Raw genomic sequence first — 60,018 nt, forward strand, 5'->3', positions numbered from 1 at the left:
AATAAGGTATATTTGAAACTTAAAATCGTTATAAAATAATCTTTTAAAATTAGATGCATAATTTTAAAAATGTATTTAAATTTAAACAGATTGGAGATAAAATGTTAGAGATATTACAAATTTAAAAATTTGGTTATAAATATAGAATTGTCAAGGGATATTATTTGCATTTTCGTTTTCTCTCTATCTTTCTTTCATACACTTACTAACTTGGTTTTGTTTTGTGATCAAAATCATCACAATGAGTTTGTCTTCTGATAACTTGTTTGAAATATTATCTAGGTTACCTGCAAAAGACATATACAGATTGATGTCTACATGCATGATATTCTCAAAGTTTCCAAAAGAATCTTATTTTGCATTGAAACAAGCTAAACATGCCCTCTTGAGGGATGACACTTGTTTTCTCATCCAACCAGAAATTCCTATTGAAGCAACTAAATGGTGCAATCTCCCAGTTGAATTTCATTCCCTACCTGGAGAAGAATTATCATCAGGAATGTCTAAAAATGTTCTAACATTTTTTTCCAAGGGGGTCAAGATTTTATATTCAACCAACGGCTTGGCTCTTTGTTCTATGTTTAGTGAGGATGAAGTAAAGTTTTTTATCATCAACCCAGCAACACAATCCTGGTCACCTATTCCAACTCATGACTGTCTTAAAAGTCGCGGTTTTTATGATCATAAAATTGGTTTTCTATGCGACTCTGATGGCAATTTTATGATATATCACTTCATTGATAGTTTAGTCGACTGGTCTTCATATTTTGAATGCAATGTTTACAAGGAAGGAATGTGGAAAGCGAAAGAAAGATTTTTCAGTGGCAGCAGAAGTTTAAGATTTGACATGCCTGTGTATCATAAAGAAGCTGTTCACTTCGTATCAGATTGTTCTCCTTACTTAACAAGAAACAACCCTTATTTTAGACCATACATTATGTCATACAATTTTGAGGATGGAAAATCAAGAATGTTGAGGGTACCCAAAGAAGCAAGAAAGGGTTCTCATGACAAAAGCTGTAAGATGGGAATTTTTAAATGGGGAAAACCCATCGATTCAAATCAATCCATTTGTCTGGTGAGATTGCGAAAGGGCGTATTTACTGTATGGGTTTTGAGAAAGTATGAATCAAATTTGTGGAGGAAGATTTTGAAGATAAGAGTGAAAGCAATGGGAGTGTTAGAGAATGATCCTTCTCAAGTAGTAGTCAAAAGTTTTATTGTATTAAATGGACAACTTTTAGTGTTTACTACGGAGAAGAAGATTTACGTATATGGTTTCAGTGACAACAAAATTCATAAATCTTGGGATTATGAATGTGATTTCAACTTTATGCGCTGCATTCCTTATACAGATACCTTGCGCACCTGTGATATTGGAATAGGAAATTTATCTCTACCTATACATCTGTAACACTTGTAATATTATTATTAGGTCGTTTTGTAACATATTTCTATACAAATCCATATTCCACTCGTTCATGATTCATACTTCAAAGTTTACAAATTACTTCAACAAATATGTTATTGAAGACCATCCAGTAAACATTCTAACATTTTATTCCAACTAAATTCCTCAAGTAAAAGAATATAACAAGAATTAATGTTAAAAAGGGAAACATCATTGGCTCAATATTTATAACATGAATCAGAATCACAACAAACAAAATGGAGAAAATATTAACAAACTTACCGCCAGTTTGTTTAAGAAAATCATCAAAAATTTATTCCAAATAAATATATCTTAATTGTGATTTTTTTATAAACTGTTGAAATTTTGTTTTGAAAAAATAAAAGGTTTAATCATTTCGAATGTTCCTATTTGTGCAGAATCGTCTCAACTAGGTCCTCGTATTCTTTTTTATCTCACTTAGGTCCCTATTTATGTAAAATTGAATCAATTGGAACCTTGCCGTTAATTTTAATGAACGGCGTTAAAATTGTAGTAAAATAGGATGCTGACTTTGCATTTGTGAGACAGGTGGCAGAAGTACGTGGAATTTAATTATTTTAAATTTTAAAAAACTATCATCTTCCTCTTATGAGAAGAACCAAGAATCAGATAGCAAGCCAGAAACCCTCAGTTCGAGAGGCGAATATCAAACTGCAATCATCAACCTACAATGGAACAACCAAATCTCAATAACATCCAAAACCGCAATAATCAAAACCCTCAAAATCTCCAACCGAACCCTCGCTGCAAAACACAGAAGCCCTCACCGCCGATCTACAAGGAAGAAGAATCCCAACCAAATTTCGAATACAGAGGGAACCTAGAATTTCCCAAATCGATTTGAAGTGAAAACCCTAATCTCAGTTAGCAAAAATCAGGTATCGGCACAGAAACCTCTACGGAACCCAATCAAAAACAGAAGAAGAGGAGGAGAAGGAAGCTTCCTCCTTGTCGCGAATCAGAACGGAGGGAAGAAGAATAACAACTACCAACGTGCCTTCGACGCCTTTCCGTCGCTCCTCCTTCGCTCCTCCGCCGCGTCTTCGCGAAATCACCCCCTAAGCACGAGCCAAGGATGGTTTTTCCCAAGGTTGGGTGGTTCGCGAGATTAGAGAGAAGAAGAAGCTTGAAGCTTCTAGTGGCTCACATAAAAGAAAAAGAGGACGAACTGAAAAAAAAAACAGGATTCTAAAGCTAGCCAAGGCTGGGTTTTCCAGATTCTAAAAATACAAAGTCTGAACCCTTATTTGAGTTCTCTGTGGAAAATTAGAATCAGAAATCCAATTTTAATCTATGAAGAAATTAATTAGGAATAGAAATTAATTTGGTTTTTGCTGCCATCCAGAACATGGCATTCATTATGCAACATTTTTCGTTATTGGATTCCGTTTATACTGAATGGAGATGCGTGTGCTTACAGAAATTAATTTAGTTTTTTCTGGTTTTTAGGAATACATATACTAGCTATTGAAGAAGTTTCAGTCATTCATAAGAGGAAGAGGATAGTTTTTAAAAATTTAAAATAATTAAATTCCACGTAACTCTGCCACCTGTCTCACAGATGCATAGTCAGTATCCTATTTCACTACAATTTTAACGTCGTTCATTAAAATTAACGGCAAGGTTCCAATTGATTCAATTTTACATAAATAGGGACCTAAGTGAGATAAAAAAGAATATGAGGACCTAATTGAGATGATTCTCCACAAATAGGGACATTCAAAATGATTAAACCAAAATAAAATAAAACATAGTTGCAATTTCTATAAAAGAAAAAAAAAGCTGTCAGAACTTATTCGAGATTTTCAAAACCATAAAAAATATTCTTTATAATATATTACAAATAAGGTATATTTCAAATTTAAAATGATTATAAAATAATCTTTTAAAACTTTTAAAATATGATGCATAATTTTAAAAACGTAGTTATTTAAATTTATATGTCTACTTGTTATCTTTTCACTGTTAAACACTGAAAAAATAACATTTATCAAATAACTTTTTATTATAGGAAGAATTTTTGGTGTTTATTACAAAGAAGAAGGTTTACCTCTATGGTTTAACTGATAATAGAATTCATAAATTTTGGGATTGTGAATATGATTTCTAGACACGTCAATTTAGCCCATTTACATAATCCTGATCTATATGAATTGGGATCAGAAAAATCCTAAGAATCAAAAAGTCTTCCATAAAAAAAAGTTCACATACTAAAATATATACAAAATTCTCTTAGATCACGTCAGTCCATATGGACTTTTTTTAGAAAAAATATGTATTTTGAACATAAGAAAAAATGTAATTAACTTCTAATTTATTACAAGTATTTCTACTAATTTGTTTTGATAAAAAAAATTAAGCATAAATTTAATTCGTGGGACTAATTCAATATAATCCTATGAAATTTATTTTTATATAACTAGTATAGTGTTCGAATTAGATAATTACGTGAAAATTTGACAAAATATAGATTTCGCTAATAAAATAAAATTAGTATTTGTAGAATTTAAAAGAATTTGTATTTGGTCTTTAATATAAAAAATTACTTTTCATTCTTAAAATATTTTTAGATTTTAAATTTAACTTCTGAAAATTTATTTTAGCATTTTTCGTCCTTCGTATTATATTGACTCTTATAAATGAAGTAAAAACACAACTTTTATTTTCGAAATCTGAAAACTTTCATGATAAATTGAAAACAGAACAAAATAAATATAACTTTAACTACCTCATCCAAATAAAAATTCATCTTTATCCCTACTACATCCACTTATTTACTATTTAAAATATTGATTAAATATTTTTTTACGAAAATAAAAATCACAATAAAAAATATAATAGTATCAATTATGTAAAAAATAAACAAAATCACAATAAACAAAGTCATTCCTTTGACTAACACTTTCCATATTCACTATTATATAATAGAGGGTTCTAACGTGTTGTGTCTCGTGTTCAATGTTGCAATACAAAAAACTAATGTAAAAATATGATAAGTGATATTTATGTAAATAAATATTCAATTTCAACATTGGAATTTATATTTTCTAACGTTATATGGTCATTAAACGTTAAAATTCTCAATTTTCGACGTTATATAAGGTAATTTTCACGAAAATTTTTAACGCGAAAGTGAAAATGTACTCACGTATAATTTTGAATGCCTTAGTTTCAAACATCATAAAAGTATAAGACTTTGAAATATCACTTTTCAGACTTTATACTTAAGTGAATTCATTAAAAATTTAGGCAGGTGGTTGAAAATTCATTCACTTTATTTTTGCACGAAACTCTCTTCTATGCTCAAACCCTTTTGAGACGAAGCTTTCAACGGCCAACACATGTAATCTTTCGTTCATTTTATACAAATGCACGTTGGTTAACTACTTTATGTGTGATTTTATTTAATTTTGAAAAATTTGTTTTGTGGACAAATACTCTTTTGGGCATAGACGTTCTCCTTTCTCCCTCACTGGCAGCAATGCTTTATTTTGGCAAACTCACCTTCAAAAGAAAGTTAGTTTTGTTTTCGTTTTCATTTTCATTTTTTTGGGCTATAAATTGATTGAGTTTGTTGGTATTGTTGATATATTGTTGAACTTGTTTGTTCTTCATACAGAATATATATCCAAATTTAGGGTAAAACTCACAGAATATTCAAAACAACTCCACATAACTTGAAAATTTGTTCAAAACACCTAAAATATCATGAGAAGCCCCCACAAAAAGTTTAGATAAAAATTCAAAGTCTAAGTATCTGAAATATTTTTGCAATGTTTGCAAAAAACAAAAAAATGATGAAAAATAGAAAACAACATTTTTTTTTGAAAATCTAGAAGAAACAAACGGTTATGCCGATTGCCATGTGATTGAAAAAAAATTTCTACCCCAAATCGATATATAATACTATTAAATCGACAACTCGAACAAATGTTATGATTATTTAAAGATCTATCACAATTGACTTTTCAAATAATTTTTATAATTCACATAGACTCAATATAAGGTCTATTGAGGTTTTTCCCCTAAAATAGGGATTCTAAGGAGTGGTAAAAAAATTTCAACCAAAAAAAATATTCATAATTATCAAATCCAAAATTAACAAAGTTAATAGTCAATACACTACTGTTCATTGTAACATCGTTCGCTTGTGATAGCTTTTGTACTTCATAGTACAGTTTTGGATATACAAAATGTCAAATCTGAATTTTTTGCTTTTCTAAGTATTGTAAAGTTATAAAAATAAATCACTCTTTATAAAAAAAATAGAGTTAATTGATGTTGAAAAATGATAAAAAAAGACATTGATTAATGTCGGAAATAGTCATTTTCAATCAATGTTTTTTTTTACATTAATTAACGTCTCTTTATATGACGTCAGTGTTTTTTGAATGTTAAAGATTGAAAAACATCAACGTCAAAATCTCTTTTTGTACTAGTGGTTCATTTCTTAACTTCATCTTCAATTCCTCTTGTAATATATAAGCAGTATAAATTAGCTAATGTATCTCTATCATTTAGTAAATTTCAAGACAAATATAACTACCTCATCCATAACAAGCATAGAACAATCTTTCAGAATGCAAAACACCCTTCCAACTAGCAGATGAACTGGTTGATTATAAACGCACAATATCATATTTCCACTTGTTGTAACCATAACTTGAATTTTCAAATGTTTTCTATGTTCTTTATATACTTGGGATGTTTGTAAAGCCAGCTCTGGTATTAGCACTATATTAGAAAAATATTTTTATACCGATTAAAAATTGATTTTTATATTGATTCTGGAATCGAAGATATAAAAATGAGTGAAGCCTAAAATCAATGCTCATTCAAAAATATAATAGACATTAAATAACTACAAATAAAAAATAAATTAATCATGTGCATCAACAACGCAGCTAAAGATATACTATTTTCAAACTTTGGCAGCCACATGTTCAACAATCAATATAATACAAAGAAAAATTACAGAATATGCAAAAGACTAGTATACATAATTTATACATTCATAAAATATTTCTTATCCAGTAAAAAAAAGTTTGCTTAAAGAAATGTTTAAAACTTATAGTTAAAATTAAGAGAAATTACTCCAAAAATATATTCTCAAAGAATTAGGGGCTGGCTGTTTAAGCTTTGAAAAATACTCTCTCTGGCTTTGGAAACACTTAGTTTTATATTTTTACAAAACGATTATAATTTTTTTATAAAACATGTCTTCATAAAAAAACACTTAAAAAAGTTCAAAGAAATGAGCAATTATTATGTTTCTGGACTATGGACAAAATGCTGAAAGAAGGTAAGGAAATTAAAATATCAAATCTTGTTTAAGTGAATACTTGGGAAATAATGTTACTAAACTTATTGGATCTTCCCTGTCAATAATTATTAGTAGAAAAAAAATTATGACAATTTATTATAATAGGTGAAATTCACTTGTCATAATAAATTAATTAAAGACATTTTTATAATAAATACCAGTTAATTTTCTCTCATAAATTTTAGTAAAAGAACACTATTTAGTGAGCCAACAAGAAGCCAGCTACAAGAAAGGCGAAAAAACTGAGAACAATAAACATAATAAATTCGACTATCTTTATGAGAATTCTATTAAAATCCTTAAAATACACAAGTAGAGGTCGAACCTTGAATAACATTATATATTATCCTGATGGTGGATGATACACCATGCATGAACGAATTACAGTTTTCATTGAGCAATTAGGAAAAGTTTAGTTATTTGATAAGCTATTTAAGATCTAGCTTATAAGTACTATATCATCAAGATGCTTTTGGCTAATATTGTAAAGCATAATGTAAATAAGCTAACAAAAACTGAGATCAAACTTTCTCTACAAATAAAATAACATAAATTGAAGCACTGGTTGTCCTGATTTTGGAATTTTTGGTTAGGTTGAAAATTTTCAAATATGAATTTTTGCTATGTAAGCTGGGTTCTCAGTGTTGAGACAAAAATGATAGATCTCGTAATTATTATTTTTTTGTATGGAGGTGGAAATATAACAAAGAAAATAAATGTTGATGACAATAAAGAAGAACAATACAGTGAATGGAAGAAAAGACTCAAAATAATGGAAAAAAATAATAATGGAGAAACTAAGAACTCATTCTTTGTTTATTTTTATTGTTGAACCGAAACTTAATATTTAAAATAATTGGTTTCAAATCTCTTACTTACACTAATAATTATATATATGTTATAGCCTACGGTTTTTAACTGTAACTTATAACTCATTCTCTGGTTCATTAATCGTAGTTTAGCATAAAAAATAATCATAACCATATCTCATTATATGAGACAATAAATATGCAATTAATGAAATGTATAGACATTGAGATCTTCACATATTTACTACTTTTATGTTTTTTGTATGTGCACATGACAACCTAGTTGATAATTTCAATGACCTAAATACTTGTCTATGTATATGGATGAGGTGTGAATGTGTATGAGACCGAGATTATCTAGAATTTTAGAATTTTAATAGCATTTTAGGAATAGAAAGAATCTGGAATGCTTAAAGATTTGATGTTGGCATATGATTCCAATTTTGTCTATAAGCAAGCCGCCTCCTTTGTTTGTTTATTGCAGGCCAGATTCCTACCTAACAATTTAGTTCATTGTTAGTTTTGGATTTTACTTCAATTAATTAGAAAGGGTAGTTCAGCAAGTTGATGGGATAGTTTAACACTTGATATTCTCTCCAGTTATAAACGAATATTTTTAAAATCAATGAATTTATATTTAATGTCCATTATCCAGCTAAATATCAATGAATAAATTCCTTATACATAAATTACTTTTATGTATAGCTTTCAAATTTTCAAATTTATTTTATAATTATTTAAATTTATATTACTTTTTAAGTTTATTTTAATGGAAGTATTTCAAATTTAAATTTGACTATAAATCTTAGATTTGAATTATATATATTCTATAATTTTTTAGATTTTGAAAATTTAAGATTAAAAGTGAGTTTAAATTAGAAAGTTATGAAATGATAGGTTAGATAAATTGGTTTAAGGTATGAAATGATAGGTTGGGTTGCACTCAAGTAAGAGAAGATTAGGTTGAGTTAGATATAACTATTGTAAATTAGAGAACAATTTAGTTCAAATAATGGAAGATTGAATCGAGTCAGATTTTGGACAAGACATACCAAAATTAAATTAGATTATGAAAATTTCTTACGTCAGACTTAAGTTAGGTTGGCCTAGGTTGAACCTAACATCAAGTAAGTCAAACCTAAGCCAAAATGGATTAGAGCAAACCTAAGTAAATTTTGGTTAGACTGGGTCCAAGTTAATTTAGGTAAGTCAAACCATGTCAAGTTGGATCAGGCTAGCCCAACTCAGACTAAGTCATGTCAAGTCCAAGTTAGATTGACTTAACTCAAACTCATGTTAAGTCAAATCAAGGTCACCCCACATCAAATCGAGTTGAGTTGAGCCCAATTCAAGCCAAGTGGATGGAGCGTAGGTTGATTCAAGTCCATATTAGGCCAAGTCGATTATGGTTCGCGTTAAGTTGAGTCAGCCCAAACCTAGTTAACTCATTTAGGTCCACTTAAGACACAATTGGCATGGCCTCATATCATATTAAATTGACCTATGCCAAATTTAGGTAGAGTCAACTCAGGTCATGTTAGGATGAATATGGTTAAGAACAAGTTATACCAAGTCAATGAGGCTAAGTTAAGCTGAAATAGGCTTGATCCAAGTTAGGCTAGGTTAAGAAAGACAATATGAGTTTGTCTTGGTTTAAGTGAGCCTCAATCCACACTAAGATGAGTCAGGTAACGATCTAGGTAATTCAACCCATGTTCACATTAAGCTAAGTTGGCCTTAGCCTATATCAAAATGAGTAAGCTAGGTTTACATCAAGTCGAGGTGAACTCGTAGTAGCTCAAATCAGGCTAAGACCTAGTTAAGCAATTCAATGAGGCCTAAAGATAAGCCAAAACGAGTTAGACTTAAGTCAGGCTTAGTTGGGCAAGATCAATGTCGAGTCAAGTCAACTTAAGTTTATGTTACGTTAATTGGGCTCAGTGTATTTCAATATTTGTCAACTTAAGCCTAAGTAAGTTTGAGTTAATTCTGGTTCACATTAAGTTGATTTGCCTAGGTCCAAGATTGAATCAATCTATGTCCATGTCAAGTTAATTTGAGCAAACTCACATTCATCTGAATTAGGTGAGACCTAAGTTGGGACATGTTGGGGGACCAAGGTTGAATTGTGTTAGGAAAAACCTAAATTAGGTCTAGTTCAATTGGGTTCAAATTTAGCCAAGTCAAGTAAGAATGGTTACTTGTCATGTTGAGTTAGGATGAAGTTCACATTGGGTGGTCAAGTTGGATTATGCAACATTGGATCAGCCTGAATTAAGCACAAGTCAAGCTAAAAACTAGACTTAGATAGGTTAGATTGAGTCATACCTAAATTAGACTCATTCACAACAACATTGTTGAAACTGAATTCAATGAGTTGAATATAGTCAAACTCATTTTAGGCTAAATCCAAACTTAATGAATAGGCTCAATGATAGGTTGTACCATACATAACTAAATCCAAACTTAATTAATAAAAGAAAAAAAAAATCCAAAGTCTGTTATAAAGAGACGTTTGCCTGTGTTCTTGCCATGCCTCGTCGATCTGTAAAGTTGGTCTAAAGAGTATACAAAAAAATACAGCAACAATAGAAAAAAGGCTGAAAAAATGGAAGTGAAGAATAAATACATAGTGATAAAGCATCACTTTGAAGATGCACCCAAAGAAGCCAACTTTGAGCTTAAAACTGGGACAATAGCTCTGTCCGTTGCACCAGGTTCTGATGATATCATAGTCAAGAATCTCTACATTTCTATCGACCCGTACCAGATTAACCGCATGAAACTTTCTAGTTCTTCCCAGGGTACTTCAAGCTTTGCAGCACCCATAAATCCAGGCGAGGTAACGTTAATTATTTTGGTTACTCAATAATTTTGATACAGTCTGTGATTGGATTGGGTTTATAAAATTCATTTTAAAGTTATATATGCCATAAACATTTACCTAAAATATTGTTAATTAAGGTTGTAATTCTTCAAAATTCAACACCAAACCAAATACCAGACACAGTAGAAGTAGATAATTTTAATGTTTATTTATGACTGATCCTATTGCTTCATGAGAATTAGTTTTTGTGCGGTTCTGTTTTGACACATTCCAGGCCATTGATGGTGCTGTTATTGGAAAAGTTGTGGCTTCTGGGAATGCTAAGTTTCAGAAAGATGATTTGGTGCTTGGAGTATTCACATGGGCACAGTACAGTTTGGTGAAAGAAGGGAGTATCTTGAGAAAATTAGAGTCCTCTGAATTTCCACTATCATACTATCTTGGAGTTCTGGGTAATAATGATTTGCTCCATATCATTTGTCACTTATTTACATTTAGAGATTTTACACAATTAAAAATAAAACAAATTTATAATATATAATTATAAATAAATATTGTAAGATTAACTATTTTGTATCACGGTAGTATCCTATTGCTATGACTGAGCTTTGAAAATTGAAGTTTTATGTATTCCATTCTCTGGTGCAGGATTCAACGGACTGTCAGCTTATGCTGGGTTTTTTGAATTGTGTAAACCCCTAAAGGGTGAAAAGGTTTTTGTCTCTGCAGCTGGTGGAGCAGTTGGAAATTTAGTAGGCCAATATGCAAAGCTTTTAGGTTGCTATGTTGTTGGTTGTGCAGGTACCCAGAAAAAGGTAAAGTAACTGAAGTTTATGCTTACTTGATTTCAAGCTCAAAAGCCTAATCCATAATGGATTATGTCATAGGTGGAATTGCTTAAAGAAGAGCTAGGTTTTGACGAAGCATTCAACTACAAAGAAGAAAAAGATCTAAACTATGCTCTTAAAAGGTAAGTGATTCAAGATAAACTTTTTGAGGAGGACTGTGTTTGATGTAGGTTTATATTTTATATTATAGGTATTTTCCTGATGGAATTGACGTATATTTTGACAATGTTGGGGGTGAGACGCTGGAAGCAGCTGTGGCTAATATGAGGATATTTGGAAGAGTGGCTGTTTGTGGGGTGATATCTGAGTATAGTAGTGCTGGAAGAAAAGCTTCACCAAACATGTTGGACATTGTGTACAAGAGAATCAGCATCAGAGGATTTTTGGCTGCTGATTTTCTGAATGTTTTTGAAGATTTTTTTTCAAAAACTTTGGATTACCTTCGTACAGGAGAGTTAAAGACAATTGAAGACATTTCATCAGGCGTGGAGAGCATCCCTTCTGCTTTTGTTGGACTCTTCAAAGGGGATAACATTGGAAAGAAAGTTATAAGTTTAGCAGAAGACTGATACAGGAATGAAGTTGAGGTTGAGCAAGAGATTAGAGAAAATGCTACTCATTAATCACCAGTACGATGAATTTGATATTTAAGAATAAGATTGTTGTCGGAAAAAGGTTTTGAATTTTATTAAGCTGGTTTTAAGTTTTTGTGTTAAGTAAATAGTAGACTATGCAAGAACGGTTCCATCTTAAATGGAGACCTGAATTTTCAGGTCTTTCAAGGAAAGTAAAATATAAATTCTTACAACGCATTTGTCGTAGACATTGAAGTTAAAGATTGTCTGAAAAATTAGAAAATGTTTCGTAAGAGACCAGTAGATTACTGAATTCAAATTATTTTTTATGATTTTAAATTTTAAATAGAAATATTTACAACATTTTTATGTGTCTTAATAGTTACATATTATTCAAGAGTTGAGATTAATAATCATTTAAATATATTTTTTTCTTTCTTAATTCTTCAAGAATTCTTTTGAGAATAAAATCAAGTAACAATGTTGTAACCTAAAAGTGTGATTTCCATGAAAAGGTAGTCGGTTGTTTTCTGCAATTTAATGCCTTATCATGAACCACATGTATTGCCTATTATAGTGAAGTGAAGGGTGGCAAATGATTTGATTTGCCATTTTTGGTATTAAAAACAAAGATGATCACATTTGTAAAAATGGAAATAGTTGAAAGAAGATTATTGTTTCGCTTTGTAGAAATGGAAACAAGTTAACAATTTTTCAAAATCTGTTTCTTTAACTTGTAATGGTTAGTGTTCGTCTATCACTTTACTCTTGTTATTGTTATGTGAAATTACTTCCAGAAGATATTTCGATGTTAAAGTTAGTGTTCGACAATTACAGTAATTAATATACGACGAATGCAAAATCACCTACATTTTTATTACAAACTTGTATTTATAGTTTTTGGAGTGGACTTTTAATTAACTAGAGTTTAATTTCGGCCTAATTGTTAGTAATTTTGTTTTGCTAGAGACTAACGATAATTGAAGTTGATCTCTAGTCGAAGTGATCATTCGGCTAATAACAAAATGATTGCGAGATCACTCACATGAATATGACCGTACCACCATACAATACAAGTTCTAAACATATACTATTAATCCATATTTAAATCTAATTGACTAGAGAATCTAATCATAAAACAATTTTTTTAAGTATTACATACCAATTTTTTCTAAAAATACAAAAAATTGAGTTAGATATAAAAGTTTTCAATAATAAATGTGAAAAAGAATTTCTTACCAAATTTATTTATATACAGTTGACATATTAAACCATAAATTTTTACAAAGAATAAATTCGTTCTTCCCGCGGTCACTCATCTAAGTGTGTGTAGCTCCTTCGTTCATGCCAGTCACACCCATACAAAGAAACACAATTAATCATTTCCGACTACGTCAAAGCTTAGCCTTCACTTCACGCCTCTTTCGCATTGGTCTACCCCTGTAACCACATCCACTCGACCTCGTTGGAGATTCCTTGACTTCTAGAGCTTGCATTCCTTTCGCTGGGTCACAAAGTTGTCATAAATTTTCGTTTGTTTTGATCGATTGTTTTCATGTTCTCCTTCATAGACGTGTTCTCCTTTCTTACTCAACGACAACAACACTTTATTCTGACAAACCCACCTTCAAGAAGGTTAGTTTTCGTTTTCATTTTCGTTTTCAAAAACTTGTTTGTCGTCTTTTTGAACTTGTTTGTTGTTCATACTACACTACACGTTATACATTTAAGCTTTAGGGCAAAACTTAGAGTATATTTCAAATGACTTGAAAATTTGTTGAAAACACCAAAATACCATGAGAAGCTCCCACAAAAGATTTTAGATCAAAATTCAAAGTCTAATTATGTGAAATATTTTTTCAAAGTTTGGAAAAAACAAAAATAAAAATTGACCAGTGAAAAAAATTTTCTATCCCAAATCCATATACAATAATAGCAAATCGGTCAATCGAAACAAATGTTATGGTTGTTTAAAGATTTATCGCAGTTCACTCTCTAAATAATTTTTATACTTCACAAAGAACCAAAGTAAAGTAAGGGCTATTTTTTTCCTGAACTAGGGGTTCTAAGGAGTGGTAAAAACAATTCAATCAAAACCAATAACCATAACTATCAAAACCAAAAATTACAAGTTAATACTATTATTGTCATAACGTTTGTGTTTTTGCTTATAGTTCATAGTCATGTTGTATAAAATACCAAAACATTAGTTGTTTTTCTAATTTTAGGTCTTATGAGTTGTAAAAGTGGATCACAATTAATTAAAAAACAAAAGAGTTTATCAGCCTTGTACAGTAACAAAATTCAACCTTAATTGACATGTGACATAAAGTAATATCTGAAGTTACGTCGGATATTACTCTATGGCCAATGTCAATTAATTTCGACTCTTTTAAAGGTCAATTAATGTTAACATTATCTTTTATGGTGTAAATATTTCTATACAGTGATGGAATCAAATTTTAACATTATTTTTTACCAAATTGATTACAAAAGTTGTACTATAAAAGACAGATTACGACTTATCAACATTAATTTCGTCTTAGAATAAATTAGATCATAACATACTTTAATCGTCGTTTATAAGTATTATTTATCAAGAATTACATGTAGGGAGTTATGTGTTGTTTATCAAAATTACTTGTCATCTATCATCTATCGAGAACTATACATTGAAATCGTTATAACTCCATAATTTTATCTTCTAAGAAATTTGCGAAATAGTCATACAAAGTGTTCACGACTTTTTTTAAAGGCTGTGAAATCCACACAACTTAGTTCATGACTAGTAAATGTTTTATGACTTGTATATTTATTAAAATTGTGGACAAATGTGCATCAATCATGTAAAAAAAATTGATATACTTCCAAATAGACAAAACACTTTTGCTTTCTGAACGAGAGCCTAATTGCAACTTAATATGGATCTCACAATTAATGGATGAATTCAATTGCATTCTATAATTGACTAACAGATTTTGTGTAATGACTAATCTTGTTGATTCAAGCTTGTGTGTGAAGGAATAAGTTCTATTTTTTCTGTGGGATTCGGAGAGCAATGTTCTTTAGGAGCTTGGGGCTTTTTTCATGTAAAATCACAGTAAGTTCCTACCATTAATAAAAATAAAAATTGTGAATCTTTGAATTAGGTTTGTGACTTATGTCTTAAAGCTAAGAAAACTAGGAAAAAAAATCTTTTAAGTGATCATAGAGCAAGCACAACATTTGAATTGTTTCATTATAATTTTTGGGATGTATAGAACTCCTTCATGAGAAATAGTTGATTTATGAGGTTGTTTGGATTTGTTTGCTTGTTGATAAAAGGGGAGTCCCATGAACAAATGCAATAAACAAATCAACATATTTAGAAGTGATAGTGAGACATAATTTTGTTGCATGAAGAATTAATTTACTTATCATGGAATTATTTGTCAAATATCCTGAAAGGAAACACTACAACAAAATGAAAGGGTTGAAAAAAAGCAACATATTTTAAATGTGGTTTTGCGTTTTTAAGTTGATCTTCCTATTAATTTTTGGGAGGAATTCTTTTAAATTATTAAATTCTTATTAAACTTTTTAATATTTCTATTTATTTGTTGAAAGTTATATATATATATATATATATATATATATATATAGAGAGAGAGAGAGAGAGAGAGAGAGAGAGAGAGAGAGATTTTAGACACCACTTGTCAAAAGGAATGTTTATGACGTGTGAATTCTTAACCATTTATATCAATTGTAATTATTGTTACACTTGTTTAAAAAAAATATTAAAAATATGTTATTTTAAAAAAAAAGTTATTCATAAATATTGTAATAAATTTAATTTAAACAAAGAATGATGTATTCGATTAATAAATTATGGAAGAAATAAAAATTGTTGAAAATAACAAACAGCAAATGCATTTAGTGTTTAATTATGCAGAGTGCGTTGAAGAAGAAATGCCCTTCCAATTGATGTTCATATGACCGTTAAGAAGGGGTTTCTCACAACCGTGGCGCAAAAATGCAACACTCTAATCAAACTCAAGCAGCTACACGCTCACATTCTCCGATGCCGCTACAACCACGCGCCGTATGCCCTCGCGCCGCTTCTCTCCGCCGCAGCCACCTCCAGCGACGCGTCGTTTTTCCCCTACGCTCGCTCCATCTTCCGCCACCTCACCCACCGTAACACCTTCATGTGCAACACCATGATTAGAGGCTACCTCCAAGCGCGTTTACCCCTCCTAGCTGTGTCCTGCTACTTGTCCATGCTCCAAAACGGCGTTGCCGTTAACAACTACACATTCCCACCTTTGGTCAAAGCTTGCATTGCGCTTCTTCCTTCTTCGAACGTCGTTGGCCGTTTGGTGCACGGCCACGTCGTTATGTTCGGGTTCCGCGACGACCCTTACGTCGTGAGTGCGTTTATCGAGTTCTACTCTGTTTCTCGTGAGGTGGAACATGCACGGGTATTGTTTGATAAAACGACAAAGAAAGATGTGGTGTTGGGGACAGCGATGGTTGACGGTTATGGTAAAATGGGGAATGTGGAAAAGGCTAGAGAAGTGTTTGAGAAAATGCCTAACAGAAACGCTGTATCGTGGAGTGCCATGATTGCAGCGTATTCTCGAGTTAGTGACTTCAAGGAAGTGCTGGCTTTGTTTGCAGAGATGCAAAAAGAGGGTACAAAGCCGAATGATTCCGTCCTTGTCTCGGTCCTCACTGCGTGTGCTCATCTTGGTGCATTCGCACAGGGACTGTGGGTGCATTCCTATGCCAAGAGATTCCAACTTGACTCCAATCCAATTTTGGCAACGGCTTTGGTGGACATGTATTCGAAATGTGGATGCGTAGAATCTGCTTTATCTGTTTTTCAGAGCATTGCTGATAAGGATGCCGGTGCGTGGAATGCTATGATTTGTGGTGTTGCCTTGAATGGTGATGCAGAGAAATCGCTCGAGTTGTTTTATCAAATGGCTGCTTCTGGGACTAAGCCGAATGAGACTACATTTGTGGCTGTCCTCACTGCTTGCACTCATGCAAAGATGGTTCAGCAAGGCCTTTGGTTGTTTGAAGAAATGAGTAGCTCTTATGGAGTTGTCCCAAAAAGGGAGCACTGTGCTTGTGTTGTTGACCTTCTGTCAAGAGCTGGCATGGTAGAGGAGGCTGAGAAATTTATTGAGGAGAATATGGGTGGACTTGCAGCCAGTGATGCTAACGTGTGGGGTGCTCTTCTAAATGCATGTGAATTCATAAAAATATTCGTGTTGGGAATAGGGTATGGAAAAAATTGCTTGATATGGGGATCTCTGACTGCGGCACTCATGTTCTTACTTACAATATATATAGAGAAGCTGGGAGGGACGCAGACGCGAAACAAGTTAGGAGTAGGATTGAAGAAATAGGGATGAGAAAGAAGCCCGGATGCAGCATAATAGAGGTGGATAATGAAGTTGAAGAGTTTCTTGCAGGTGATCATTCTCATCCACAAGCGCAGGAAATGTGCAGATTACTGGATTCCATCCTCAAGATGGGGATTTTATAGCACTTCTGATGGGTGTGAGCTATTGTTTACTGATGTGTTGTTTTCTTACATGCTTTAGGTTAATTATAGTTATTTGCAAGAATCTATGGACATGAAAAGAAAATTAAATATAAATTGTGGTTCCTTTATTGTTGAATTTATGAGGGCAGTAGCTCCACGAGGAAAAAAGAAGAGCAAAAGAAAGAAAGGAAAGGACACACAGAATATACTGAAGTTAACATATCATCGCATAAAGAATTTGGAGAATATTTTACAGTGGCTTATTTCAGTTTCTGCCTAGCAAGCATCTTGCCCACGTATTACATAATTGATGGTTACAACAGTTGCATCGATGACTTGTCATTCCTTACAGTTTTAATAAATCGTGTGAACTGCTGATACATAGTGACTCCTTTTAAAATTTCTCTGTAGAACCATCAAGTCAAAGGTAGCCATTTCTGTTTTCCCTGCTGTTTATTCCTCACAGCATCCTCCAGGCGTCAAATGATAAATGAATTGTTCGCCTCTCAGCTGTTCGGTGATGGAAATGCTGCAATGAACGTCGTAGGCATTCCAAGGTGTCAAGAACACTGATTTGCCTGAAAATTTTCCGCTGATAATAAACCACTGATAAGGCGTCCAAGCCTTTCAGCTCCAGGCCCTGGCCTAAGCTCGGTGATATTTACTATCCCAGAATATTGGTCAATGGTGCTTGAATTCGTTTGAGTGAACCACTTACCGGGCACGTAACCATCTGCATTTCTTCCCAAGAGTTCCTTATCAATCTTATCCAAGACTGGTTCGTTCCTGCCAAATTTCCTAGCAAAAGGAGCATTGCTATCCACCATTCTCTGGTAATCATTATCTGTAAGAAAATGGGGATGTTGTTTTGGAGGGTTGTCCCATGATATGAAGTGGAGGTCATGATTAACAGTAGTGTTTCGAAACTCCTCTGCATTGCAGATGACTGTGTGAAAATACCCTTCTGGGGAAGACAGAAAGTTGGCATAGTACATCAAGACTATTCTGGGTAAGTTATCCCAACCCCATATACAGTATTCAGTAAATGGGCGAGAGAGCATCATCCAGGCAGAACCTGAGCAAAATCAAGAATCAAATTTTAACAACTCCCATGACATGAAATTGAGACAACCAATTTCTAGTTACTTTGTTTAATTTTAAGTCTCTTTTTTGTTATGGACAGTTATCTCAGATTCCAGTAAACTGTGATCTCATGTACCAAATTAGTCGTACATGTCTTCATATTTAGAAAAAAAAGAGAAACTGTGAAGCGGCACGACTTTGAGCATTTGTAATTATGCCTAATTATGAATTAAAGGATATAAGGATTGGAAGCTCAGAAATGATGCTTGCCAACCAGCATTGGAAAGTTGGGACAAAAATAAGCAAAAGAATGGGAGCATATGTAGAAAAGGTATCGAAATTCACACTTACACAGTACTATCGAATATCAATATCTTATCTTTCACACTATACATTATTAGTGTCGGGCTAGGTTCAAGAATTTCCTTAACTGCTTAGTATTTGTAATTGTCTTTAATCTATGCAGGGATTAGAAGTAGTTTTTAGCACTCACAAACTCGAATTTGAAACAGCTAAAAATTTGACCGGGTGCGCGGAAAATAAAACAGTGATTCGTGAAAAATAATGGGTAAGAGTTTGTCACCTGTAAAGAGTTTATAAGCCGTGGGCACATTTCTTTTCTCCGACGCCCAAAATACATCAGATTTCTGCAAACTATAAAGACCTGGATCAAGTATGACTGGCTTGGCTCTATGGTACCTATTTAAACGAGTAAAGTAGCCCTGGTAAAGAACGGATACATTGATCTTTACATATTTTATGTCACTTAACATTCATAAATCATGTAACGAACAGAATGACGAAGATAATTAGTAACTTACTCCTTCCAACCAATATCACTGGTGTGCTCAATGAAGTTCAGGTGCCTGGGAATAGACGACAGCGTATGCAGCAAATCTGTTGTGTAAAAGAAATATAGCAAATTGCAAAAGTTGGTCAATGACAATGAAAACTGGGCAACATAGTCCATGGTTCTCTGTCTCTACTATATTTTAACTTCAAACAACTAGCAAAATTAATCAGTAAATCATTAAATTCTTCCATAATGTAAATTTCTTGAAGAATATTACTACTTAGTACTATGTAACATTCAACCGCGAATATACTTTATTAATTTTTATAATAACTATTTTAAAGATATCTCAAGAATTATTTCTAATTACTTGAAACAATAAAACAATTAAATGCAAGTTTTTTATTTAAGGAACAGATAAATACAATATAAGAAGTTTAAAGTTATACACGACCACGTAATCTTAAGTTATTATTCGACATAGAAAACAACAGATACAGTTTAAAGATAATTATTGTAAAAGTTAATATAATTACATTGCATTTAATTTATAATTGAATGACCACTTTATAATATTACTATCTTATAACTCATCTACTTTTATATATATATATATATATAATATATATATGTGTGTGTGTGTGTTTTTTTTTTTTTGGGTATGTATCAAAGAAAGATAGAGTTTGCCGACAAAAGTAATTATTGGTCAAGAAAACAAACAAGATATGAAAATACATCTAAAACACAGATTTGGTCCTAGTTAGACTAATTCTTAATTCCCTTTACAAACAAAAAATCTATATTTAAGAGGGAGCAAAATTAGCAAGGAAAAAGACAGATAAAAGAGAAGAATGTCTAAAGACCCCAAAAGAAGCATATTAACAGAAACATCATTACTGAAGAAGGTAATTTTTTTATAACAAATTTCTTCGTAAGAATAAGAAAACAAACTTGAATGAAATTAAAACTAGTTATTTAATTATTTTTTTAAATCCCGGTCAACTTTTACACAATAATTTTCACTTCTAGATAAGCAGCTTCTATTTTTCTTATTTTTTTTCGTAAAAGAAATGTTTAGGAAAAAAAGAAGAAGTTGGTCTAACCAGAAAACAAGCATACTTGGTAAGTTAGAAAGTAGTGTCAGTGTGCTGGTGAGAGAGGGAGAAGGTTCCTACCATCTTGGGTTACCAAAGGATAATCGGAAGCGCTCAAATTAATGAACCAATCCCAATCCCGAGCTTGGTTCAACAAAACGGCGGCGGCGTGAAGAGTATTAGCGACCATAGTGGGCCCTCTGTAGGTAACCAAGTTGGCCTTAACCACCGTTCTCACATTTCCGAATTTCACAAAGAGAGGCTCGTTGGTCACGAAATTCGCGAGCTCCAACCTCTCCCTTGCCGAGGCCTCGAGGTCCAAGTGCACCGCGTAGTGGTTCCATGGATGGTACAGAGCCTTCAGCGTCCTCTTCAAACTCTCCCCGTCGCCCGCCGACCCCGATATCAGGTATGCGATTCGCGGCACCGCGCTCGTCGATGTGGGACTCACCCTGAGCTTCGACTCCACGAAATGTGGCTTTTCCGGCGAGACTTGGACGCGGTGGTGGCGGCGTTGGGAGGAGGAGGTGGAGGAAGCGAGAAGGGAAAGGATAAGGAGGAAGGTGGATAAGAGGATGAGTGGGAGGAAGCAGTTGGCGTTCTTGGTGTTGTTGTGGTGCTTGCTGGGTTCCATGGCGTGTGCTGTAAGTTGCGAAGCGGAGGATCTATGTTGGCGTGAAACGCGCCGAGAGAGTGAGTGGCGAAGAAAAGATTAGAGATACATGCTACTTAATTCTTAGTGGCCAACCCCTCACCGTGATGATTATGATGGCAGTGGCCCATTATCAAAAGCACTACCTCTTTTTATTTCGAAGAATAAATTTATTTATTTATTTTTAAGAATTAAACTAAATTATGTCAAAAAAAAATCAATTAAATGAGATGAATATATTTTACTCAAATAAAATTGTCTATATTACTACTGTAGTCTCTTGAAACTTACCTTTTACTATTTAAGAATAAACTCGATAGTGCTATCTTTTCAATAATTATTATGTTAATGACCAAATTCTTTTGAAGATTGACATCCTGTTTTATTCAATTATTACAATTAATTATACTTTTTTCTATTTTTTATTATTTTCATTCATGTACAAGAAAGTTGCAGGTCAAGTCGTCTGATTAAGTCATAAATATATTTTAGAAATTCACTAAAAATAAGAAAGAATCAAAATAATGCATTGGGATATGGAAAAAATACGCAATTGAATGAGACACAGGATCTTTTTTTTTTCTATTGAAATTTAATGAAATGTAAATTAATTCAATTATAGTTGGTAAGGTATTAAAAATAATTAATATTTTAATGTATAAAATGAGATACTTGAAGTATTTTCATATAATGATCCTTTACACAATTGAAAATTATTTGAACATCGTTTTTACTGTTTTCTTAATTCAAAAGATAAATTTAAACATTCTTGCAATTTGAATTATTTTTAAATCCATTGAATTATATTATTTTTTTTATAAATATTTATATAATAATATAAAAATTAAATAAATATTTCGTATGTAGTAAAATATAAATATGAAATTTATTTTTTTCATTTAACTTCATAAATAAATTAGTAATTAGTTGTTAAAAGAAAAAAAAACATAATTGACTTGTATTGACTTCGTGAGTGGAGCTCGACAGACGTCGGTGTGTGGTGTCACTCACGTGTGAGAATTATGTGTTCCTTTTTCGCTCTTCGTTGCAAAACTTCACTTCTTACACGCGCCTTTCAAATAAAGGATTAGAGTTTATTGGAAAATATTAGAAATAAATTACATTTACGAAAACTTCGCATTGGTAGGAAATAGTTTAGGTTGAAAAAGAAAAATTAATTATAATGATAAACAGTTTAATACATGATAAAAAAAATAAAATGTATATTATCATAAAGTTATTTCTTTTAAAAAGTATTCGTTAGATAGAAATCCTATTTTAATATTTGATTCATACAAATAAATAATAATTAATCATCTTAATTAGAAATAAAATTTGTTGTGTTGTTTGACCTTTTTAATCATATTGTGCCGTTATCATTTGTCTCTTTCTACCTCAAAGATGAATTGTACATTTGAAGATTATACATGGGTGTTTCTCTCTATGCACCTCTCCATTTTCTTTTTACACCTCCAAAACTCTAACTTTGGCCTTTTTCATTAAGATTCAATAGACTTTGAAAGAATTTTATGGATTTCAAAAATCATTAAAACCTTAACTTGTTTTTAAAAGCTTACGAATTATTAATTAGATTTAAAAAATTGATTAAATAAATTTTTAACAGATTTTTAAAAATCGATTAAATAACTTTTTTAACGTAAAGTTGGCTAAGGACCGGCTTTCAAAGTTGGTTAAGAATTTTTCTTAACTAATTAGAAATGGGTGTTGCTCCCTCCACCACCACCTTTGCTCCCCCCACCTCTCCAACTCTGTATAAATTTTTTTTAATTGCAAAATTAGTCTTTTTTACTTTTTAACCCTATTTATTTATTCTTTTTTACTCTTCTGAAATCCTAAATTTCTATTCATATTCTCTCATCCATTTTCACTTTCACTACACAGCCCCACCCCCTCAAGTCTCACTTTCTCTTTTCTTTCTTTCCAGATTCTCACCCCCTCCAACTCTCATATCTGTTCTCACCCTCCGACTCTCATATCCGTTATTTCTCTTCCATATCCGTTCGTTTGTTTCGTGTCTCCATCTCCGTTTGGGTTTTGTAGTGCGGGTGTTTGTGGTGGTCATTTGACAGCGCAGCGGTGCGACGATGCGACGATGCAACGGTGCGGCAGTGTGTGCGATGGTCAATGGTGCTTCACGACTTGGGTCTACGAGAGATTAGTTTGTTCTTCGTTTCATTTGCATGATAGATTATAATTTTTTTTTGTAAATGTAATATACTGTCATTGTTGTGTGGTTGATGCTGCTGGTTTGGGTTTTCTCTGTTTGCTCTGTGAATTCTGTGTGCTCTGTGATTTCTCTGTGTGTGCGTGTGTGCAGAGGAGGAGGAAGAAGATAACAGGATGTCACATATCCGTTTGAGCTTGAAACGGATGTGAAGGTCTTTCAAATATTCTTTTATATGAAAAACTCATCAGGTTGAGGTCCGATTGACTCTTCATTCTGTCTAATTTTGTTTTTCATTTGTATAATTACAAATAATTCAAGTTTTTAATTTCCTAATATCATTTCACCGTGTCAACAAATTACCAGGTGTGCAGATAATAAGTCATATGTGCCAATATATAAGGTTTCCAAGGAAAAAACAAAGAGCTTGGGGATTGAATTTATTCCTTTGGAAGTGAGCCTCAAGGAGACTGTGGAAAGCTTGAAGGAAAAGAAGTTTATAAATTTTAATTTGTCACCTTAATGAAGCAAATTTTGATTCGTGATATCTCCCAAGAAAACGTGAAAACCTTAATGTCACTCTGCTACTTATGCTCATATTTATGAATAAACTTACAATAAAATAAAATATAAATCAAAACTGATGTTAAGTACTGAAATGATTTATTTTTGGTCAAGTTTGTGCTAGGGACATCCGCTGACGGATAATCATATCTGTTTAAGATTTACAAGGTTTAATTTAGGATTGATTACGCAAAAGTTAAAAAATATTAATTCTAAAAATAAAATTTTACCTAAAAATAAAATAGGGATAAAATAAGAATAGAAAAGTGGAAAGAGGGGTAAAAGAGGAATGGGGAGGTGGAGGGAGCAAGCGATGGTGGTGGAGAGAGTAACACCCATTAGAAATTTATTTAATCAGTTTTCAAAAATCAATTCTTAACTGCCCTTTCAAAATCCAATTAAGATTGTTTAATTTTTAATTTTTTATTGTAGTTTATTTTTTAAAATTGATTAAGTAATTTATTTTTTAATTTTATTTCAAAATTAATAATTATTATTATTAAATAAAAAACAAAAATGTAAACTAAAATAAAAAATTGAAAAAAGAATTCTTAATCCAATTAAGAAATTTACTTTTAAAAATTAGTTAAAAAATTTACCGACTTTTAAAATTTATTAAGATTCCTTATTTTTTTTTCAAATTCCTTTTTATTTTATTTTACCTTTTCATTTTTATTTAATAATAATAATTTATTATTATTATTATTAGAGAGTTGCTCCCTCCACCACTTCAAATGCTCCCTGTACTTCTCTACTATTTTTTATATTTCAAAAATATCCTACATTAATTTAAATTTTATCATCTAATTTTATTTACCTTTTTTAAAACCTTAAATCTCCTTGCACCCTTCACTTTTATCTTTTTCCGATTGCACACAAACTACTTTCTCTCTTATTCTTTTCTTCACTTACACACACAGAACCCCACCACTGCTTAATTACCTCATTCCCCTGTTTAACCAAATTAATTTGTTTTTAATTTTGCTTAAATTTCATCCACATCCCCTCTGTCCATTTCTTTATCTTTCTATCTATCTATTTTAAATGTCTGTGACTCCAGATGAACTGAACTGTCTTATAGTTTTGCTCACTAAGAGTTTAATCATGATTAATGTTGTAATTAAGGTAAACCTAGTAGATGGCTATTATGATGCTGGAGACAACGTTAAGTTTGGGTTGCTAATGGCCTTTATTGCAACATTGTTTGATTGAATTTGGAAGCTCAATGATAGACCAGATTGAAAACGCTAGAGACAGCATAGACAACAGCTGCACTGGCAGCTTCTTCGATAGTATTCGGAGATTCAAATCCAGCGTATTCCTCCAAATTGCTTCAAGCAGCCATAAACGTAATTAATAAATATAAAAATTGTTCCTCCATTTTCATTTCTTGCTAGCTAAAGTGTTCTGTATGTTAATTGTCTAATTAATCAATCTGAATGTTTATTTTCAGGTATTCAATTTCGCAGACCGTTATAGGGGTTCTTACAGTGATTCTCTTAGTTTTGGTTGTAAATGCTAAATAAATAGGATGAACTTCTGTAGGGTGCATCATGGATTTATAAAGCCTTAGGAACTAGCTCATACATGCAATATATTTGATCCAATGCCCACATTTTAGGTGCTGATGATGACAAGTGACCCGGAACTAAAATCCTCCTTTCCAAGGTACCCTCTTTGTTCCCTTTGTTTACTTTCAACTCAAATTTCTTGTAGATAGATTTTTTATATTCTTTGAGGGAAAAAAACTAAACTTTTTTCACAAACAAAATAAACTTGTAAAACATTTACCTTTTAAAAATTAGATCAGATAAAAGTTAAACATACAAATTGATTTTAGGTTGCACGGAGATTCTAAATTCAGTTTATGTGACCCTACATGCCATCAAACTTTGTATATGTGTGTCACTTACAAGGATTATTTTGGATGGACTCGGTATCAAGAATTGTTGGAGAAAAATTCAGAAGAGTTCTAATTATACAAAGCTCCGTCTAAACTCTTTTTTAAACGGATATCAATATCTGTTTGTCCTTCAACGGATGTCGATATCCGTTCACGGATGTTGACATCCGTTTAAGAATCAACCTATATTTACATCCGTTTAAATATTATCAAAAGACAAAAGAGAAATAGAAAGGTGCTGGAAGTAGTACATGGTGGTGGAGGGAGTAACTCTCTTATTATTATTATTAAAAAAATTAAAATTAAAAAAATTAAAAAACCAATTAAAGAATTTATTTAACTAACTTTCTAAAATCGATTAAGAAATTTACTTAATTGTCCTTATTCTTAAATGAATTCAAAATTATCTTAACAACATATTAAATTTTATCTCTTAATATAAATTGTGGTATTTAATTACAAACGGATTATTTTTAATTAATATTAAATTATTATATTAAAATTTATTTTAAAATTTTCTTGTACATTTTATCTTTTATTTTTAATACAATTCATTATTCTATGTTTTAATTTACACAGTTAATAATTAAGTTGAGAACTAATCTATTAACTTATTCAGTTTTGTTTCTAAGACAATATATAACAATATTATTAATTATTAATTATTTTTTAACATAATTGATTTTTTTATGAACTCATTTCAATAAATTGATTTGAGTGTTGTCCTCCTGTGTTGAAACATAATCTTTGAATTCCATGTCTTAAGGTATACTGTCTGAAGAAACTATCCAATACATGAAAAACTCCATGACTATTATACATATTTTGAGAAAATTAAAATTGCGGTGAAAATAGTTTCTTTTATCTCTAAACTTAATGTTTGACTATTCATCACAACGGTGAAATTCTTCCAAAGTTTTATACATTTTTAGCTACATTATGTGAGGTATGTTTTATATATTTTTAACTACATCATGTGAAATGTAAGTTGTGGAGTAGGTTTTTGCATAGATGGTATTTTTCATTGGTTATTCAAAAGATTTTAGTTTATATATTGTGTGACTACATGATGAAAACAATCATTTTAAGGTTGGTAGATTGATGTTGGATGAAGAATGAGATTGATTCAAACTAATTTAAAATTATTTGTATAATCTTTATTTTCCTTATCTTTTACTATTTCTTAAATATTTTTTTTTCTAAAAAACTCATTTTCTAATTTGATTATTTTAAGAAGTTTTTCAAAGTTTGTTAATAAACAAAGAAATTTTAAATCATCAATTCACCTCCCTCATCCCCTCCCCACCTCATCTTAGTTGTTTTGATAGTTTTTCAAAAAAATATATCATACTATAGTGGAATAAATCAAATCTTTGTTGAGAGTGTCGTTATTATAATAAGTCTCCTTTATTTATAGAAGAAAAGTATTCCTTTTGAAAAAATTCCATGAAAATATTTCTTTAATCAAAAAGCTTGGAATGTTATTGTAAACTGATTATTCACTTCTTTTAAAATTGTTGAAAATATGTGGATTCGTAAAGATTTTTTAATTTTTAAATAAGTGATGAGAACAATGAAGCTAGATATAATGTAAGAGCAAATGACATAATTTCATTTACCTCATGATTTATGAATTCTATTGAATATTAATGTTTGAGTGTCAAGAAAATGTGAATAGTACTTGAAGTTATTCATGAAGACATGAAAGAGGTCGAGAGTATTAGGAAGAGTACTTTCATACAAGAGTGTGAAATTGAAGATGTTACAAGAAGAGATAATATGTGATGTTCGTAAAAGATTCACTCATATACTAAATCATATCACAACCTTGGGAAAGATAGTGGATAGAAAGGAGTTAAACATTAATATTAAAAGTCTTTGAACAAGAATTGACAGCCTATGCTATGTCATAAATAATTAAACACATCTCTATATCTATATAATTGCTAACAAGTCATAAGATTTGTGTTTTAACAAATAATATTAAGTTTTAGTTTGTTAAAACAAAGTTCAATAAACCTTATTTGATTTTGATTAAGGACTTTTTGTACAAAGAATAAAACAAAATTTTATAAGCATAAGATCTCCACAAACGTAAATGTTTCATCTGTTAAACAAACACAAAATATCTTACTTATGCTTGTTTGCTTTATAAGCTTTTGTTTGGACAAAGACACACATAATTTGAAATATTTCACATTACATTGAATACTTATAAATGTTTATTCTACTTATGTAAATAATGTTCATCTCTTATTTTCTTACAAGAGGATCTTACACAGACAAATTGATATTTAAATTGTTTATATTATTTCACTTTATAATTTAAATATCAATTTAAAACACTTTTAATTAAAAATATATATTTATTTAATTTTTAAAGTAGAAACCAAAATATATTCAAATTTGATATACAAATTTTAACTTTGTCACTAAAATCATATTTAATCATTTTTTAATAATATATATAAATTTTTACTTTTTTACATTTATTATATTTTAAGTATTTTTTCATTTACATTTTCTTATCACATCATATAATTTATAAATTTATTATTTTTATTTTTTCAAAATGTATATTAAGTATAGAAGCGTAGATATTTGTTATGAATTTTATTTTTTTCATTTACACACTTTCTTATTGTTTTTGTTTCTTTCGTATTCTACAAAAAAAAAGCGTTAATTTAATAGCATTGAGACCTTTTTTTCAAACAGTACAGAAGCAACACGTGTCGCATAGACATTGGAGAGACCACGTATATGTGTTTTGAATTAGAATTGTGGTGCGTTCAGAGCTATGAAAGCGAAGTCAATGCTTAAACATGGTGGATTTAAGTTTCGACATGCAAGAGCGAAGCGTATAACAGAATGGGTTGGGTCGCAGACACTCTTCACTCTTTCAATTCGATTCGATTCAGAGAAGTATTCAACCAGATCATCACTCTCGGTACCATGCTCCTTTTCCCCCATTTCTTTCATAATCACCCATTCAACAACTACTACGCAAATTAATCACTTAATTCTCGTTAATTTCTATCGCTCTTGCAATCGCTTTCAGGTTTGATTGTATCATCGGCGCTCGTCATATGGAAAGGGTTAAGCTGTGTTACCGGCAGCGAATCGCCCGTCGTCGTTGTTATTTCCGGAAGCATGGAACCTGGTTTCCGACGAGTAAGTGTGTCTCGCTCTATTTTTAGATTATGCCTAAATCTTCTTTTTCTTTCAAGAACCTTACACTCACACACACATTGTTTTTACTTTGCATACTATCCTTTTAAATTATAAAAGTATTATATTTACTCCAATGTTAAAATCATTACCATTTAAAAGACCAAGTCTAACGAAAATATAACTACAAGAATTTTGGTATATGATGAAAAACAAATTATTTTATTTAGATACGTAAACAGATGGTAATAAAAATTCTGTTGAACAACGAGTATATCGAGGGGAAAACAGGAATGTAAGTGTAGTTTGAGTTAGTGATGAAAGATCTTATTTTTGGTTTATTTCAAGATATGCCAATAATAATGTAAATGGTCATTTGCCTTTTCTTTTGTCCCAAGCTTATGCGATGCTTGGTTAAATGGTTTTCTTACAGGGTGACATTCTGTTTTTGCACATGAGCAAGGATCCCATTCGTGCAGGAGACATTGTGGTTTACAGTCTAGATGTATGTACCATTATATTATTATTATTATTATTATTATTATTATTATTATTATTTTGTTTTGTACTGGATGTGGATTTTGAAATGCTTTCCTATATTATTCTATCAGTTTCTGTTTCTTGGCATTGACCATCAGTCTTTTACTACTATACTTGTCTTGACAAGAACATGTTTTTTACCCCATGAAAATATTACTGTTTTTTTTTTAATTATTCATATGTTTTAACTTTCTTTAATATCAAAAAAGATATAGAAAAATGGTAAAACCGAAAAGTACTCCCATTATAACTGCACAAGTAGCCAATGTCAGGTTGAAGCTGCTACTGAAAATCCAGTTATTTGAACTCAAATATACTTTTAGTCTTGTTAAAAGAATATTATTTATTATTTCAGTTTTTATAAAAAAGTGTTTAATTCTTTATCTTATGTTAAGATTTTAATCATTCTCTAGATACTGAAAATGTGTCACAATAGATTAGATCACATTATTTTTCTAGTTAGAAACTACAATTTACAAGATTTACACAGAAGTTCAAACAAAAACTGTGCTATTTTCTTGCGTAGAGCGTATTTAACCCTTTTGAGAGATAGAGAAATAACCTTAACTCTCTTTTCTTCTCAATACTTAATTATTCAACAAAATCTCATGCTGTTCCCGTTAATGGAGAGTAGATCAAACTATCAATATTATACTCGTCAACCTATTCTCGAAATAAGACATTTATGTTTCTTTTGAAATATGCTATCTGCATGTCTATCTTTTCCTTAATATTAACCGCTGCACATATAGATTTCTTATACTCTGATAGAGCATAAATATTTGAGAAATAAATAAAAATTAGAAGGATTTGGTTGAAGAGAAATAAAGAAGACATGGGAAGAAAGATATACAGATAAGTATAAACGAGTTAGAAATATCACAATGACTCCCGTCTATTTTAAAATTATATTTTTTTTTCATACTTAAATTTGTTTCATCTTCACTCATCCTTTTAATTTTTTCAACATCAAACAAATCCCTTAGCCTCATAACAAGTCTAGTGACTTTCATGCATTGCAATATTGGATAGGATCCTTGTCACCTTGTTCTCTAAAGGGTAAAAAATGTTCTTAATTTTTTCTAGTGACACTTAGATATGTATTTGTTATATAAAACAATAATTTATTAACATTTTTTAATAATATTTTAACAGTATTTTTTTATTAAATTTAGAGTACGTCAGTACTAAATAAATAATGAACTAATGAAAAAATAACTATTATAGTATCAAAATGTTATTAATAAATCTGTGTCAAAAAAACAGAAACACAGAGGAAAGACAAGTTTTGGCCATCAGTTATGTTCTTGCAATATAATGCTAGTCTTGAATGATTTATTTATATTTAATGTCGCTTCAACAATACATTTTGACGACTAATGGCTACACATTGTGCAGGGAAAAGACATTCCAATTGTTCACCGTGTAATTGAGGTTTGTATAACTTTAGTTTTGTTCTGCTCAACCTTTTAATTTCTATTTAGTTCACCCAACGTAAGCCTATCATAAACGGTGTATCTTTTAATAAGAAAATAGACATTATGCAGAATACAGATAAACAGAAACACAGGGGAATGCATATGAAAAAAGGAATAGTGATAGTGAAAGGTTATAGATAATAGGTCCTTTGAACTACGTAACATGGTAACCATGCTAATTCTAGAATCAAAGGCTAGCTGGTTTGTACTGCTGAATTTTTTTCATTTTACAAAATGGATTTATTGGCTTCTTCTATTTTTAGAATTTGAATACTATTTGATGACTATGATACATATCACTCAATTTGTTGATTTTTCTTAGGTTCATGAACGTAAAAATTCTGAAGAAACTTATATCCTAACAAAAGGTACAATACAATAGATATGGATGCCTACATAATATGTCCATGTCATTTTCCAATTGTCAGCAGATGATCCATATTATATATTTTGGTCACGGTTCAATAAAGCTATTACTTTTAGTACTAAATTTATTGTGAATTAGCTTTTTTGGTTTCAAAACATTCACATTTCTTTGATATGCATTTCAGGAGACAACAATGATGACGATGACAGGGTTATGTATAATTATGGCCAGAAGTGGTTACAAAAACACCATATTATAGGAAGAGCTGTAGGGTAAATCCTTTTACCTTAGGACTAAGCTTCACCTTTTTGAACTCGTCAAAGAGAATTTGCTTTTGAGCCGACTAAGTACATTTTTGGATTAAATTGAAAGAGTTTAAAAATATTTGTTTTCAAATCAAGAGTCTTTATTCTTCATTTCTTTGAAGAAATTTGCAAAATCATTTTTCAAATTATAAACAAAACATGATTTCGTCAATTATGTTTACACACTTCATTACTTGTGTCTTTTCTGCAGGTTCTTGCCTTATGTTGGTTGGGCTACAATAATAATGTCTGATATTCCTGTTCTCAAGGTTTGTTCTTTGGAACTACAGTTCAATAGTGTGTCAATATTAGCAGCTTAATATTAATGCATTCTTTCTTGCAGTATATACTGCTAGGGGCACTGGGACTGCTAGTTTTAACAACGAAGGAATAAGGATGCAATTCTTGATACATGGCTTAAATGGATTTTAAGGACGAAGAGTGTAACAGAGTATAAATAAATTATATAAGAATATCATAATCTTTTTTCTTTTTCAAATATATACATACCTCAAAGTTACATACTCTTCCTTGTTTTGGTTTCCGCTACAAAGCTACACATATTATCACATAGTGCAATAAACTCTGCTAAAAATTAATAGTATTATTTCTTCATGTTTAACACTTTGAACTTTAATAGCAATCTTCTCACAAATGTTTGATACGATCAAGACAGTTCTATATCAATAATAAAGTATAATAGTAAATACTACTTTGTTTAACATCCCAAAATTTTTACTCAAGTTCACATTTAGAGTTCATAGACTAGATATATTGTATTTCAAAATGCTTTCTCAAAAATAATTAAAATACTTCAAAAAATAAGTTTTATTTTGGGAACTTGGTAGAGTAAGGAATGGGAAAATATGTATGGATAAAACGGATATTACACTATGATTTATGTTGGTTTATTCCAACTTGAATTGCATCTAATTTTTTTTTTTTACTAATGGCAAAAGGTTCCATTAATAAATTAATGTTACAACTATGATTTATTGTCATCTTTTGGCTTACAAAAGCGTATGCAAGACCATTCATATTTGAGTACATAATGACACTATTAATAATACATCAAAAGTTGTGTGAAATGTATACAAGGAAACTCTGAACTGCACAACATAAACTTTTAGGATTCCCTGCATTTGAGAATAACTTCACAAATATAATTTTCTCTTTAAGTTAACCAAAATGTGACCTTTAAACTTAGCATTGGTAACTTCTGAATATCTTTACATGCAATTTTTAATGTATATCACAAGTAGAGCATTAACATTAGTGGTTTCCAGGTGACTTCATTTCTATCTATAGAAGTCCAAGAAGACTTGTAAAATCAACATTCATCTTCCTCAACTTCTTCACCTTTTTGTCTTTCTTGAAGACTATCAACCTAGAAGATGATTCATCTTCTACACTCTCATGCGCATTCAGGTGAAGCTTAATTATATAAAGGTTAGACAGAACTGCTTCAAGAGTAATGCAATCCTTCCCTATACTTAGAAAACTCGCCAACTTCTCATCAGACGGCAAGAGAGAGACTAGTAGAATTGTAAGTGTCACTAGGTAGAGAAACATGATTTCCCATTAATAGAGTTTTAATACTTGGCTAGTTTACTAAACAAACATGAAAAATATCTTTGTAAATCTTTGGACAACAAATTTTACAGTATTTTAACAACTATCGATCACTTTATTATCTTTCTTCAACTTAGAAGATTTCTTTATATATGAAATTAAGAAAAGAACCATTTCAAATCTGCTTTTTGGCTAGTTGAGAAGCTTTACATCAAAACATTATCTTAAAGTTTTCATATGTTTACGCATGAATGTAAAAATACATTAAATACAATTTCATATAAAATTTCTATTCCTTAAGAAACATCCTAATAAAGAAACATCCTAAAGTATGATTTATCAAGCCTCAGTCATGACTTCTCACTTCATAACATTTTTCTATTTATATATCATTAAGGATTTTGCATTAAAATATTAAAACAAACTTCATAAAAAAAATTTACTAGAAAAAAATATTAACTTATTTATTTAAGTTATACATAAATTAATTAGCATAAAACGCTATATTTTCTTTAATTTTTTAATTTTTAACTTACATATAACTTAATTCTAAGTTATAATTCTTTAATTTTTAGCTTTTAAAACAAACGATAAGCCGGTAAGTTTATACATTTTAAAAATAATATTTTATCTTTTATCAAACCAAATCTACGTCAATATGAATTAAGGCATAGGCTCTTGACAAGCCATTTGGCCAATTCTCTAAATATTAGCTTTAATTATAAATAAGAAGACAGGAATTAAAACTTTCATTGAAATAATTTCCAATAAACTAAGAAATTGGGTATATTTTAATCTGTGCTGAGCTACCTGTAGCCTGGTTGGTCTCGATTGATATACCTACGGTTGTGATAATGAGACTTTGATCCTTAGAAAAATGTCGAGAGAGAATAAGAAGATAGCCCTAGTGACCCCACGGTTTATGATTCGGGTTTAAATACTTATGTCACAACTCAGGACACATTACAAACACATGATATTCTTCACCAAATGTGAAGTCAAATGTCGCAATGCCAGCCAAACCGCCATAAAAATTGACATAGAAGGAAAGAAAAAATGAAAAAAATGGCTATTATCTTCTGAGCCTGATGAATTTGAAAAGGGCAGTTCTGGCTCTCCTCAATCATGCAGACCCAAACAAGGTACATCCCACACAGGCCATCGCATAAGCACAGATGAACATAGCATAGTTTCAATGAAAACCAAGTCCCTAAGAAACGTTTAATTTTATATCCATGATGATAGATAAGCTATAGATCATATCACTAAAATTCTTGCAACCACAGATGGTTATTGATGGCCATAGACCTTCGACTCTCTTTTGTCAAATCTTTTTAGCTACCCAACTATGCCTCCACCGCTACCTCAATCAAAGAGCTTCCACTTATCAAGTATCAAGAAAACAAAGAAGGCTAGATAGCTACTCAACGTACTAGGAATTGAAACAAGTGAGAATCCTTGGGGTGTCTACCCATGGAGGCAGAAAGAAATTGAAAAGTGACAAGTGATCAAGTCATACGGCAAGACAATAAAAGGGACATTTGTTAATTGGGTGTTTATGCCAAAAATCACGCTTCAATGCATAGACTTTCAACGTGTATGTTCATTGATGACATCAATAACTCCACATAATCCCGCTTCAGCCAGTGTTTAGCACCCTCTAAACACTATTCCTTTTGATGATGATGTAAAATCACGGAAGCGTTAAGCTAATCCCTGTCGATCTTTCCCTTCCTCTTTTTGCCATCTCCAGACATATGTTTATCTATTGTTCGCCCCCATTCTCTTCTTCCATTCATTCTACTGTATTAGAGCTAAAGCATTAACGTAATATATAAAAGTTGTCACTTAGCAGCAATAAAATCAACCGAATAATCAAGGAATTATAGCAAAATAATACTTACAGATTTACTCTACCACTCAGCGTACCGCTTAGCATGGAATACACTGACAAACGTAAGTACACAATTGATCCAATGCATTCATACTATACCTCAGGTAATAAATAATTTTAGCAAGTAAACAAAAAATTCATCAGGGAGATAGTTGATGAAATTTGAGAGAACAATTCCAACAAAGCAGCTGGCTTATTGTGAACTTGCTTCACTGATATCAGAGTGAAAAAAATAAATTGTACATTCTATAATATCACAAACAAGTAATAGCTGTTGCATCTACATCAAAAGGTAAGACAATAATAAAAATAAGGATTATGATTCCACTTATCAATTCGCCAACTCAAACTTCCGAAGCATATCGCAGTGCGGTGTTTCCCGGATATACCCCCATTGGCGGCGCTGCAACTCAAAATGACAATTCTGGCGAAGAACGCTAAAGTAATCCCTCTCCACCCTTTCTTCAAGAGTTGCTCGTTCTTCGCTCTCAGGCGGATACTCCTGAGCAAACTTTGTAGACTTGACATAATAGTTAACACCCTTTGGTGTAGTTAAACGATGCTCATAAGGATAGCTCTTCGACAGCGAGTACAAGGGATCCGACGAAGGCAAAAAGTTTAGTAGCAAAATCAGTAGCACCGGCAACAACTGAATTAAAGCACGAACATTAAAACCACCAGAAGCGTGTTCAGCAGGCCTGTGACCATTGAAGCCGTTGAAGCCACCTGGTCCAAAACTGAATCCTCCAAAATTGGCTGCAGGAGCCATTCCTCCAAAGAAGAAGTTCCTAAATATCTCCTCAGCATCAACATCAGCCTCATAGTAACCATTATAACCTCTAGCAGCTGGCCTCGCGGCACGCTGCTCGTAAACCGATTCATCTTCACCGGAAACATCATACTTTCTCCTACTCTCTTCATTGCTAAGGCACTGAAACGCCTTTGACACAGCCTTGAATGCTTCCTCAGCGCCAGGGGCTTTGTTCTTGTCGGGATGAACCTTAAGGGACAGTTTCCTATAAGATTTCCTCACATCCTCAACAGTGCAACTTTTCTCTACTCCCAATATCTCATAAAAGTTTTTCTTCCTCTTAATTTCTCTGATAATTGAAACTTGCTCTTCGGTATACGTGGCCGAAGAGGACGAGGCGGATGACGACCCCGCCGTGGCCGCCGAGGTAGCGGCCGCCCTTCGCCGGAGAGAAGGCTGATCGGGGGGCACGGTACCTTCCGCCGCGGTCTCTTTGGCAGAAGACTTATCCCCTGTGTCCGCCTCAATCGTGGACAGTAGATCGTCGACGGGGAGCGTGGGGTCGAGGCGGCGCGCCTTCGTCACGAACTTCAACGCGCGTGAACGATCGCCGTTTTCTAACGCCTCTTTACCGATTCTCAAACATTTCAGCGCGTCGTCCTTGTTCCCATCCATCGTGAAGATAACGCTCGTACCGGATCTTTGCACCTAAAAAAATAGGGTACCGAAGGGAGTGAAAAATCCGAGATTTATATGTCAGATTCGAGATTAATTTTGGGGAAAATAGAAAGAAGAACAAAAGATTGTGAATTGAAATGACAAATTGAAGAGATGCGTGAAGCTGATATGATGGATCGAGAGGGAGTGAAGGAAATTGGGAAAGTGAACTTACAGTTAAAGAGCGAAGACGAGCGTAGAAGAATCGCGCTATCGAGATCGGAAAAACGAGTTGATTAGGGTTTCATTTGGAGACAGAAAGAATTGAGAGATTGTTTTTCAGTTTATCACTGCCCCACGATTGGAGATTAATGGAGCAACTCTTTGATTTTTCTCCTCTTCTCCATATATACTTCATCTCTCTCAACACGCGGATTTATATATCGCATTTCTTTTCATAAAAGATATATAATTGTTTTTTCTAAAATAAATTTCTTATAATCAAAATAATAAAATAAATTAAATTATTAACTAAGTATACATATTTTCTTAACATATCTATAATTCCCTGAATTTTAATAATAAATCATCCAACGTAACATCAAAAAAAAAATGAGATAAAAAAACAAAAATAAGAGTTCGACACCCTGAAATGAAACATCTAATTAACAATTATTTTAAATTAAGAAATATATTGAAATATTATTATTTTAAGTTGGTAAAGTAGATGCTTTTTTCCTTCGTATCAAAACAACATCACCTATTTTAGAAATTTGATAATTAATAAAAAGGTTTAATACCTTTTTTGTCCCTCGAAAGGGGTCAATGTTCAATGTGGTCCTACCCTTTTTTAGAAGTTCAATGTGGTCCCACCTTTTGTAAAAAGTGTGCAATCAAGTCCTTTTTGGAAACGGCGTTGAGTTTTTAACGGAGCAGCTGACAGGGTGGACTGAAGTTAGCTACGTGGCTTTGTGTGGGTAATACGTGGCTGAGAGAGGGTCATACGTAGCTGTGAGAGGGTAAATTTGATAATATTACTGAGGTTAGGAAATCAGAAGTTAGGGTTTCAGGAGTTTTAGAGAAATTGGGAATTTGGGATTGATCATCGTGGAGGAAGGGTGTTGAAATCTCAAGCGCGAATTGGATACCACAAATCTGAAGCTCAAATTGGAAACCGTAAATCAGGTTAGGGTTTATGTTTGATAATTTTATGATATGTATTTGTTGTATATGTTATCACTGTTGTCGCTTTATAGTGGGATTAAGTAGGGGTGAAAAGTTGTCTTCTTTTGATGGTTGATAATGGTCCCATAGATATTAGTTTAACTTAAATTAGTGGTCCCCGTTTGCATTTGCAGGGTTGGGGTAGGGATGGGTGATGACATGTTTCAGGTTGTGGTCCATCACGGTGGGACCTTGATCAAAGAAGTCCCCTTTAAGTATATGGGCGGGGAGATAGTTTATTGGGACGTAGATCCCGATAAATGGTGTTATTTTGGAGTATTAGGTTCACTTAAAGATCTGGGTTACATGGAAGTAAAAGAATTATATTACAATATCCAACATGTTTTACATAAGCTTGATGATGATAAAGGAGCCATCAACATGATGAAGGTGGCTAATTATTTGGGGAAAGTGAACCTATATGTTGTGCATGGGGTGGACGAACCAGCTATTGTAGAAAATGATGACAATGAGATTTTGTACGTATGTGAAGGTCCAGCAGACAGTGGTGAGGGTAGTGACGTTGGAGGAGAAGCACATCTTGAGGGTGACAAGGAGGATGTTGAGAATGAAAATGTCTGGGAGGATGATAAGGAGGATGCAGAAGATGTTGAGGTTGCAGTGGAGGTTGAGAATGAGGACAGAGTTGAGCTTGAACATGATGGATTAGTGGAAGTGCACATTGAGGATGGAAGGGAGGTTGAAAGTGAAGAAGAATTGGAAGTGGACATTGAGGAGGGAGGGGAGGTTCCTACTGAACAAGAAGAGGAAGTGGACATTGAGGATGGAGGGGAGGTTCATACTGAACAAGAATTGGAAGCAGACATTGAGGATGGAGGGGAGCTTCATACTGAAGAAGAATTGGAAGTGGACGTGGACAGTGATGATGAACCAGGAATGGATGATCTGAGTGGTGATGAATATGTGGATTCAGACAATGATGAAGAAACCTAACAACAATGCAGGGGTTTGTCAGATGATGATTGGGAGTCTGATATGCTTGTAACTCCTGAAAACAGTTCAAGTGAGGAGGATGACAACGAGGATAGAGTATGTATGAGTGGTTTCTCAAAATATGCAAAACAGAAGTCCATGGCAGATTACAAGTGGGAAGTGGGCACCATTTTCAGTGGGAAGGAAGAGTTTAAGGATGCTATTAGAAGGTATGTTGTTCATGCTGGGAGGGATCTAAAATTTGTGAAGAATGATAAGCGTAGGGTGAGGGTGCGCTGCATGGGTGGCCAAGGGAAGTGCCCATGGGTAGCTTACTGTGGGTACTTGCCATCACGCAAAATTTGGCAATTAAGGAAGATAATTGATACTCACGGTTGTAGTAGGCAACTTAACATCAAACTAATGAATGCTCAATGGTTGAGTGAAGAAATAGATAGGTCTTTAGTTGACAATCCTAATTTAAAGGTGAATGATATTCGTACTAAAGCATTAAGGAAATGGAATACAAATGTGTCCATATCCAAGGCACGAAGGGCAAAGTTAATTGCCACAAGACAGCTTGAAGGAGATTTCAAAGAACAGTATAAAAGGATATACGACTATGGACATGAGTTGTTGAGGTGTAACCCAAGTTCAACAGTGCAGATTAAAGTTGACTCTCATAATGGTGATTCAATCTTCCAAAGAATGTATGTTTGTCTGAAAGCTTGTAAAGACAGTTTCAAAAGTTGTAGGCCCATAATATGTTTAGACGGATGTTTTTTGAAAGGTTATTACAAGGGAGAGCTTCTCACTGCTGTTGGTAGGGACCCAAACGATCAAATGCTACCACTTGCCTATGCAATAGTAGAAGTGGAGAACAAAGACAGCTGGACATGGTTCTTGCAATTATTAATTCAAGACCTCGGGGGTAGTGAAGTATGTGGGGGGTGCACGTGGATGTCAGACCAGCAGAAGGTAAATATACACCTTATATTCAATTTTACTTAATGCTTTGTTAAAGGATATTGTTTTATGACTAAAATTATTTGTGCAGGGGTTGGTCCCAGCTATCCAAGAGCTTCTTCCTGGGGCAGAACAAAGATTCTGTATGAGGCACCTGTATGCAAACTTTAGGAAAAGGTTTGGTGGTCAAATTTTAAAAAATCTGATGTGGACAGTTGCCACAAGCACATATCCACAGGCTTGGGAGAGAGAGATGCTGAAAATTAAAGAAGTCAATGTTGAAGCATATAAATACCTCATAGCCATTCCCCCGAGATAACTCATTAGCCATTACATACAATTTACTGTCCTTGATGCATTGTAACCCATTTGAGTGTGCAACAGGTTTTGGTCAAGATCTCGCTTCACAGGTCAAGCAATGACTGATACACTAGATAACAACATCAGTGAAGCTTTCAACAGTGTTCTTATTCATTCAAGAGGAAAACCTATTATAACCATGATGGAGGATATCAGAGTTTACCTCATGAAAAGGTGGGCCACCAATAGAACCAAGGTGGCATCTATGGAGTTCACAATATGCCCAAAGATAAAGAAGAGACTTGAGAAGGAATGTAATTGTCAAGATTTTGGGTGCCAAGGTAATATAACTCAATTTATTTTATATACAAGTTATTTATCTACATTGTTGATGTGCTTCATTTCTTTCAGCTGGTCTGCACGAAAGATTTTTGAGGTTAGGCATACTTTATCAGTTGGGAACAAGTTCACACTGGACCTGGACACAAAGGAGTGTAGCTGCAGAAAGTGGATGATTAGTGTCATTCCATGTTGTCATGCAATTGCAGCAATGAACTTCTCCAACGTTGATCCACAGACTTTTGTCCCCAATGTGTTCACAAGATCCACCTATGAAGAGGTCTATGCGTCCATCATTTTTCCACTCAATGGCCACCTACTATGGGAAACCACAAATTTCAATGATGTACTACCACCACTGATCAGGAAGATGCTTGGGAGGCCAAAGAAAAAAAGGAGGTTGGAAGCATGAGAGCTAACTAAAGATCAGACTCAAATGCGTGTTGGTGGCCATAAGAAAAAATGTAGTCTTTGTCGTAAGGTGGGGCACAACAAGAATGTATGCCCTTTAAAGCCCCAGCCAGCAGAAACAACACAACCATCACAGCCACCTCTAAGTTCCCCAACCCCTGAACCATCACAGCCATCAAGTCCCCAATCATCCCGGCCAACAAAATGCAAAGTCAGAAGAAAACATACTTAGATGAAATTGGGTTATTAGATATTTAAATTACGTGGTGGTGTAATATGTACTATTTGTTAATTGGTGGTGTAATACATACTTAACTTACTTACTGAACTGATTTTCTGTATTTCTTTTATGTGTCGTAATGAATGAAACTTTTTTTATGTATATGTTTTATGTACTTGTTTTATGTATTTGTTTTATGTATTTGTTTTATGTGCCAATATTCAGCATCATATGCATTATTTGGGTGACCTTTGTGAACAGTTTTAAAGCAAATGGGGGACTCATTTCAACATTTTTAAAACATCAGGGGACTGATTTCAACATTGTTAAAACATCAGGGGGACTGATTTGAACATTAATCACTAAAATTTACTCATTAAAATAGTCAATACGTAATACATTGGATGTTACAATCTAACTAAATGAACCTAAACAGAACCTGAACAAGGCACACCACAATACACACACACAAAGCTACAACTAAGATCTTCATCATTTTCTGCAAGTCCTGCACTGAATTTTCCAGCTGACTTATCCTCCTCACCATTGTGCAATCTTTTTCATCAACTTTCTCTTCAACACACCACTTGAAAAAGTTACACGAGCTGCCAATTGAAGATCCACCCTGTTATTCACCAAGTTATGGAATCTATCAACAAATGCATCATCAATTCAAAAAAACTTTAACTCAAAAGGGTATAATTCAAACCTTGTAACGTGGACAACCCCAGAAATTTCTCCCAGCATTCTTCGTAGTTCTCGCCAATTTGGTTACAACAACATCACCACAGTAACAAGTGGGGATTATCCCACCTCCTCTCACACCACAACCATGGGACCACCGAGAAGATCCTTTGTCCCAACTTCTCGAACACGACGAACACCCTTCAGAAGAAGCCATTCGTATCCCAAATTACCAATTTCTCTAAAACTCCTGAAACCCTAACTTCTGATTTCCTAACCTCAGTAATATTATCAAATTTACCCTCTCACAGCCACGTATCACCCACTCACAGCCACGTATTACCCACACAAAGCCACGTAGCTAACTTCAGTCCACCCTGTCAGCTGCTCCGTTAAAAACTCAACGTCGTTTCCAAAAAGGACTTGATTGCACACTTTTTACAAAAGGTGGGACCACATTGAACTTCTAAAAAAGGGTAGGACCACATTGAACATTGGCCCCCTTTCGAGGGACCAAAAGAGGTATTAAACCTTAATAAAAACTAAATAATGATTATTTAAAAATTATATTTTTTGTAAATAATCTATTAAAATAATAAATCACATAATATAATGTAAAGTAATATTAATCGGTGTGGTGTAAAATAAATTTTAAAATAAAATATCGTTATTAATAATGATTGGTACCAAATTTTAATAAGTGAGAAAAATGAAGAACTTGTTTTATTACATTATAATGTATTAGAAATATAAAATTCTTTCAAATTTAAATTGATAATTTTGTTGATTAATTTAAGCAAATAATAAATAATTTTTGTAATAAGTTTTGTTAATAAAAGTTTAACATGGCTACTGTATGTATAAAATAGAGAGTACGATTTGAAATTTTTATTTTAAATGTTGAAAAATAAAATAAATAACCATTTCATGATGACTTAGGAGAAAAAACTTTGTTTCACCTTACATAAATAACTTTAACTCTTCTTGGATGTGTTGTAGTCAAGGTTAGGAGTTAGGAGATATGTCATCAAGCTCCAGGACGTTGAAGATGTTATGTCTTTCAAGGTCAATGCAAACGGGGTTGGTTGAACCCCTCATTCGATAAGAGCCAATGTGGTCGTTCCTCTCTGGCTGGTCAGCTATTACATGTAGTGGAGACCTTAAAAAATCAGTTGTAGAAATTGTTATAGAGCCTTGTGTTGCAGTAGGAGCCATTATTTCTCCTTGTGACTCGTTGCCAAAGATTAATAGTTCTACTTGTAAAAGGTTGTGAAATCTTAAGTGAATTTCTAAAGTCTTCTGTCTTGGAGGGCTGAGTACAGCTCCACTAGGGCACTGAAGATGTTGTCTTTCAAGCTCAACGTAAACAGGGTTGGTTGAATCCCTCATTCGGAAAAAGCCAATGTGGTCGATCCTCTGTAGCTGGTAAGCTATTACACTTAGTGGAGACCTTAAACAAGGCTTCGGGTCAGTTGTAAACTGTTACAGCACCTTGCGTTGCAGGAGCTGTTATTTCTCCTTCTTGTGACATGTCGTCAAAGATTATAGTTCTACCTGTAAAAGGTTGTGAATTTCTAAAGTCTTCTGTCTCGAAGGGATTGAAATTTTTCTCTAATCCCAATATCTCATAAAAGTTTTTCTTCCTCTTACTTTCTTTGGCACGGAACTGGTCCCTTGTCTCCGCTTCTATCGTGGACAGTACATCGTCGACGGGGAGCGCCTTCGTCACGAACTTCAACGCGGGTGAACGATTGTCGTTTTCTAAGGCCTAGTTACCGATTCTCAAACATTTCAACGTGTCGTCCTTATTCCCATCCATAGTCGGAGATAACGCTCGTACCAGATCTTTGCACCTGAAAAATTAGGGTAACCAAGGGAGTGAACCATCCTCAACAATCTTTTTCATCAACATTCTCCAAAAAAAAAATCAAAGCAATAAATTCTTCAATGAGGCACAACAACAAAAAGTTATAAAAAGACAAATAACTTGAAAGTATTCGTGTAATTTGTGCTACTATTCTCATTCTACTCTTTTGACCTAATCATTCGCTAGATTGATATGTATCTCTTCAATGTCTGCTTCCCTCCAACCGCTGCGGCAGTGGCAATTCCACCAATGGCACCGACAATGACCACGGATCGGGTGCGATGGTGGCTGAGGAATGGAGCACACATTTAAACCATCAAATGAGGAGGGAAAAGGGGAGAACGTATCTATAAAATGCAAAGCGACAGATCAAACGAAACGGCCACACCCACGAAGAAAAAAATTGGAACTAAAAGCGTGTCACAAATTCAAATTGAAAAAGTATGAAATTATAGTTACAAAATGGGTGATAATACAATGACACGCTGACATGGAGCTTACATTCATTTGACACGCTAATGTGGAGCTTACATTCATTTTACACGCTCCACATCATTGTTTTGAATAAAATAATTGCAGAGTAAGTAAGGGTAAAAGGAGCAAAATAAAAATTTGGGTTTCGGTCTTCTTTGGGTCCTCATTTGAAAATCTCATTTAGGTTTTCTTTCCTCACTCATTTAAATTTTTTATTTTAGGGATTTGTTCAGATTACGACTTACCTTGGCCTCAATTGTTCGGCCTCCCATGACCTCAAGTGTTCTTACTAAACCGTTCAGTTATACCTTGGCCCCAACTGCTCGGCCTCCCATGGCCTCACAAGTACTTAGCCAAATTTGGACTCAAGTGTTCGTACTCAACCGTTCGGCCATAGCTTGGCCTCAACTGCTCGGCCATAGCTTGGCCTCAACTGCTCAGCCATAGCTTGGCCTCACAGGTACATAGTCAAATTTGGCCTCAAGTGTTCATACTAAATCGTTCGGTCATACCTTGACCCCAATTGCTCGACCTCCCATGGTCTCACAGGTACTTAGCCAAATTTGGCCTCAATTGTTCGTACTCAACCGTTCGGCCATACATTGGCCTCAACTGCTCGCCCTCCCATGGCCTCACAAGTACTTAGCCAAATTTGACCTCAAGTGTTTGTACTAAACCGTTTGACCATACGTTGACCCCAACTGCTTGGCCTCTCATGGCCTCACAGGTACTTAGCCAAATTTGGCCTCAACCGTTCGGCCATACCTTGGCCTCAAATGTTCGACCTCAACCGTTCGGTATAACCTCACAGGTATGGCCGAACAGTTTCTCACGTTCTTTCTCTCAACCCTAACCCTAGCACTTTGAGTTCCTCTTCCAAAATGAAAGAGTCGACCTTTGAAAAATTGAAATCAGAGAGAGGACCTAATGCGGCAGCTGCCTTCACCGAAACATATTATTTCATTTATTCTCCTCCTAAACCAGCGCAGCACCAGCCAACAATGCAAATGACAAATTTACCCTTTATGACATTCACAATAATTGGCCCCATCACATGTCGAATGAGTGCCATTTACTTTAACCATGTTAAAGAATCATTTTCCTTACAAAATTGTCCCATTTCCTCGCTGTGGGACCCATAAACATTAAATTTGACACGTGTCAAATGAATGTCAATTTATGATAGCATGTCAAAGTACGAGTTCCCCTACCCTCTAGATACTTCTTTCCCTCCACACTCGTATTTATAGATAACATTTATTTTGTTTTTTTAGTTTTATTTGTTTGAATAATTTTTTTAAGACTTAAATAATTATTTATAACAAAAAACACTTTTCAATTTTATTATTTTAGTATCTATTTTAATTTAAATAATTATTTATTATAAAAAATTATTTACTCTTTCAGCATTTTAATAATTATTTTTTAAATTTAAATAATTATTCATAATCAAAAAATCATTCACATAATATTTTTATTTTAATAACTAAAATTTATTTTGTATATAATAATATCTATAATTATATACTTTTTTTATTTTATCTTGTCATTAAAATTTAGAGAGTTAAATATATTTTTATTCTCTAAGTGTTATGCGATTTTTGGATTTCATCTATTTACAAAGCTTTGTTTATTTTCATCATTTTCTTTAAAAACTCTAACTTTTAGTCCTGCGTTAAAATTTCCAAATTTCCCTGTCGTGACCAATGATGTGCTACGCCTAACGCCAACTTTCATGTGTTTGCCACGTTTCAATTATTTTCTGAAATCAGAACTGGGGTTTCTTGAAAAATTAGGGTTTTTTCCTTATCTTCAATCAATTAAACGAAGAGAAAACATGTTCTCTTTATCAATTGAGTTCTCTTGAAAATTCATTCAACCTAATATTCCAAAAGCTTGTTCTCTTTACAACTGAGTCATCTTCAATGCAACCCACAAGCCCTAAAATAACATTAACAAAAAATATTGAGTAAGAGAAAGAAAAAAAAGGAGGAACACCATTGAGATTTTAAGAATTGGATCGTGAGAAAGAACCTCGCGAAAAACAAAGTTGGGATCTTTTATGTGTTTTTGAAATCAACGGCGAGAATCGGAAGACGTAGAGGACGACTTGTCGGTCTATCCAAGCACGAACTGAAGGTGATCGACCGAAGGGTCTATCCAAGCACAAATCGAAGGGGTGTTACTGGACTGAAGGGGTCCCCTCTGAGAAAAAAATTGGCCAAACACCAGCGCCAGCATGTTGAACACAACTAAAGAACCAATTCCCAGAATACTGTACGACATGATGAGACAACCTCAGGGACCGTTGAAACAAGAAATCATCGCCAACGAATCCTCTAAGTTTGATTCCCGAGAACCCAATAAATCTTCCATCGATGCAAAGTCACCGATCTCCAACCCCCAAAATTCGAGCTCTTCTGCCATGCCCATGTCTGCTGTTGGTGTTTCTCTCGGCAATTTCTTTTTTTTCTTTTTATTTTGCTTTTTTTGGTTTCGTATTGATAGTCCTTTCGATTTAACTCTACAGCTCTGAAGAGGAAACGACCATGAATGGTGAAGCACGAGGATGAGAATCCTTCGAGCTTGAACGTTCGGAGCAGTCCCATTTCGTCAATGACGAAGGCTGAGAGCGATCAACACTTCGAAGTCGTAATCAAGAAGGTGTTGTTTTCAGAAAATAAACTCTGCGAGAAAGTCCTGGGCGATTTCATGGAGGGTCTAGTTTGGCCAGAATGCTTCATCAAAATCTCCGACAAGATCTTGGTCGTGTTCTTCCGTTTCGGAGAAGGCGGGGCCCGAAGCAGGAAAGAGCCCCAGAAGCTCTTCAAACTATTGGAAGTGTTTGAATCCCTAGAAAAACTCATATTCATAAAACACTAAAAACACTAAAAACATATTTAATCTAAATTTAAATAATTTATAATCAAAATTCTAAAGTAAATTATTAACTTCATCCCCGGTGTATCTATTTTCTTTACATATTCATAATTCCGTGAATTCTTATAAATGAATCAAAATCAGAAACAAGAGTTCGACACCTAAATGGAAACATCTAATTAACAATTCGTTTTAAATTAATATTGAAATATTGTAATTTTAAGTTGTTAAAGTAGATGGTTTTTTTTTTCTCTTTTATCAAAATATCATCTCTTATTTTAGAAATTTGATAATTAATAAAATTAATAATGATTATTTAAAATCATTTTATTTTTAAATAAAATATTAAAATTAAAATTAATTAAAATAATAAATCACATAATATAATGTAAATTAATATTAATTGGTCTTGTGTAATATACATTTTAAAATAAAATATCGTTATTAACAATGATTGGTACCAAATTTTAATAAGTGGAAAAAATAAAGATATTGTTTTATTCTATTATAATGTATTAGAAATATAAAATTCTTTCAAATTTAAACTGATAATTTTGCTGATTATTCATTACTGGTTTAAGTAAATAATAAATAATTTTTGTTAATAAAAGTTAAGCATGGCTATTATATGTATAAAATAGAGAGTATGATTGGAAAATTTTATTTTAAATATTGAAAAATAAAATAACCAACTATTTATATTTATTTTATTTGAAATAGAATATTTTATTGCATATTATTGAAGTATTATAGATTGATACCGTAATATAAAAGAGTTTAAATTAAAAATAAATGAAACAATATTTAGAGATGAAACATTCAAAAGGATATATAAGTTTGTAACTAAGAATAACGTAAATAAAATATATTTCTTAAAATTAAAAGTTATAAAGAGAAAAAAATGGAATTAAGAACAAAAACGGTGCGGTGTCGCACTCGGTGGAGATCAACGACTGCGACGACGTGGAAGTGTGTGTGGAAGCTGTGATTTTGATGCACTACGAGGATCTCAAGACCAAGTTGTGTTCCATGGGCGATGGGGTTCCTAAAGTTTTGAGTTTGCTCAAGGTTCCTAAAGTTTTGAGTTTGCTCAAGGTTTCTAAAGTTTTGAGCTTGCTTAGGTTGATGTTCGTTGTTTTGTACATTCTTTTTGTCCTTGTTTCTTGACTGCAATTAGTTTCTTATGTTCTTACTTTTACTTGCGTTATTTGTAGGTATCGACAACAATCATGTTTGATCTTAGGGGTTGCATCATGCCTAGAATATTTGGAATCTATTCCATGGAGTGAGAATGAACAGGAGGAAGTGACATCCCAGCTAGGACATCTACAAATTCATGACTCCACAGTTGACGTTCTTCAAAGAGTATTATCGGATCCATGCATTGTTGATAGGACTCATGACATCTTCTTTAACCTAATAAAAAATAAAAAAATTTGACGAAAATAAAAATAAAAAAAATACCCTATATTGTCTTGGTTTAACCCCAACCGAAGTGGAAGACCCCATACTTCCTTGCTTCAAAGGAACCGAGGCAATAGACCTCGCAGGAAAACAATTAAAAAAAATATATTAAATACCCTCTACCGCCTCGATTGCATTTGAACTAAGGCAAAAGCCTACTCCTTTTTGTCTCGGTTCTGAACCAAAGCAAAATGCCTACTTCTTTTTGTCTTGCCTATATATAACTCGGTTTGTCAACCGCTGCATATAGGCAAAAATAACCGCTGTCATTTTCCTTTAGTGCACTAGTGATTGGTCAATCCTTTCAAGTTCTTTTCATTTATGTGTTTGGGCACAAATGTAGTTCACTACAAGTTGTTCAAAAGTTGTTATGCTTAAATTCTTCAAAAAGACCATATATTTTAGATAATCATTCCAAGGTACAAACATGAACAATGTACATCCCAAAGCGTTGTATGCATGTTTAAATACAACAAACACATATGAACATAAAAATTGAAGATTTTTGAACTTGCCACATATTTACACCATAATTCATCTAGCTTGATTGTGAATCACCTTGCTTGTTATATTTCTGTCAGATTTTTTCGTCTTCTTCACAAGAAAAATCTTATGCTCCTCTTATCAAAAGTTACTACTAAATGAGTCTTTGCCTTCATTTATGCATATTCCAATACCATGATTGTACATCTAAGTGTACATGGTCAGTTGTAATTACGGTCACCATCTTCTTGCCTCTATTTTGAATAATTTATTGTATCAAGTGTCATGATCAAAGAGAAAATTGGAAGGTTGCTTTTCTTTTTTTAGCACAAAGTTTATTAGCTCTGTCATGTTTGTGTTATTTGTTGGCAAGAGATATTTTGTAAAGGTAATGTAGGGGAAAGTTGCAAAGAGAAAATGTCTTGATCTTCCTGTCTACTACAATATTTCTGTGTGGTAGAGGCTGGCAATAGCACGAAACCAATCCAACTTTTTTTTATTAAACTTTACTTGAGTAGGGTTATTTCCAGAACCACTTGCTATCTTTCATATGCACGTTGCTCTACATTTAACAAAAAAAGTGTTGTTTGTTGTCTCATGTAAGTGAGCATTTGTCCTTCAGTACGTTATCCAATCATTGTGTTATTTTCTCATTCTCTTATCTAGTATTTGTAATAGTAAAAAATATTGGCTTATTCATTCCATATGTTGTGAAAATTCGTTACAAAAATTAATTTAAGAAATTGGAGAAATGGTAAAGTAATTTATCTTGATAGAAAAAAAAATTATCCATGTTGGCAACATCTTTTTTTAACGGTGCATTCTTTAAGTGCCTCATGAAGTTTTGTGTCATGTATTAAATGTAATATCAAACAACTTATTATTAAAATAAGGAATGTTTCTCTGCAATATCCTCTCAGCAAAAGTTTTCTTGTAATATCAAACAACTTATTATTATATAGCTGGCATAAACTTTATGTAATTAATATAAAGAAATATTGTGTACTTAAAAATAAATCTCAGTTAAATATTAGAAGTTATTCTAAAAGAAAATTATGTGCTCTCATAAGTCATAAGTGATAAAAAGTAGGTTTAATAGCCAATTTAGTCCCCACTTTGGTTGAAAAATCTCAATTTAGTCCCTCGTTATAAAAGTGTTTTACATTAGTCCTAACTTTTAAAATAGTGGGTCAGGTTGGTCCCTTTCGTTAAATATAAGTTAACGAAATTAATGGATGATGATGTGACACAGCTTAAAGCTGATGTGTTAGATTGGTCCCTCGTTAGCTTTAAGTTGTGTCACATCATCATCCATTAATTTTGTTAACTTATATTTAACAGAAAGGACCAATCTAATCCACTATTTTAAAAGTTAGGACTAATTCAAAACACTTTTATAACGAGGGACTAAATTGAGATTTTTCAACCAAAGTGAGGATTAAATTGGCTATTAAACCTAAAAAGTAATACTTATCTTTCTATGGTTAATAAAATTCTTTATTAGTTACATAGGATAATAAAATACAACACAAATTACCTTTTTGTTTGATTTATCTCTCTAAGTCATCATCTTGCCAACTATTTTTAATACCATTAACAAACCTACTTTAACATCTAATTGAATTAGTTTGAAAAATTTGTCCAAAACAAACTTATGTTACAACCTTCACTTATAATGTTTCCATTTTCTTTTGCAAGAGTTGGTGTATTTTTTTTAATTTATATTTTAATTCTTAGTCAACTAGTTTGAATAAATAATGAATTAAAAAATATAGTACAATTAGACATGTATCCCAAATTTGTAGGAAAGAGAAAAATTCAAAAGATAAAATGTTACAAAATTTAGATATTAAAAGTAAAATTAGAAAAAAAATCCAAAAATTTATATATATTTATATGACGTACGGAATCTGAACTAAATTTTGACTATGATTATTTATTTTAGGAAATGGTGTTTTGTTGCCGGAAGCAACGTTAAATTAACTAACTAAGAATCTATAAAATCAACTAATTAAGGAGGCGTCAAATCACAATGACGCCGGACGGAAAAATAGGCGGTGGCGTGTGCTTTCTAAATTGGTCATATCGGAATTAAGATCCTCTGCAGTTTCAAAAAAAGTGCATAGATCTCAGCCCAACTTAAACTTATCTATAAATATTTTAAATCCTTTAATTTTGATCATGTTTTTTAATTTAATTTTTTTTAAATCGATTATTTTTATATTTTTTAATTTAGTTTTTATTTTTTTATAATTTCATATAATCCGGTCTTTTTCTATAATACTATACTAATGTTAAAAATGTGTTATGTATTCGTGATTTTTTTAATTTGTTTTTAAAAATAAAAATTTGTCACACATGTTGTAAAAGAGATAGTACTACCACATGCAGTATAACACCTTTTTAATATTATTAATATAATACTAATAAAAACGACCACGTTGCACTAAGTTTTCTAAAATAAAAATCAAATTAAAACACATATAAAAAGCACATATTAATGAAATCATTCAACTATCTTTTTATTACACGAAGAAAAGAAAAACTTGGATTAACGGTCAGATTTATAACGGCACCGCCTCTTTCAGATCGCAGAAAATCCATTTTCGTTATTTAGTGGGACAACAAAAAATCCTCTTAACGCCATAGCAGGAGACACCTCTGATTTGAACGTACGCAACACCACACAACAAAATATTCTTCATACATCATTTTCCATCACCGTGTTCTTCTTTTTTGCCCTCCTTCGATATTTGTTTTTTCTCTCTCTTCTCGTTTGGTTCAATCAATGGGTGCAGAGGTTAAGATCTGGAACCCCGTTGAAGTTGCAGAGCAAGCTAGCCACGACTATGTCTCGAAGATTCATCCCTCGCAGCTTGCCATCGACCCTTCGCTCGAACTTCCTCATATGACACCTCTCGTCCTGTACGTGATTCTCATTTTTTTTTCTTTTGTTTTCAATAAAAATAAAGAATAAAGTATTGATTTTTCCTTTTTCGCGCGCTTCTCGTTTGAACTTTCATGGGTTTCTTTGTTTCTTGGTATGGTTGCTGGGAAAAGGTGGGAAAGTGGGAGGGTCAGGTTTTGCTGGGAAGACGTATCAATTGGGGTTTGGTGGTTCTAGATTAATTAGAAATGTTCAATTTCTTTGGATTAGGTGTTGAGTGGGGTGTGATGCCTATAATAGAATACGTCTTTCGATGTTGAACCGTTGATTTTTTGTTTATTTATGTTATTAAATGTTGCTAAATCAGTTTCATCTGTATTCTTGAAATTGCATCATTTCCCTTTTTTTTTTCTTTTTTTTTTTCGTTTTGTTTCTTGCAGAAATATGTGCAAGGACATGTTCAAGGCGTGGGCAGATTTGGATGATTCTTGCTTTGATATTGAGAAAATATCCGGGGGAATTACAAATTTGTGTGAGTTGTTCTGTTGATGTTGTTTTTTTGAAGAAAGAATAAATTTTTTGTTCATCTCAAGATTGATTTTCACATGCTGAACGGCTATGTCTGGTGAACGGTTTACTTCACAAATCCAGAAATAGAGTCAGCTAAACTTTCATCTGGTTGTTTAATTGCTTGTCGCTCATCCGTAGTATTGTGTTGTTGTTGATGTGGTTGATGCATTTGTCATTGTCTGTCAGTACTCAAGGTTTCAGTTAAACAAGAAAATTGTATTGAGGAAATTATAACCATCAGATTGTATGGACCCAACACTGAGTACATTATAGATCGTCAGCGGGAATTGCAGGTTAGACACTTTACTGCATGATTACATACAAAACTAGCCATGTCACTGAATGCTTGTGCGTCCTTTCTTGAGTCAAATATTGCAGTCATCTAGTGTTGATGTAGCCGTCTATATCTTCTTGTTATTTCTGCAATGTTGTTCTCTGGTTGATGAATAATTGAAAGTTAGGGGTAACTGAAATGTACGTATGCTTGTGGCAAGCTTGCAGTAATACTTTCCAGGATTGTATCATATTTTATTATTTGTTGATGGGCTAAGATTTTCATCGATTTACCATTGCAAGTAGATTTGTCAAACCAGGTCAACCCATGTGGGTTTGGGTCATCCCATGAGCCTTAATTTTAAAATTTTGACGTAGGCCCAGACTGGAGATGTTTTGGCTAATGTCAAGCCGAAGTTGATCTCCGGCAATGCCAAGCTGAAAATGCCTGGGTCGCGGTCGAGTTGAAGATACCCTAGTTAAAATTGAGTTGAAGATGCTCTGGTAGAGGCTGGTGTGAAATTAGTCTAGTTGAGGTAGAGTTCAAAATAATGTGATTGAGGCCAAGGTAAAAATACTTTGGTCAAGGTTGAACTGACAATGGTCTAGCCATGGCCAAGCTAAAGATGCTTTGGTTAAGGCTGATATACGGCTGAGACCATGGAGAAGATGCCTTAGTAGAGATGGAATTGAAATATCTTGGTCAAAGTTGAGTTGAACATACCCAAAGGGTTGGGTTCAAGATACTCTAGTCGAGATTGAGGTCAAGTAAAAATTACCTTTATTGGGGTTAAACTAATGTACTATGTCTTTGGTTTAGTTAAAGATATTTTAGGTTGAGGCTGAGTTAAAGTTATTTTGTTTGAGATCAAGTTCAGGAACTCTAGTCCGGTCGAGTTGAAATTATTTATTTTTTTTGTAATCAGCTGAGGAAAACATCTTTTGATATAGACATAACTTGTTGGCTGGAAGCCTTTAAGCCATGGTCCACCCCCTTACTAAGTGGGCTTAAAAACTCCTCGTTAGGTGGCAAAAAATTGGATCATTATAGTGAGCTGGCCCTTGGACACACACAGGGATAAATTGACACCTCTAATTGTAAAGTTAAACTTTAGCTTTCATTTTGAGCTTACTAATCTTCAGTTGAGATAAATTTGGTAATACAATTATTTATTCCTTTATTATTGTTGAATTATTTTTCTCCACTTTCTGAAGCAGCATAAGAAAATAATTAAAATAATCTTATGCAAATTTTTGTTTCCTATGTTAGATGATGTTGCATGGCTTTTATACTTTTTGGGAGTAGGATTTAAAAATGTCTTTCAATATAAATATATAATTTCTTGAGTATGTATTATGGATTTCATTTTCTTTTATTCTGACACAGAGATAAGGTCAAATTAAAAGTTAAAATAATACTTATTAGGAAGGGATAAGCAAACCACGACTTCAAAAACTGTTGAAATCCACATCAACACAAGTCCCTTGTAGATGATGTGCTGCAAAACTTTGTTCATTAATCCATAAGAAAAGAAAGAGAAAACTTGTTGAAATTGTAGGTATACTATTCATTTATATCCCTGCTTAGATGTGCACGGAGGATGTCGGTTGTAGATTGTGATCAGAGAAAGATATGAATTCTGATGGTGAAAAAAGATTTTAGTTTATAATTGTTAAATTAGTTGCTTATCTGTATTTTACTCAATGGTTTTACTTGAAGTTTGGTGTAAAATTTGGTGTTTAGGCTACCAAATTCATCACAGCTGCAGGATTTGGTGCTAAGTGGCTCGGCATATTTGGGAATGGCATGGTGCAATCTTTTATTAATGCTCAAACTCTATCACCTTCAGGTACAAATGGGAAAACTTCATGAATGTTCAACTATCTTTAAATGTAGCAACTATGTACTTCCCTAACCCAACCTAAGACTTGATGCTGACTTTTGATCATGAGGAGGCTCTAAGCTGAAGTTCTCAATTATCTGTTATTATACTTTGTTTACCGCTACACTGGTTTAATGACTTCGTGAATATATTTTCTCCGTGGCAGATATGCGGGAACCAAAGCTTGCTGCTAAAATAGCTAAGCAACTTAAAAGATTTCATTATGTGGAAATTCCAGGTTCAAAGGAACCTCAATTATGGAATGATGTTTGGAAGTTCTTTGAGAAAGGTCTATTATCTTTTCTTTCTTCTAGTGTGGTCTCTGTCCGATTCTATTTCAATTGATGAGTTACTTCTGTAATTTTGTTTGAAGTCAATTTGATTTGTTGATTTCTATCATTCCTTCTCTGAAGTTTTGAACTCCCCTTTTTAGTCTTTTCAGTTTCACCATTCTCTGATTTTTAGTTTTGAAAGCAACTGTTTTTTTTAAAGATCACATGCTAGGGAATATTTTGAAAGTAACTTATAATACCAGAATGACCTGTTATTTATGTCTTGTGAAAAATCTGTCATTGTTTTTGGACTAATAGAATTATTTATAAAAATACAATCTATTTAGGGTGTGTTTTTTGTTACCTAAAAGTTTCTTACGCTTTTCATTCTGTATTCTTAGTCCTATGTGATGATGTACTGCTTCAATATATTAAAACTATCATCAAGCTAGATTAACCTCATGCAATATGCTTTTGACAACGGCTTCTGTATGTTTATGCCTGAAAGATTGGTGTTATTAGTATTTGAGTAGCCACTTTTTCTTCCAGCATCTGTTCTTAAATTTGATGATAGTGAAATCCAGAAGACTTATGAAACGATTTCATTCAAGGAAATTCATGATGAAATTGTTGAGCTCAAGGTACTTGCTCTTTCCGACGTTTCTTAGCTGTTATATTTGTTTTTATCTTTGATTGTAATGCAGGGGTCAAACGAATATAAATTACCAACATATTTGAAGTCCAACTCTAATAACTAGATTTGAAAGTTAAGTTTATATTTTTAGTGGTGACTACCATCTTTTTTGCTGTCAATGTCCAAACACTTTTACTAAATATTTATTAGGACATGCCCAACAAAGAAAGGGCCAAAGTTTCCAGGCATAATCTTTTCCATCTCATTTGTGCTTGTGAAGATTATTTTTTGGCTTAATAAAGTTTTAACCTTATTAAAAATTAGGGATTTTTTCAATTAAGTTCCTATTAAAAATTTTTGCTCTATTGAGTGCATCAAATATTTTTCGTTTTAACCTTAGTATCCTACCGTTTGATTTTGCCGGGATGACATGGCCATTACTTTCGTCTTCCCATCTCCAACTTGCCAATCAACTCTATTGGAAAGGGAAGGAGCGAGTTGGAGAGAAAAAAATGAGTTGATCGGTGAGTTATAGATGAGAAGTATCGGTTACACCATACCGTAAATGGCAAAAATCAAACGGTGAGGTATTTAAACGAAAATAAGAAAACATTTGAGCACTCAATAAAACAATTTTTTGATAAGGATTCAATTTAAAATACCCAAATTTATGAGATACTTAAAACTTAATTAAACTATTTTTTTTATTGAAAAGGCTAAATTAGTTGTAGTCATTGGTTCATTTTATTTATGGTCATAATTTCTTCTCTTGACTAGGTTATATATATATATATATATATATATATATATATATATATATATTTCTTTTTTTTTTTTGTGACAGGGATTGTGTGATCTACTCAAATCTCCTGTAATTTTTGCTCACAACGACTTGCTTTCTGGAAATATAATGATTAATCATGAAGAAGGTATCTAAATAACTCGCTTGTAAGCATGCCTGTGCTTCTACTTGTTAATGTATTTATTTATTTATTGTAGAAAAGACAGTAGCTTATTTATTGTGCTTGCTATTCTATGCACGCCATGTCTATGAACTCACTCTCAAGAGTTGAGAGTTCTATATTAATATTTCCTTTATCTTTCTTCGTAAAATGTGTGTATGATATACTCATGAGCCAAGCATTGGTACAATTTACTTATTTCGGATTAGGAAACATTATCAAAATTAAGAATGTAGCGGTGTTGCATGGTTTTGTTCAAGAAAAATTGTTATATCTGTTTTTCTTCAATGGTTGCTAAATGAGTGCAAAATTACCTCACCGTTTGGATCATGAGCTTAGTATACTAACTCCAATTTTAATTATTCGGGATTTATATTAAAGCAGAAGAAGTACACAACATTAGTCATAAACCAACACAATGAGTATTTTTTTGAATAAGTAATGCGTTTGTTTTTTTAATTAGTTTGCTTGTTAACAGGAATTTCTGATGTGAATTTATTCATTCTCAGTTTATAACAAACTCTGGAATTCACAAATATTTTAACATTCACATGTGAAGAGATGATGCTTAGATAACCAGCTTTTTTATTAATTGATGAGGTTTTCATCTTTTTTTTTTCTTAATTTAGTCTGACATTTCTCCAGATAAACTTTACTTCATTGATTATGAATATGCATCATACAACTATAGAGGCTATGACATAGGAAACCACTTTGCAGAATATGCTGGTTTTGATTGTGACTTCGACTTGTGAGTTCTTTATCCTTGCTTCTCTCTTTTAATTAGGTTTCTGTTTGTTACTTCAGTTCATCATTTTCATAATGCAGGTACCCAAATATAAATGAACAATATCATTTCTTCAGGCATTACTTACAACCTGAAAGACCCCATGAGGTACCAATCACACTGAATGGGATTAAATATTTCTTTTGTATTTTATTTCACTGTCTCCAGATTGTCAATCATCTAAAAAATAAGATGTACACAATCCATCAATTATGCCATGATCATCTTATTTTCCATTAGCCTTTAATCACTTCGACACTCTAGCCCTTTGGTGTATCAACTATATTAGGTTGCCTTTCCTGTTGGAGTGATGTTTCCTTTTGCTGGTGTGCCTAAGACTGATCTTTGTTACATAAAACTGCCTAAATATCTTCCCGAAATCCACACTTTTGTCGTACCCTTGAAGTTTATTCAAATTTGACTTTAACTTGAAATAGCCTTATCTCAGTATGCCTTGTTGCATATATATAGCAATATTGTAGCATGAAGACACTTGCACTTCAGGGTACATAAGTTATTGGAAATATGAATATAAGTTTATTTTCGTGTCCTATAATAGATATCTCCTGTGTTTCTTTAAGATCATCATTTACTTAATATAATACAGGTGTCCGAGAAAGATCTTGAAGCTTTGTATGTTGAGGCAAATACATTTTCCCTTGCCTCTCACGTTTTCTGGGCATTGTGGGGTGTGATTCAGGTAGTATATTTTCCTCTTTTATTCTCAATGCTTTCTTAGTCGAACGACGTCCTTTATTGTTTGTTGATATTGTTTCTGATGATAAACAGGCAAAGATGTCCCCAATTGAATTTGATTATCTTGGTTACTTTTTCCTTCGATACAAGGAGTACAAAAGACAGAAAGAGAAGTATTTCTTGCTTGCACGGACCTATCTTACCGGATGCAAGAATAAGTAGATGAGAGAGATTTACTTAATCACTTGTTAGTTTCTGTATGTCATGTTTGTAGCATGAATCCGTTGATTCATGTAGTTTATGTTTGCTTAAAATTTCATTTTAGACTCTTTTCAGAATAATGGCCTAATTAAGGGTGTAGTTTGAGCTAGAGGCTTTTCTACCTCCTGTTGTTGTAATCCTAGAACAGGCTATAAAATTGATGTCATTCTTTTTCTTGTACTGTGGCATTATAATTTTTTTTGTCTTGTTTATTCACCTCTACAAAAGTGACCCCTCACTTACAATCTATTACATCCAATCTGCAATGGAGGCAATTCAATTAATTAAATTCCTTGTATCACAAGAAAAATGAGTTTCCCTTTTGCACATGAGATTAGCTCATGCTCGAGTTTGAGTTATGAATTTTTGTACTCTATATATTGACCGATACATGTTGATTGCAATACTGTGATGGAGAAAATCGATTGATTANTATATAATATAGATATATATATATATATATAGCGTTTAAACTAAAGAAAGTTCAATTAATCTAAAAAAACATCCAATATCAAAACAAATATCAAAAATATAAAATAAAACTAAACCTAAGTAATGTTCAACAGCAAATATAAGTGTTCCTAGCTTCATATTTGCAGAAGATAAATTGTCCACTCCTGTCTTATCTGCCTAATGTGTCCTCTGGTATAGGAGATGTTGGACAAGTTTAAATAATTTCATGTTTTTGGTGAGAGACAGTCAGGAAAGAAGCTGAAGCGCATCGTACTGAAATTTTTTTTTACTGGTGTGGTGAATAGTGTGGACCATTTGATGCTTATTGTAGACAGTATGGTATTGCACATGAGAAGACTCCTCCCAAAACTCCTCCCAAAACTCCTCAGTTGAATGGTTTAGCAGAGAGGATGAACAGGACATTGATTGAAAGAATTAGGTGTATGTTTTCTGAAGCAAAATTGCCTAAGCATTTTTGGGGTGAGGCATTGTTTACAGCAGTGCATGTTATTAATCTAAGTCCTACAGTCGCTTTGAACTCTGAGGTGCCAGCCACGATTTGGTTTGGCAAGAATGTTACTTATGATCATTTGCGTGTCTTCGGTTGTAAAGCATTTGTTCATGTTCCAAAGGATGAAAGATCCAAGTTGGATGTGAAGACAAGGCAATGCATCTTCATTGGCTTTGGTCAGGATGAATTTGGCTACAAGTTGTATGATCCCGTTGAAAAGAAAGTTGTTAGAAGTCGTGATGTGCAATTCATGGAAGATCAAACCATTGAAGATATTGATAAGGTGGAAAAGTCTACACCTAAGGAAGATGGTAATGTGGCTGATTTTGATCCAATTCGGTTGTCTATTAATGATTTGGATATTGATGTTCATGATGATGAACAACATGGTGATACTAATCAGCAGATTGGAGATGACTTGGATGTTCCTATTGATAATGTTGATGAAGAGGAACATGATGTGTCACTAGATGAGAGTTTTGGTGATGTACCTGAGTTATCCGAAGCTCAACCCTGAAGATCTGATAGGCCAAAACAACCTTCTAAGAAGTACTCTACCAATGAGTATGTGATGTTGACTGATGACGGAGAACCTAAATGTTATGAGGAGGCCATTGAAAGTGAAGAAAAGCAAAAGTGATTGGATGCAATGTAGGATGAGATGAAATCTCTGCATGATAATCACACTTATGACTTGGTGAAGTTACCTAAGGGTAAGAGAGCCTTAGAGAACAGGTGGATTTTCAGGGTGAAGCAAGAGAGCAATTCTACATCTATCAGATATAAAGCCAGATTAGTGGTGAAAGGCTTCAGACAAAGAAAGGGTGTTGACTTCAATGAGATTTTCTCACCTGTGGTGAGGATGACATCCATAAGAATTGTGTTAAGTTTAACTGCTACTCTAGATTTGGAGGTTCATCAGATGGATGTGAAGACAACTTTCCTTCATGGTGATTTGGAGGAAGAGATTTACATGAAGCAACCATATGGTTTTCTTGTTGAAGGCAAGGAAGACTATGTGTGTAGGCTACGAAAAAACCTATATGGTTTGAAGCAGGCTCTGAGGCAGTGGTATAAGAAGTTTGAGTCTGTTATGTGTGAGCAAGGCTACAAGAAAACTACTTCTGACCATTGTGTTTTTGTCAGGAAATTTTCTGAGAATGATTTCATTATACTGTTGTTATATGTTGATGACATGCTTATTGTT

General features: G+C 32.9%; 6 protein-coding genes and 2 pseudogenes across 9 annotated transcripts; 5 read left to right on the forward strand and 3 right to left on the reverse strand.

The window, feature by feature from the left end:
- Window positions 1-10,107: 10,107 nt before the first annotated feature.
- On the forward strand, window positions 10,108-12,187 carry LOC124844372 (2-alkenal reductase (NADP(+)-dependent)-like). Its single transcript, XM_047321295.2, has 5 exons — window positions 10,108-10,427; window positions 10,687-10,864; window positions 11,061-11,227; window positions 11,300-11,382; window positions 11,451-12,187. The coding sequence occupies exons 1-5, from the start codon at window positions 10,194-10,196 to the stop codon at window positions 11,827-11,829; spliced, it is 1,041 nt and encodes a 346-aa protein (XP_047177251.2). The 5' UTR covers window positions 10,108-10,193; the 3' UTR covers window positions 11,830-12,187.
- A 3,538-nt stretch (window positions 12,188-15,725) lies between these two features.
- LOC148203369 (pentatricopeptide repeat-containing protein At5g66520 pseudogene) lies at window positions 15,726-17,507 on the forward strand (annotated as a pseudogene).
- Window positions 17,508-17,577: 70 nt separating this feature from the next.
- Window positions 17,578-21,210, reverse strand: LOC124844371 (beta-glucuronosyltransferase GlcAT14B-like). The gene is made up of 4 exons (XM_047321294.2): window positions 20,423-21,210; window positions 19,276-19,351; window positions 19,038-19,153; window positions 17,578-18,446 (listed from the first exon to the last, which is right to left on the reverse strand). The coding sequence occupies exons 1-4, from the start codon at window positions 20,973-20,975 to the stop codon at window positions 17,932-17,934; spliced, it is 1,260 nt and encodes a 419-aa protein (XP_047177250.2). The 5' UTR covers window positions 20,976-21,210; the 3' UTR covers window positions 17,578-17,931.
- A 7,231-nt stretch (window positions 21,211-28,441) lies between these two features.
- LOC148203370 (uncharacterized) lies at window positions 28,442-32,125 on the forward strand. Of its 2 annotated transcripts, XM_088106064.1 has the most exons (8): window positions 28,442-28,592; window positions 28,704-28,816; window positions 29,247-29,318; window positions 30,752-30,787; window positions 31,154-31,199; window positions 31,383-31,470; window positions 31,715-31,772; window positions 31,847-32,125. In XM_088106064.1, exons 1-8 carry the CDS (start codon window positions 28,514-28,516, stop codon window positions 31,895-31,897), a joined length of 543 nt encoding a protein of 180 aa, XP_087962190.1. In that variant the 5' UTR covers window positions 28,442-28,513; the 3' UTR covers window positions 31,898-32,125. The 2 variants fall into 2 exon arrangements, with proteins under 2 accessions (XP_087962190.1, XP_087962191.1); XM_088106065.1 differs by lacking the exon at window positions 29,247-29,318.
- Window positions 32,126-35,036: 2,911 nt separating this feature from the next.
- LOC148203371 (chaperone protein dnaJ 49 pseudogene) lies at window positions 35,037-36,800 on the reverse strand (annotated as a pseudogene). Its single transcript, XR_015784114.1, has 2 exons — window positions 36,613-36,800; window positions 35,037-36,428 (listed from the first exon to the last, which is right to left on the reverse strand). The product of XR_015784114.1 is annotated as a chaperone protein dnaJ 49 pseudogene (transcript).
- A 1,797-nt stretch (window positions 36,801-38,597) lies between these two features.
- Window positions 38,598-40,551, forward strand: LOC148203372 (uncharacterized). Its single transcript, XM_088107594.1, has 5 exons — window positions 38,598-39,222; window positions 39,325-39,512; window positions 39,592-39,656; window positions 39,885-40,034; window positions 40,212-40,551. Exons 1-5 carry the CDS (start codon window positions 38,598-38,600, stop codon window positions 40,549-40,551), a joined length of 1,368 nt encoding a protein of 455 aa, XP_087963720.1.
- Window positions 40,552-41,188: 637 nt separating this feature from the next.
- On the reverse strand, window positions 41,189-41,671 carry LOC148203373 (uncharacterized). The gene is made up of 2 exons (XM_088107566.1): window positions 41,480-41,671; window positions 41,189-41,395 (listed from the first exon to the last, which is right to left on the reverse strand). The coding sequence occupies exons 1-2, from the start codon at window positions 41,669-41,671 to the stop codon at window positions 41,189-41,191; spliced, it is 399 nt and encodes a 132-aa protein (XP_087963692.1).
- A 9,511-nt stretch (window positions 41,672-51,182) lies between these two features.
- LOC148203374 (putative ethanolamine kinase) lies at window positions 51,183-58,027 on the forward strand. Of its 2 annotated transcripts, XM_088106068.1 has the most exons (11): window positions 51,185-51,547; window positions 51,950-52,041; window positions 52,266-52,372; window positions 54,097-54,202; window positions 54,402-54,524; window positions 55,057-55,148; window positions 55,986-56,070; window positions 56,749-56,854; window positions 56,932-56,998; window positions 57,498-57,590; window positions 57,680-58,027. In XM_088106068.1, the coding sequence occupies exons 1-11, from the start codon at window positions 51,411-51,413 to the stop codon at window positions 57,806-57,808; spliced, it is 1,137 nt and encodes a 378-aa protein (XP_087962194.1). In that variant the 5' UTR covers window positions 51,185-51,410; the 3' UTR covers window positions 57,809-58,027. The 2 variants fall into 2 exon arrangements, with proteins under 2 accessions (XP_087962195.1, XP_087962194.1); XM_088106069.1 differs by lacking the exon at window positions 52,266-52,372 and having other exon boundaries at window positions 51,183-51,547; window positions 54,116-54,202.
- The last annotated feature ends 1,991 nt before the right edge of the window (window positions 58,028-60,018 follow it).

The sequence above is a fragment of the Vigna umbellata genome, chromosome 2, assembly GCF_029865625.1.
Source record: "Vigna umbellata cultivar VRB3 chromosome 2, Vumbellata_1.0, whole genome shotgun sequence".
Lineage (NCBI taxonomy): Eukaryota > Viridiplantae > Streptophyta > Magnoliopsida > Fabales > Fabaceae > Vigna > Vigna umbellata.

Excerpts from the sequence above, each read along its gene's own strand:
- LOC148203373 (XM_088107566.1), bottom strand. The coding sequence starts at position 41,671 with ATGGCTTCTTCTGAAGGGTGTTCGTCGTGTTCGAGAAGTTGGGACAAA. Across the intron at positions 41,396-41,479 it reads GGGGTTGTCCACGTTACAAG|GGTGGATCTTCAATTGGCAG; the intron begins GTTTGAATTATA and ends GGTGAATAACAG.
- LOC148203374 (XM_088106068.1), top strand. The coding sequence starts at position 51,411 with ATGGGTGCAGAGGTTAAGATCTGGAACCCCGTTGAAGTTGCAGAGCAA. Across the intron at positions 52,042-52,265 it reads CGGGGGAATTACAAATTTGT|TACTCAAGGTTTCAGTTAAA; the intron begins GTGAGTTGTTCT and ends ATTGTCTGTCAG. Across the intron at positions 52,373-54,096 it reads ATCGTCAGCGGGAATTGCAG|GCTACCAAATTCATCACAGC; the intron begins GTTAGACACTTT and ends TTTGGTGTTTAG.
- LOC124844371 (XM_047321294.2), bottom strand. The coding sequence starts at position 20,975 with ATGGAACCCAGCAAGCACCACAACAACACCAAGAACGCCAACTGCTTC. Across the intron at positions 19,154-19,275 it reads AGTGATATTGGTTGGAAGGA|GTACCATAGAGCCAAGCCAG; the intron begins GTAAGTTACTAA and ends TCGTTTAAATAG. Across the intron at positions 18,447-19,037 it reads GGCTTATAAACTCTTTACAG|GTTCTGCCTGGATGATGCTC; the intron begins GTGACAAACTCT and ends GATTTTGCTCAG.
- LOC124844372 (XM_047321295.2), top strand. The coding sequence starts at position 10,194 with ATGGAAGTGAAGAATAAATACATAGTGATAAAGCATCACTTTGAAGAT. Across the intron at positions 10,428-10,686 it reads CACCCATAAATCCAGGCGAG|GCCATTGATGGTGCTGTTAT; the intron begins GTAACGTTAATT and ends GACACATTCCAG. Across the intron at positions 10,865-11,060 it reads ATACTATCTTGGAGTTCTGG|GATTCAACGGACTGTCAGCT; the intron begins GTAATAATGATT and ends TCTCTGGTGCAG.
- LOC148203370 (XM_088106064.1), top strand. The coding sequence starts at position 28,514 with ATGGGTTGGGTCGCAGACACTCTTCACTCTTTCAATTCGATTCGATTC. Across the intron at positions 28,593-28,703 it reads CAACCAGATCATCACTCTCG|GTTTGATTGTATCATCGGCG; the intron begins GTACCATGCTCC and ends AATCGCTTTCAG. Across the intron at positions 31,773-31,846 it reads CTGATATTCCTGTTCTCAAG|TATATACTGCTAGGGGCACT; the intron begins GTTTGTTCTTTG and ends TCTTTCTTGCAG.
- LOC148203372 (XM_088107594.1), top strand. The coding sequence starts at position 38,598 with ATGCTTGTAACTCCTGAAAACAGTTCAAGTGAGGAGGATGACAACGAG. Across the intron at positions 39,223-39,324 it reads TAAAGTTGACTCTCATAATG|GTTATTACAAGGGAGAGCTT; the intron begins GTGATTCAATCT and ends GTTTTTTGAAAG. Across the intron at positions 40,035-40,211 it reads AGAGTTTACCTCATGAAAAG|CTGGTCTGCACGAAAGATTT; the intron begins GTGGGCCACCAA and ends CATTTCTTTCAG.